At 36.1% G+C, this 72,089-nt stretch overlaps 3 protein-coding genes across 3 annotated transcripts; 1 reads left to right on the forward strand and 2 right to left on the reverse strand.

Annotated features, from left to right (window-relative positions):
* The first annotated feature begins 20,470 nt into the window (after positions 1–20,470).
* Positions 20,471–24,877, forward strand: LOC141708750 (nucleotide-sugar uncharacterized transporter 1-like). The gene is made up of 7 exons (XM_074512517.1): positions 20,471–20,982; positions 22,002–22,135; positions 22,235–22,440; positions 22,546–22,639; positions 23,383–23,549; positions 23,833–24,003; positions 24,282–24,877. Exons 1-7 carry the CDS (start codon positions 20,910–20,912, stop codon positions 24,562–24,564), a joined length of 1,128 nt encoding a protein of 375 aa, XP_074368618.1. The 5' UTR covers positions 20,471–20,909; the 3' UTR covers positions 24,565–24,877.
* A 5,585-nt stretch (positions 24,878–30,462) lies between these two features.
* Positions 30,463–33,451, reverse strand: LOC141706392 (auxin efflux carrier component 2-like). Its single transcript, XM_074509161.1, has 6 exons — positions 31,984–33,451; positions 31,591–31,882; positions 31,369–31,454; positions 31,126–31,283; positions 30,962–31,038; positions 30,463–30,827 (listed from the first exon to the last, which is right to left on the reverse strand). The coding sequence occupies exons 1-6, from the start codon at positions 33,230–33,232 to the stop codon at positions 30,761–30,763; spliced, it is 1,929 nt and encodes a 642-aa protein (XP_074365262.1). The 5' UTR covers positions 33,233–33,451; the 3' UTR covers positions 30,463–30,760.
* A 223-nt stretch (positions 33,452–33,674) lies between these two features.
* Positions 33,675–35,598, reverse strand: LOC141706393 (putative UPF0481 protein At3g02645). The gene has a single exon (XM_074509162.1). It carries the CDS (start codon positions 35,552–35,554, stop codon positions 33,830–33,832), a length of 1,725 nt encoding a protein of 574 aa, XP_074365263.1. The 5' UTR covers positions 35,555–35,598; the 3' UTR covers positions 33,675–33,829.
* Between the last annotated feature and the right edge of the window lie 36,491 nt (positions 35,599–72,089).

Here is a 72,089-nt window from a genome sequence, read left to right on the forward strand (position 1 = left end):
TAAAAAGTTATTCCTAAATCCTAATACATCATTGGACTTAGGACATATTCCTTTCACGATATATAGATTAGATCTGTTAGATTAGCAAGTTTTGTTGTTGATTTTGGTTGTACGGAGTCTGGAAGTGCTTTCGGTGTGTAAATCTGATTTTAGGTTTATTGATTTTGACTTGACTGGTTTTGGTATTGTTGACTGACCGGGTGTTTATGTTTTGAGACGGTATATTGTGAAATTTTCTTAAATCTGAAAAGATGAGTACTCCGAAAGTTAGTAGTATTAAGGTTCCCCAGTTTGATAAATCGAGATATAATCTATGAAAGAAGAAAATACTTTTATATATTCGGGCTTCAAATTCAGAGTATAAGTAGGCATTGAGAGACGGAAGACATGTGCCTATGAAGGAGTATCCAAAGATCCATAATTCAAAAATGTCATGTCCTGATTGAGAATGGATTGTTGTTGATAAGGAATTAATTACTTTGGATGAAGGCCTGCAACTTATTTTGGTGGATTCGATGGATGATGATATGAGTCACCAAATTATGGTCTGTGAAAGTGCCAAGCACATGTGGGAGACCATAGAGCTGATTATGGAAGGAATTGAAGATGTCAAGTAAAATCGACTGGATATTTTGACTTCACAATATGAGGCTTCTAAGTCTTTGCCTGAAGAAAGTATAACACAAGTCTTTGAAAGACTTAATAAATTGTTGAATGAATTAAGTATTCATGGAAAGACTTATCCTCAGAGAGAAGTCAACGGGAAGTTTATGCTGGTCCTACCTCAACACCTATAGAATAAAGCTTCATTTGTTCATGAACGTGTTAATTTTGAAACCATGAAACTTGAGAAGTTGTATGGTAAGCTGAAGACTCATGAAATGGAGCAGGAACAAAGGAAAATCATTTATGGTGGTGGTACAGTTGATAGCAAGAATGCTGAACTACTCAAGACAACTGCTCTTGTAGCTAGTGAAATCAAAGAGCTTGACATTACTGCTAAAAATCATAAGTCTAAAGCTGAAACGCTCTTTGAAGCTAAGATGGATGATGAAAATCTCTCTGCTAATCTAAGTGACTACTACACCACTGAGGAGATGCAAAGTATGGAAGATCCTACTATGGCCAACCTAGCTGGGATGTTCAGTAACATCGGTGTTATAAAAGACATGCATGCACTTTAACAAGACTAACACATTTTGTCAACCCTAAGTAAGTTGTATTGCTATCTTAATCTGTATTTTGTACTTGTAACATTTAAAGTCTGTAAAATGTCAAATGAACAGACTGGAGCCTTTTCTATAAACAGTGTCAAGCCTAAGAATTCTATCTGGAAGAAGATCAAGAAGATCATGCCTCAGAAGAATTATGAAGAAGCTTGGAGTTGAATAAATCTGTTTTAGGAAAAATACTCTAAGTCAAGATCTCTACAAGTTACAGATTTAATGTTATAGAGAAGTCATTCGAGAACTCCAGAATGGCTTATCGAGAAGTCAGGAAAGCTACTAGAGAACTCAGAGATGTCGACAAGCCAAATTGAAGACATTAAGATTGTAGATATCGACAAGTCATTTCTTCACTAGAGAACTCAGAGTTATCGACAAGTCTACATTTATTAGAGAAATCTGAGTTATCGATAATTCTAAGTCTACTAAAGAACTCAGAGATATCGATAAGTCAAAATTCACTAGAGAACTCAGAGACATCGACAAGTTAAATTTTGACTAGAGAACTCTGAGATATCGACAAATCAAGAAGCTACTAGAGAACTAAGAGTTATCGATAAGTCAAAGTAAAGATGTGAAGACTAGAGATCTCGACAAACCAAAATTCTCTTATAGAGAACTGAAGACCTCTACAAGATAAACTAAATATAGAGTACTAGAGATCTCGATAAGCCAAATATCAAGATGTCAAGTGTTCTATAGACCTAAACTGGAGATCTCGAGGTACAATCTCAAAGTATAAAATTGCAGATCAGTTCAATATCCAAGATAAACAATCAACAAACAATCCAACAACTGGATTGACAATTCTACAAAAAGCAGCTTGAAGAATGTGCAAGATCAATGGTGAAGATTAACTGACAGAGGAAGATTAAAGTGAAAACGGGATGCTAAAGATATGCTAAGCCAGAAATGGAAAATCTACTTTTCTATAAATAGAAATGACAAGTGACAGTTTATAAAAGCTAATAGCATGTCTTATTACACACTGTGTAAACCAGCAGTTAACTGAGTTATAAAGTTAACACTGGTCCGTAGTCAGTTGTAACAATTTAGATCAAATTTCTTGTAACACTCTCAAGGAGAAGCTAAGCTCTTTAACATCAAAGAGCCTAGAAATTTTGTAGTAAAACATTCTTAATTTTAATACAAAATTAAGTGAATTTTGAAAAGATCTGTGTTCCTTATTCTTGCATGTTTAAATTCATGCAGAAACACATTTCTACAAGATTAAGTTTACGTTGTTCAACCAAGCCAAAAATATTCAAGAAAAGCCTAAAAATAGTAAAACACATTCACCCCCCCCTCTCTGTGTTATTCATTTCCTAATAATTGGTATCAGAGCAAAATCTGAAAGTAAACAGATTCAAGATCTTGGAAGAATGAATACACAGAAAATCAGTAGCATCAAATTCCTACCTTTGACAAAGCTAACTATACTCTTTGGAAAAAGAAAATTATGTTATTTATCAGGATGACCAATCCACTCTACATTCAGATCCTCAATAATGGACCCTTCATTCCTATGGTTAGAGTTAAGGAATCTACAGATGGAGACATGGTCATTCCAGCTCATTTTTTTCCCAAAGAACCTTCTGAGTATTCTGACCCCAAAAAGGAGAAAGTCTCCAAGGATAGTAGTTTGCAATTAATATTGATTGAGTCACTTGATAATGTGATGTATAACAACATTGTCAACTGTGACACTGCCAAGCAAATATGGGAAAAGATTGAGATACTTTGTGAAGGAACTGAAGAAGTCAGGTCAAACTAAAGAAGAATATTGATTTCACGGTATGAGGGTTTTATGGCTAAGCCAAAGGAAAGTATTATTGATGTGTTTGAAAGGTTTAAAAAGCTAATAAATAATTTGCAGCTTCATGACAAATATTATGAAGCTGAAGAAGTGAACCTGAAGTTCTTGCTTACTCTCCCTGATCATTTGGAAAAGAAAATCTCAGCAATCAGGGAGGGAAGAGACTTAAGTAAGATAACACTGGAAGTTCTATATGGAATTCTCAAAATATATGAACTTGAAATGATTCAGAGAAAATCATTGAGATCTGACCAAGGACATGTTGTAGATTGTTCAAGTGCTTTAATTATCAATGAAAGCCAAATATCGACTGATGAGTCAAGATCTCAAATACCAGTTGCCTCAACAAGTAAGCAAAGAACAAATGAGTCACAGGAACAAGTCATTCTGGAATTAGAAAAAGATGAGTTCTACACTCTTGAAGAACTGGATGAGCTAGATCACTCAATGGCCTATTTGGCTAGAAAATTCTCTAATATTAGAGTAAAGAAGCCAAGATACTTCATGACTAAATGACGGACTTTCAATAAAGACAACAACTAGAAAGAAAAAGGGAAGTACAATTCTGATAGCAAGAATGACTACAAAACTGGATCTGTTGACATATCTAATATAAAATGCTTCAATTGTGATGAACAAGGCCACTTTGCTACACAATACAGGAAACCCAAGAAAGCAAATAAAGACAAGGCTTATCTTGAACTTGAAGCAAAGTATGAAGCTCTTCTAAGGAAACAGTAAAGTAAAGCTTATATTACAGAGGGTAAAAATTGGGATGACTCTGAGAATGATGAAGATGAAGAATTTAATAATTATGCACTCATGGCCATGGAGCAAGGAGAATCATCCTCATCTAAATCACAGACACCAACTCTTACCACTATTGATTTAAAAATGAATCAATATAAGGAAACTGTTGAAGAGATGAGCACAAAAATGTTTCACATTCACACAAGCATGGTTGCTGCTAATGAAGAAGTTAGTAGATTAACAAAGATAAATGAGAGGCTTGAAAGTGAGAAGCAAGAAACTGAATTGTTGTTGGTGGAGCTTGAAGCTTTAAAACAAGAAAATGTTTATCTAAAGAACAAGCTCAAGTGTTCAAATGAAATTGAAGCAGTGCTAAGGGAGAGGATGGAAAATAATGAAGTAAAGATGAACTCTTTCAGAAATACATCTGAACTGGTCGGACAGTATCATGAGAAGAATAAGCCATGTGCAAACATTGCTATTGGCCTTGAATATGATGCCTTAAATGACAAAAAGAAGACTGTAGGTGACAAAGGGAAAGCAAAGAAAACTGAGAATGCTCCAACCTTTTTGAAAGAGGTTAATGCACCTATATTCAAAGCATGTGAAGTCAACTTCAGTAAAGAAGAATTGATTATCAAGCAAGAAATTGCTGATGAAGATAAAGAGAAGAAAACTGAAGAATCAATTTAGTCTTCAAATATCGAAGAGAAGCTCATGAACAAACAAAGTCCCAAGACTCCTGTTAAGGAAACCAAAACTGAAGATGCAAGAAAGAAAAGAAAAAATAGAAATGGGAAAATAGGGATAAACAAAAGCAATAATTTTGCTTATGTTGCAATGCCCCTAGAAAGAAGTGTGAAAAATGTGGCTCTGCAAATCATCTAACTCACCTTTGTAAAAAGGTTGTTAGCAAGCCAACTGAAGGAACTTACAAATACAATGAAGCAGATTCAAATGATCCCTATTCATTCGGTGACAAGTTTGACTGCATTCCTTGCAACTTGAAAGTAATGAAGAGTTACCACAAACTGAGAGTAGACCTTAAAGAAATAAGAAATGAGTCCACATCAGAAGGAAAACACGCACAACAGTCACATAATTCTATTTTTTCTAAAATAACTCATTCTGCTTCTGCTGAACAAGTTACTAAGAAGAAACTACCCAACACTGCTTGGGTTTCCAAACACGCTTAAAACTCATTGTGTGCTGGGCATAGTGTAGAGAGTCATCTAGATCATAGACAGTGGATGTTCCAGGCATATGACAGATGATAAGGCCCTGCTATCACAGTTTGAGGAGAAAGCTGGTCCTTTGGCGACCTTTGGAGACAACAACAAAGGATTCACAATGGGATATGGCAAGATTGTTTCTGAAAATGTTATCTTTGATGATTTAGCACTGGTAGTTGGTCTTGAAGTGAATCTTCTCAGAGTTAGCAAATTTACAGACAAAGGCCTTAAGTCTTACTCAACAAAGAAGAATGCACTTTCAGCAAGAAAACTGGTGAAGTTGCTCTGAAAGGAGCAAGTAAAGGAAGCTTGTTTGTTGCATATTTTGACTCAACATATAAGGATGGTTTTTGTTGCATCTACACCAAGGCATGAGAAGAAGTAAACAAGCTATGGCATAAAAATCCGTCTCACTTGAATTTCAAGGAAATTAACACCTTGTCAAAAAAGAGTTAGTAAGAGACATGCCTAAGCTGGAGTTTGCTCAAGTTGAAGTTTGTATAGTCTGTCAAAAAAGAAAATTGAAGAAACTACTCAACAGGATAATCATGAAAATGGAAGCTCATCTCATACACCTGAATTTAATTGCACAAACTCAGGGGGAGAAAGAAGATTTTCAGATACTTGAAGGAAACTCCAAACTTGGGATTATGGTATCCTAAGAGAACTGGTTTTGAAGCTGTTGGTTACACATATGCAGATTTTATTGGATGCAGGGTTGACATAAAGAGTACTAGTGGGAGCTGTCAATTTCTTGGACAAAGAATTGTATCCTGGTATAGCAAGAAACAACAATCTGTATCAACTTCTACAGCTGAAGCTGAATATTGTACCATCTGAAAAAAATAATTAGCTGACATTTTAACTAAGCATTTGGATGAAGCAACTTTCACTAGACTTGTAGGTGAAATTGGAATGCTTAACTCTTCATCCTAAGGCAAGAACTCAGCTAATATTTTGCAGTAGATTAATCTTCAGTAAATCAAAATTAATTTGATTAAATTGGAAATTAACTGAAATATAAATTATAAATATTTCAAAAATCTCTGCATATTTGTTTTTCAAATTCAAATTGGAATTTTTCAAAATTCTAAGTAGACTGCCCAATTGTTAATTTACATTCTTAATATGTAAAATTAACATAAGGCAGAATTACAAAAACCAAAAGTATATAGAGAACTGAGTTCTCGATAAGTAAAAATTGACTTCTCGACAAGTCATTTTAGGACTTCTCGAGTGAGTCCTCGATAAGTCAATTACTGACTTCTCGAGTGACTTCTCGATAGGCTTAATATGACTTTTCGATAAGTCTTTGTAGAGTTCTCTAGTAGTATTAATTCACAGAGTTCTCTACAAGTGTAATTTTTGACTTATCAATAACTCAGAACTGGAATAGTTTAATTTAATAAATTATTTTGGTAAAATACTTTTGGAAAATTCATTCTAATTTTATTTTGGATTTATTTAAATAAAAGTTGGAATTAATTCAGTCCACTTTTTGGACAAACTGGGTATATATTTGACATCTCGATAAGTCAATTTTGAGTTCTCTAAAAGAGTAATTTAAAATGACTTCTAGATATCTATTTCATTTCTTAAAATGACTTCTCGATAGACAAACTCCAAACGTCTATTTTTGAGTTCTCGACAAGTCATTTACTTTTACTATAAATACCCAGACTTCTCGATACATACACATACTTACAACTTCGAGATCTAAATTGACCTAGCCTTTCAAGCAAAAACCCATTTCTCTCTCGTTTCTACTCCTTTCTCAAAAATTCTTCTTACCCATTCTCTCTTACTATACTACAATGGCACAAAACACTATTAGAGCAAATATCCCAGAGAAAGGAACAAACTACTTGGCTTTTACTGATGCTAACCAAGCCCTTGACAGTTTCAAGGGGTTTGTGAAATTTCTGTCTGAATCTTACATTGCAGGAGCCTTGACTGCTAATCCAGCGTTGTACCTGGATGTGTTGCATGTTTTTTGGACTACAGTTGTGGTGAGGACTGCGATGCATGATGATGATGTATCCTTGGTAATGACTTGCTCAGTTGGAGGTCAATAAATTGAGTTTAATGAGCAGGATGTGAACTTAGCTTTGGGATTGCCTACTGCAAATATGGTGAAGGTGTCAACTCCTGATGAGCTGATTGAGTTTCTGGACTTGATCAACTATGGTGGAAGAATCAACTTATCAAGGCTAAACAGAACTAACCTAAGGAAGGAGTGATCATTCATTTTTGATTCAGTGGTGAGAGCCTTTATATGCAGGAAGACAGGATATGACAACATTTCAAGTGTGGTGCAAAAACCGGTATATTCAATTACCCACAACAGACACTTGAATGTTGGTCTGCTAATCCTGGAAGAACTTGCAACCATGCTAACTATGCCCCTGTCAGCTAGAGGTAAGGAAATTTTCTTTCCTAGATTTATTATGTCCACTTTAAATAATAAAATAGTTGACATACACCTACTGAATGGTATAGATATTACTAAAATAGGCAACTGTAAGCAAGTGTCCAAAATAATATTTGGCTCACTTAATACAAAGAATAAGGTCAATGTAAGTCTGAAAATCACTCAATTTATGTTGGAGAGGTTTAGGACTTACCCTTATCCTATGCCTTACATGAGATCTAATGCACAATCTAGCACAGCTATGATTCCTGAACATGTGGAAGTACAAACACAGGAACACCGACAGGGATCTTCCCAAGCTGCAACCATTCTTTCACAACCTTTAGAAGCTAGGAAACCAACTACCTCATCTTCTCAAAAGGATGAGGTCAGTAAAAAGAAGAGAAAGGGGATAAACCTGACTACAATAACTGAGAGTGGTGAGGAGATAGCTGAAAAAGAATCACCTCTGGTCAAAAGATCCAAAAGGAGGAAACAACCTGAGCTGACCACTCTAGCCACCTCTGCATCCTCCTAACAGGATGCAGTTGTAAAAATAACCAGGAGTGAGTCTGCATAGCCTGCACAAGAAGCAATTCAAGTGTATGGTAGAAGAAACAAGGAAGGCACACACAGTGAGAGCACATCTCTTGAAGCTCCCTCATTCACTCAGGGGGGCTGCCAACACTCACAACTGAGCACCAAATTTTTATGACTCAAATTTCTTCAATTCCAATTCCACTTGAATCCACTTTTCAAGTGCAACAAAAATCAAGTGACTTAGCTCAAGAAGCTTTGCTCACCACCTAGACACTCCATTTAGATGGCGAAAGGCTACATGCTGGGGTAGACCTTGATGACACTATCACAAACATGGAGAAATCATCAGTTTTTACTGAAGACCCCATGGACACTTCTAATGCACCTTCATGTGTAAAACAGTCTTCACAGATTAAAAGGTTTGAGGGTAGTACTCCTGAGGGGGAGCTATCTAAATCCTCTCCAATTCAATTGGAGGTTCCTCAAGAAGGGACAACTCCCCTCACAACTCTAGCAGAGATTGCCTTGGCAGTTGAAGCTAGAAGTACAATTGCCCATGATCCTGTCACATGGGAGGCAAGCATAGCAAATTCAAGTGCTAGTGTGTTGCAAGAAATACAAGGGTTTGAGGCTGGTGTACATGACAGTAACCCAGTCAAATCCCCTCCAATTCAATTGGAGGTTCCCACTACAAGTGGAGGACAACACACTGTCAAAACCACAGAGCAATCTGTGAGTCAAACTGTGACCCCGGTCACAGGTGTTTTTGATGAACCATCCACCTCACAACCTCACATACTTTCTCAGTGGCTACAAGAATCTGCTTCCCAACCACCTTCTGTAGATGATCTACTAGTAGAGCAGATATCTGAACTGACCAACATCTCACAGCATCTCCTGACTTCTAATATGAGCAACCATGACTATCAAGCTATCATGCTTGTTTACAATGAAAAGTTGAGGAGCAAAAGGAGAAAATTGTCAATGATGCTGAGCAAGATGAAAATGTGGATGCATGGCTGTCTGATGAGTTTGCCTTGGAGATGAATCAAGTTCTTTCCAGATTCAGAGAAGAGTATGTTACTATTCTGGGAAGCAATGCAAAAGACTTGAGTCCAGAAGCTGTCTATGATGCCATTACAGATGTATACAAAGCTCAACTCAAAGCATTTCATCTGTTTGGTAAAGCTCTTGAAATCAAGCTTACTGGCCATGAAGACAGAATAAGAAAATTGGTGAATGAGAAGATGGACATGATCATACCATCTCAAGAACATATATCTTCTAAATTCAAGCATTTTACTAAGCAAATTGCTAGGATGTATCTTGCCTCTATTGAGAAGGAAGTCAAAAACCTCAAACTATCTTTCACCAATCTCCATACAGTGATCCAGAAATAAATTACTTACTCAAATGAGACCAAGGTCCAGCTGGATCAACTTCACCAGAGCAGATATAAGCCTTCGGCTTTGCTAATGGAAGGGATCAAACAGGCTGTAGAAGAACACTTTGGCACATCTAGCAACTCTTATCAGCCTGGATCCACTTCAACAAATCTGCAAATTCAGTCTTTACAAGGTCAAATCACAGCATTACAAGACTCCAACCCTTCTCTCACTGCACAAGTTCAGGACTTGACATCTCTTGTCAAGAGTCAATAAACAGATATCCAAACCCTGGTGGACTCACATAAGCATCTTCAAATGCAGAATTATATAACTTTGGGAGCCATCATGGGCAAACTCAACATACCACTACCTTCTCTACCGGAACAAGTCAGGCCTGAAATTCCTACTCCCATTCTAATGCCTGTCAACAAGACTAAGGGGGAGATCGAGGCTAGGTTGACACGATCAAGGTCATCTCAACAGCAAGTCCAGGGTGCTGAAAAGAAATCTAAAGAAGTTGATCTTGACATGGAGATACATATTAGGTCTGCTGAAGGACCTAGTCTGAGCAGAGAGTTTGAAGAACTACTCAAAGCCTTAAAAGCTTTTCTCAACAATAATCACTTCATATATAAAAAGGCCCTGGACAAGACAATCAATTTCATAAGAGTGATCAAGGTCAATAAGGACAACTTTCTAGAAGAGAAGATAGTGGTTAATGCAAATGACTCAGGGACAGACAGATGTATGCAGGTGTCCCTCAATTGCCATGTCTCAGGGAGGGCATCTGAGTTAGATATCTTTATCAGCAAAGTTAGAGTTATAACTCGTGTAGATACCATGTTATTAACTGTACTGATAGATGCTCAAGTAGTTGCCTTCCCTGAAGCTTATCTACAGCCAAGCAAGGGTATAACATACATCTGTCCAACCACCAGACAATTCAGACATTTCAATATCCCCAAACACTATGTCATGAGCAACAAGAAGCTTATCATGATCCTAGGAACTAGCTTAAAAGCTAAGAAAAAAAAAGAACAATGATGATTTGGAAATGATAAAGCTACTGAGGAGATATCTGGAAAATGCAGAAGCCAACTTGCCCAAAACACAGTTCAACAAGGATGACTTGGATGATGATGAGCAGAAGAAGAATGATCAAAATCATTCTGGCTCAAATCATAGTCAGTCCAGTAAGACATCTGGGAGCAAGGGTAGAGAGAAGAAGAAGGAGGATGACAAGAAAGATGAAGAAAAGAAGATAAGAGGTGAGAGGAAGAGTAGAAAGCCTCATGATGATTCAGAAACTCAAACAACCCTAAAAATCCAAACACAACCAACTCAAACCTCAGCTCAACCTACAACATCAACTATATCGAACATCTAAGCCAAAATTTCTATACAAACAAACAACCAACTCTTTCCTAAAAATTCCAATCACCTCAAGCCACACCAATATCAAGAAAATGACAACCCTACCTTTAGCCAAACATTCACTAAAATTCAAGCACAAATCTGTTGGGAGAAAGCCTAAGAAAGTCAAGCCTGCAAAGAAAGTGAAAGTCACTGAAAGGGCCATCTGGAACTGTTTCAAGGAATATGACTTTCTACCTCTAAATTGGTGCATCTCAGATAAAGACCATTTCCAACATCTAGCTGAGGAAATTGTTAGAGTCTGGATTGTATCCCTGAGAGAAGTTAGAATTTATTTTAAGGATGGTACATTCACTCTTCTAAATAAAAGGTTAATGGATTTTTTGGCTCCCACAAAAATCAAGAGAGTGATAAGTTTGTTAAAGGACAAGGATACTGCTACAAGGGCATGAATATCATCTCTAGCTGAATGGTTGATTGAAAGGGAGGAAACCAAGAAAAGAGATGAGGCTGAAGCTGAAGAAAGAAGAAGGAGGCATGATGAAGAAATAGACATGTACATTAAAAGATCAGAAGAGTTGAAAGCAAAAGGAATGAGCAGAATTTCTAAAGATGGGAGATTTCTAAACATCAGAGCTGGTGGATTCTCAAGATTCTGCATAGAGGTTCTGGACCAAGGTTATCCTAAGGCAGCAAGACAAAACTTGTAGAAGCTCTAAGTGGAACACCTATCTTAGAAGAACTTGAAATTCTTGACAAATTGAAGGATCCACTTAGAGAAGAAGCATATGCAAAAACTGTCTTTACACGAGTCTTGTAATCATTGAAACTTGTGAATCTTATGTTGTACAAGTTGTAATTCTATCAATCTCTATGTATTAATTTTATTCTCCATCATTTAAACTTGGGGTTAGTCTTGTTAACAGGCATGAATTTGTGTTAAGAAATCTTCTCACAAATTGGGGGATATTGTTGTAAAAGACATGCCTGCACTTTAACAAGACTAAGATATTTTGTCAACCCTAAGTAAGTTGTATTGCTATCTTAATTTGTATTTTGTACTTGTAACATTTAAAGTCTGTAAAAATGTCAAAGTAGCAGACCGGAGTCTTTTTTTATAAATAGTGTCAAGCCTAAGAATTCTATTGGGAAGAAGATCAAGAAGATCATGCCTCAGAAGAATTATGAAGAAGCTTGGAGTTTAATAAATCTGTTTTAGAAAAAATACTCTAAATCAAGATCTCTACAAGTCACAGATTTAATGTTATAGAGAAGTCATTCGAGAACTCCAGAATGGCTTATCGAGAAGTCAGGAAAGTTACTAGAGTACTCAGAGATATCGACAAGCCAAATTGAAGACATGAAGATTGGAGATATCGACAAGTCATTTCTTCACTACAGAACTCAGAGTTATCGACAAGTCTACATTCATTAGAGAACTCTGAGTTATCGATAAGTCTAAGTCTACTAGAGAACTCAGAGATATCGATAAGTCAAAATTCACTAGAGAACTCAGAGACATCGACAAGTTAAATTTTGACTAGAGAACTCTGAGATATCGACAAATCAAGAAGCTACTAGAGAACTAAGAGTTATCGATAAGTCAAAGTAAAGATGTGAAGACTAGAGATCTCGACAAACCAAAATTCTCTTATAGAGAACTGAAGACCTCTACAAGATAAACTAAATATAGAGTACTAGAGATCTCGATAAGCCAAATATCGAGATGTCAAGTGTTCTATAGACCTAAACTGGAGATCTCGAGGTACAATCTCAAAGTATAAAATTGCAGATCAGTTCAATATCCAAGATAAACAATCAACAAACCATCTAACAGATGGATTGACAATTCTACAAAAAGCAGCTTGAAGAATGTGCAAGATCAATGGTGAAGATTAACTGACAGAGGAAGATTAAAGTGAACACGGGATGCTAAAGATATGCTAAGCCAGAAATGGAAGATCTACTTTTCTATAAATAGAAATGACAAGTGACAGTTTAGAAAAGCTAATAGCATGTCTTATTACACACTGTGTAAACCAGCAGTTAACTGAGTTATAAAGTTAACACTGGTCCTTAGTCAGTTGTAACAATTTAGATCAAATTTCTTGTAACACTCTCAAGGAGAAGCTAAGCTCTTTAACATCAAAGAGCCTAGAAATTTTGTAGCAAAATATTCTTAATTTTAATACAAAATTAAGTGAGTTTTGAAAAGATTTGTGTTCCTTATTCTTGCATGTTTAAATTCCTGCAGTAACACATTTCTACAAGATTAAGTTTACGTTGTTCAACCAAGCCAAAAATATTCATGAAAAGCCTAAAAACAGTAAAACACATTCACCCCCTGTGTGTTATTCATTTCCTAACAATAGGGTTTAGAAGGAAGCAAGACTTTAGGGGTTCTGGAAGCAGCAATCGTGGTTAGAGGTCAAGTTCATCTTCTAGATCTGGATACAAGACATGGATGGTTGATAGAAACAAGTTCAGATGCTTTAACTGTGATGATGTTGGGCACTTTTCCATCGAATATAAAAAGTCTCAGCAAGCAAAGGATAAAGGGAAAGCTTATTAGAAGAAGGACTCAGGTAGCTCAAGAAAATATCCAGTGAAATCTTACATAACTGAAGGGAATAACTGGGATGGCCCTGATGATGAAGAAGAGCAATATGGAAATCTTACATTGATGACAGAATCTTCTTCACAGGTAAAATTCCCAAATGTTCGTGCTTTACCTTCTGATAATTTATGTGAGAATGAACATTGTATTGCTTTTAGACAGAATATCGTAATGTATAGAAATATAATTTCTCATCACTATCTTACGGCACGTTGCAAGACAAAGGAATGCGTTGAGCAACATGAGACCATAAAAAAAGTGTATAGAAATGTTAGTATTACACTAAGATGTACTCTAGCTCATAAGGAGGACCTAAAAGTAGAACTAAATAAGGTTAAAATGATAAGCTATTTCTTGATAGGGCCAGCGTGGAAAATCTTAAGCAAACCAATAGATATTTAGAGCTTAAGATTTAAAAGCACCTTGAGATAGAGGAAGAGTTTAAGAACAAGAATGCAGAATTAGACACTAAATTGCATGCTTTTACTAATTCTATGAATCTTGCTAAGAAGCTCAGAGCTGATCAAGTAGTAGGTGGAAAGGTTGGGATATGTCTAGACTACGATGAACTTAGAAAAGCTTCTAAGAAACGAGTAGTTGAAAATGACCCTGTTGAGAAATTTGTTAATCCCCTAGTACACCTCATGTTCTTAAAAAAGCTAAGAAACCTCTGTTTAAGAAAGCTACTATTGAGCCCTTTGATGAAGATAATATTTATATTCATCATGATATGCTTGTTGAGGATCTCGAGCTCTTAAGGAGACAAAAGGCAAAGTTACCTATGTCTGTTGCTAGTGATTCCGACTTATCTTTTGCCGGACTAAGTTTTACTTCCAAGACTAAGAGAAGTAGAAACAGGAATGACAGGATAATAATTAATGGTCCTAGGAAGTTATGTAATAATTGTGGTTCTGCTACTCACCTTACTCATACTTGTAGAAAGGTTAAAGTAGATAATGTTAAGAATACTTATGTGCATAACATGACTAACATGCCTAAAGTTTCTAAGTGTGATAAATCTGTTTGCATGTCATGCGTAGTTTCTTTCATGCACACTTATCTTGATTCCACACACTCACAAAATACATCTCATAATCATGATAAGCATGCTAGTAAGAACACTGGTAGATCAAAGACTGTAAGCCCTCCTAAAGCTAGGATAGTGGCACCTGTCACCAAGCATAAGAGCAAATCTGTTGGTGCTTCTGAAAGTGACAAGAAAATAATCAATGATAAAGCATTAATTGTTAAGCCTGTCAATTCTGTCAAGAAAGTTGTTAAATATCCAAATGCTTCTAAGTCTTCTGGACCCAACTTAGTTTGGGTACCAAAGAAAACTTAATCATCTTTATTTTCAGGGCATTAAGCAGAAGAAGTCATGTGGATTCTGGATAGTGCATGTTCAATGCATATGACTGGAGATAGAGCCCTGCTATCAAAGGTGGTTGAGAAAGCTGGCCCAACACTTACTTTTGGAGATGATAGCAAATGTTATACTATGGGATATGGCTGTTTGGAAATTGGCAATATCATCATTGAAGAAATCTCTCTGGTTGATGGTCTTATGCATAATCTTCTCAGTATCAATCAATTATATGACAAAGGATGTGAAGTATTATTCAAGAAGGGAAAGTGTTTGATGTCTAATCAGAAGAATGAGAAGCTGACTCTTAATGGAGTTAAAAAGGGTGATTTGTTCATAGCTGAATGGAATTTTGTAGATGGTCAAGTTATGTGTTTCTATAGTAAAGCCTCTCCAGATGAAAGTTGGTTATGACATAAGAAGTTCTCCCACTTGAACTTCAAGATCATGAATTCTTTGGTTAAGATGGAATTGGTGAGAGGTTTACCCGAGATGGAATGCAGTCCGGATGGACTTTGTGAAGCATGTGAGAAAGGAAAGTCAAAGAGGGCATCACACAAGAAGAAGACAATTACTGACATCACTAAACCATTACAACTCCTTCACATGGATTTGTTTGGCCCTGTTAACGTCATGTCTATATCTAGAAATAAATATGGCTTAGTGATTGTTGATGAATATTCCAGATACACGTGGGTGTTATTCTTACATTCAAAGGATGAAGCAGCTGATATGATTATTGATAACATCAACAAGTACTCCTTCAGCTGTTCAAAGGCCTCTTGGATTTCATCAGTCCATTCAAAATTCTTCACCTTCTTCAAAGTTTTGAAAAAGGATAGACACTTGTCTCCTGACTTCGAGATGAACCTCCCCAAGGCTGCAATTCTCCTCGTCAATTTCTGAATGTCTTTTATGGAGTGAGGCGACTCCATATATAGGATAACTTTTATTTTATCGGGGTTTGTCTCTATTCCTCTCTTCGAGACCATGTGACCCAAAAAATTTCCAGACCCAATGCTGAGGCGCACTTAGCAGGGTTTAATATCATCTTGTGAAGCCTCAACACTTAAAATGCCTCTCTGAAGTGATCAATGTGATCGGCCTAGGCTAGGCTTTTGACCAACATGTCATCGGCATAGAACTCTATGGTTTTTCCGATTAGATTAGCAAATATCTTATTTACCAATCTTTGATAAGTAGCTTTTGCATTCTTTAGCCCAAAAGCCATAACAAGATAGCAAAAGACGCCAAAGTCAGTAATGAAAGGTACCTTGCGGGTGTCATCCTTGTGCATTTTAATCTTATTATAACCGCTGAATCCATCCATGAATCTTATCATTTCGTTTCCAGCAGTGGCATCAATCAGGGTGTCAATCCTTGGTAGAGGGTAGCAATCCTTAGGGCATGCATCATTGTGGTCCATGAAGTCGATGCACATCCTCCACTTCACATTGGCTTTCTTGACCATCATAGGGTTAGCCAACCTTTCGGGAAATTGTACTTCCTGGATAAATCCAGCTTCAAGGAACTTCTCAACCTCCTGCTTAATGCTTTCAACCTATCTAGTGCATAGGTTCTCTTCTTCTGATGCCCAACCTTCCGAGTTGGATCGACATTCAGCTTATGAGTTATAAGGTTGATGTCGATCCCAGGCATATCGGCCGTTGTCCAAGCAAACACATCATTGTTCTCTCAATAGGAACTTTGTCAATTGGTCCCTCAAAGGGTTTCCCCAAGGACGGTCCAATGTAGAAGACCTTATCAAGGTCTAGCGGGTCTAAGGAAATTAGGACCAAGTCCTCAGCTGGCTTCCCTAGTCGCTCATCATTCTCTCGAACATCCATGTCTTCAATTGGGATGACCTGCCTCCCAGTTCTATCGGGTCTAAGTGCTGCTACATAGCAACTTTGGGTCATTTTTTGATCTCCTTTCTCTTTTACGACACCGTTTCTGATTAGGAACTTGAGTACCATATGGTAGGTTGAGGGCATGGCCTTACATGTGTGGATCCTTGTTCTCCCCATGATTGCGTTGTAGGTAGATCTTGCCTTCACAACCTGGAAGTTTAGCATATGTGTGGCCTTTCCAGGCTCTTCTCCAATAGTCACGGGGAGTCGAATTTCCCCTTATACTAGACATTCCACTTGGTTAAACCCGTAGATGGGTGCATCAAAGGGAGGACAGTTGGGAGTTAGTGTACCCCATCCTTAGAAACGTGTCATAGAACAGAATGTCTACGGAAGCTCCGTTGTCAACCAGGACCCCTTTGACAAGATAATTCCCAATTACCGGGGTGATAACTAGGGGATCATCCTGGGGGAATTCCAAACTGTCAAGGTCAGGATCGCCGAATTCAAGTGTCATCTCAGTCTTGGCACATTTGGGTGCATCTCCAACTATACTCATCACCTCTCTAGTATAAGCCTTTCGAAAGTTCTTTATTGTCCCAGCAGCCGTTGCCCCTCCGGATATTATGTTGATCACCGGCCCCTTGGTCATCATCTCTTTTGTGGCCTCCTCCATCATCTTCCTTGACGAATTTTTCATATTTTCCTCGTCGGATGAGATACTCAATCTCGTCCTTGATATGTCTGCAGTCGTTGGTAGCATGACCAACATCCTTATGGAACCTACAAAATTGATTCTTGTTTCTCTTCTCGGGATCTCCCCTTAGTGGCTTCGACAATCTGAAATCCTTATCTTTCTCAATTTCCATCAGTATTTAGCTCTTTGGCGCGTTCAACCTTGCATATTCAAAGAACCTTTGTGGATGATTATTTTTGGAAGGGGGATCAGAGTTCTTGCCAGTTCGAGGATATTTTTCCTTGGCGTCGTACTCTTGGTATATTTTTCGCTTCTTGTTGCCAGTAGGTTCATTGTTTACCACCGTCTTCCTCATGTTTTCCTCCACCTTGATGTATTTTCTGGCCCTATCTTGGAACTGTAACATACTTTCAGGGGGCGCTTAGCTAGGGACATCTTGAAGAAATCGTCTTTAGTCCCTTTCAGCAGTGCTATCATAGCTACCTTGTCGTCAAGATCCGGGACCTTCAAGACTTCCTTTGTGAACCGATTTAGGTATTCTCTTAGGGACTCCTTCGCTCCTTGCACAATCCCATGAGAGAAGTCGAACTTTTCTCATGCACTCTACCACGAATGAATTACTTGATAAAGTCTTGGGTTAGTTCTCTAATAGACCCAATTGAGTTAGGGGGTAGACGACTGTACCACCTTTGATCCATGCCATATAGAGTCTAGGGAAATGCCCAGTACTTGATAGCGTCGTTCACGGGCTGTAGTTACAGGGCGTTGGAGAAAGTCTTGACACGATTAGCTGGATTGCTAGTGTCATCATATGCTTTGATGGTGGGAATCTTAAACTTTCTTGATATGCGGGCATGCATTATCTCTCCATTGAATGGTGGATTTGGATCATCAGGATCTTCCAGGGGCATCAAAGCACTGGGATCAGCCCTTGGGGTCGCAACCCTTTATCTTGGTGTTGGACCATTCAGGTTTATAATATGAGGAAAATCCCTTTGTCTGGCCACATATAGAGGTCTCGGTGCCTGATGCATCTGTAGATCACGCTTCAACCTTTGGAACTCAGCTTAATGAGACCTGATCCTCTCTTGTACATATCGGGAAATCGTCCCTTGAGTGCTCATGGGCTGTTGATAACCACTAGGCATTGACTCCTTACCAGCACGTCTCCTCCTTGGAGCAACTTCATCGTCCGTTGAGTCGGAGTCTCTAGCATAGTAGGGTCCAGAGAATTCTCGATTCTCAGGGATGGGAGCCAAGCCACAAACATATTGGGGCGTCACCCTTGTCCTTCGTTTTGATTAGAGAGTCCACTTCCTCCAACCTCGGGGTATAGATGCATCCCGTAAGGGGGACTGGTGGTCCCTAGGATCACGATTTTTGAGTACTCATACCCAACGGGTTGAGGGTTCATTGTTACTTGTAGTTGCTGAAATTGGGGATTCGTCCCTTGAGGAGTCGGGGGATTAGTTTCTAGTGGCGGATCTTGGATCGGGGTATTCGTCCTTTGAGGTTGAGCCTCAGATGCCCTCACAGGGTTCCTCCTTGGGTGGTGGCATATGTCGAGTATGGGGGTATCTCCACTATTGATGAGGTTGTTTGTGATGGGATCGTCGGTTTCACCATTGTTTCTGCTCTGTGTAAGTACCATAGTTGTTGTTGTCTTTCCACAAACAGCGTCAAATGTTGTGAAATAAAATTATGGTTTTGATTATAATTAATGATAGGGTTCTTGAGATTCGAGCTTTAATGGGTGTTTCCGCGATGAGGACTAGCTGTCCCCGTGAGATGCCTACGTATTTCTGTGTTGTAGAGAATCAAGCCAAAAAACGTAGTTCTAGGTTGAGGGGTAGAGCCCTTTATATGGATGTCGTGTCTAAGGTTAGACCATGGTAGGGAGACTTGGTTGACAAGTGTCCTACTTAGATGGTAAGTAGGACTCACCTAGACAGTGAATTCTGGATCGTTTCGAGGAGGAGTCCGTTTTCATGTTGGATACGATGTTGGTGTCATCATGGACCTCATTCTCAGGTCTGCTCAGCGGGCCTATCACGTAGCTGATTTCGGGCCGTGGGCTATACGACCCATTTTAGGTCGTGGCCGTCACAGTCTGATCGAACTATCAAAACTCATATTGGTCCCTGACCGCGATGACCTACTTTGGGCCGTGACGTTACAGGTTTGACCAATCAACTTTAGGACACAATTAATTCAGCATTAATTGTGTTTACAGATTACTTTTCATCCATATAAGTAATATGAAATCATCTAAAATAACAAAGATGTCGGGTTCATAAGATAATTATACAATTCATTTCACAAAAAAAGAATCCTATTAGTAATACGGAGGAACCAAAAATATTAAAAACATTTATTTATGACATATTCTCGTCTGATTCATAATTCTTTACAAGTATTAATTTAATATTTGATATTATATTATAATTTCGATCTGAATTTCACATGAATTATAAAATTTAATTATTTATAAATATTAATTTGATATTTTTAATATCGGTCCGTGTTATCAACTGCTAATCTATATTATACTATTAAAATAGAATGAGATATATTTTGGTATGCTATTTTTTTGGTTGGTTTGGTTATCCCATTTATGACCGTCATATCTTTTTAATTAAGTGACCAGGATCGCTTGATCCAAATATTAAATTAAATATATACACTACTCAAATTTCAAGTTTATAGGTTTGAATCCCGCCAACGACAAATATTTATACTATTTTTTTACAATACTCAAACTCTCAGGTTCGAACCCCGCCAACAACAAATATTTATGTTATTATTTATATATTAGTAAAATTTTATATTCGAATCCCGTCAACAATAAATATTAATATTATTATTTATAAATATACTAATAAGGTTAATGGTTCAAATTTCATTAATTATATACTATTTAATCTTAATTAAATTTTTTTATTAAATTTTTTAAATAATATAAAAATATTAATGAAAACACGTGCATCATACATGTCACACAGGTTGAAGGTAGTAAAATTTAATTGTTGAATTTCATTTTAATTGCTTATTTCGCCTAATGAATAAAATAACTTAACAAGTCGATGAATCTATTATTAAAAAAACATGAATGCGGAGGACAGTATTTTCTAAACCAAGGTGCAGTCCTCGTACACACTGTTGCAACATCATCTCATCCCCCACTTTAACTTTAAACTACTTCAACTAGTTGCTGTTTATCCACTTGAGTTGTCTTAACTTTCACTCTCAAAAAACGTAATATACATACATTCATCATGTATACATATTTAACATGTCTGTCGGTGGTCGAGTGTGTAAGTTGTTAGCGTGATTTCTTGCTTTAATTGATACCAACAATTCTTCTATTTATTTTCTACCCCATCACTCATTTTTTCCTCTTTAAGTCCCCACTTAATATATTATATATGTCTCTATCTTCTTACTCTATCTTTTCTCTTTTGATTCTTGGTTTTGTGTGTATTAGCTGACTTTGTTTCTATTTGTTTGGATAGTAGTATACAAATGAGCCAATCCAAATTGTACCAAATGCTCTTGTTGTAGTTGTTTTCATACCCCTTTTGTTGTTGTTTTTGTAAATTTGGAAAGGAGGGTTTTGTACTTTTGTTTGTTTTTATAGTGGGGAAATATGTTTAATTTCTTTGACAGAAAAGATGTTCGCAAGATTCTTAAGAGGAAAGATAGTGATCCGGGTGAACAAGGTACAGCTCATATCACGTTTCTTGTTTTTTTCATGTTTTTTGTGGGACTTCTTATTAATTGCTAAGTGCATTTCGTGTGTATTAGTGTATATGATGATGGGTGTTACTGATCTGATCGGATTCTGAGGTTTTGAGCAATAACTTTTCGAAAATGTTTAGTAAAGATTTAAGTTCTTGCTCAGATAGAGTTTCTTGATTACAGTTAAACTAATAGTTATTGGGACCGAAAACAAAATACTTTATCGGGAGTAAAAATATAATGTTCCCGTTATGTTGGGATTGGAAAAAAAAATTATTTTATCGATTATTATTACTCGAGGTTCAACTTACTCATAAGGCATTCAAGTTTAGTGTGGATTCTCAGAGTTTACTGGTTCTCATCTGTTTGCATATATATATTTGGAAAGGGGTTGGGGAAACTGTGTAAAACAGTAATATTTAATGCAGAATTGGCATTTATTTGTCCTTAGGCTGGTAGGTAGTATACCCGGATATGCTATTATGATATTTGCTATAGAGTGTCAGTTCAAATTGAATAATTGTGATGATCAAAAGACTTAAGTTTCTGAAATCACTGAACATTGGCCAGTAGGTTCAATTGTTATGTGAGTAACTGTTTGGTATCAACTACTTGGTTTTTACAGGAGTTTATTATGTAACCAGAAGTTTCCCTGTTTTTTTGTATGACCAACATTTAGTTGTGTAAAAAAGATAGTGCTACCGGGAACTGGGGAAGGTCAAGATTTCAGAAGCATTTTATTTCTAAGTCGATGTAAACAGCTTTACCCCTACAACTCTTGACTATCGTGGCAAACAGGGCCTACAATGTTTTAGTTGTGTATACAGACAAATTATATAATTAGTAGTTGTTGTGGATGGAAATGCTAAATCTAGTGAAGAAATTGATCAGGAAATAGTAATCAAATTTTAAAAAAGATTATCACGGTTAGCTGTTGGCATTGACATCGTTTTCCGTTTAATATTTGATTTATCGACGATCCTCCTCTTTTGTTATATAGGTAAAGCACTGGAGGAACTACGAGCTTCTTTATTTAGCAAATTGCGGCGTCAGCAGCAGTTCTTGGTTGGGCCTGCTGCTGCACTTACATTCAATTTTGTGGTTTCCGTCAGTATTATATTGATGAACAAATTGGTCTGTGTAATCGACTGTCCTTCATTTCTCCTGATATTAGAACTTTTTATTCTTCACTGATTTTAACTAGGATTCATTGTTTCTCTTATTTTATTTCAGGTGCTAGTGAAACTTGGATTCAATTATCCGATATTTCTTACATTTATTCACTATGTATGTAGCTGGTTCTTGATGGCCATCCTTAAAGCTCTGTCCATTCTCCCGGCTCCTCCAGCGAAGTCACCCAAATTCTCATCGTTGTTAGCTCTTGCTATCGTCATGTCTCTTTCTACTGGCCTTGCCAATGTTAGCTTGAAGTTCAATAGGTGAGTGGCTGAAATCCTCCCAGTTCTTGAAAATACTAATATAAGATATACAGCCAAGGTGTTTCAAGACTTCTTGATTATTGATAAAAAATATTTTCTTTGCAGTGTAGGATTTTATCAGATGGCTAAGATTGCTGTAACCCCGGCGATTGTTCTGGCTGAATTCATTGTTTTTCAGAAAAGAATTTTGATTCAAAAGGTAACTAATTGCTGAGAACCTATATATAGACATGATTTAAGTAGAAAATATGTATATTATTTGAAGATGACCCTAACGCTGCACATACTAATTTGTAAAGCGTAAATTACATAATCCAAAATATGGTCATACTCTTGGTAGGTTGTTTTATTTTTTTATCTTGATACTTAACGGCCCATTTTTTGTCATTTCTTCTAGATGCCAAGAAAGAAAAACCAAAATACTATAATTTTTACTAGTATATTGATTTTTAAAAATTATACATATAATGGATTGCAACAGTTAAAGTACAGTTACTTTTATGTTGCAGTTCGTACATTTCCAGGATCTCTGTTATTTGCATGCTAAATGATTTCTTACTTTGCGTGAGCTTAGACTGTCAACTGTGCTCGGTAACTGCTAGTTCATGCTGGTGATAGCCTGGAGTTGGGTGATTACCTAGTGTCTGCTTGCAGGAGTTAAACAATAAACACCCTTGCCAAGACATTCGCTTCAGTTTTTTCCCCCAAATACTCTCTTACGATCAAATGGATTATTATATTTGTGGTTTATATTGATTTTGTTCTTCAAATTCTTATAACTCATCTGATGGGCATTAGCCAATGTAAAGCATCACTTCTTTATAAGGATGGCAAAGATAGTCATCACTGCGACTTCACTATGTGACATGTCCTATTCTGATGATAAAGAGCTGTTGCTTTACCTTGACAGTGTCTCAAATTCTAATAATGGAACTTCTCCAGGTGCTTGCACTTACTGTAGTATCAATTGGTGTTGCTGTTGCAACAGTAACAGATTTGCAATTCCACTTTTTTGGTGCTTGTATAGCAGTGGCATGGATCATACCGAGTGCTGTTAACAAGATATTATGGTCCAATCTTCAACAACAAGATAACTGGAACGCTCTAGCGTATGTCATGTTTTCACCTAAGCATTTGCTCTTATTTTTCCTAACCTTATGTTATTTATATTATTTTTTCTGACCTTTTTTTGCAAGTGTCAAGGTTTACTTGCTACAGACTTTTTGTTAATTTCCTCACTGCAACTATTTCTGAGTACTGAGCTCAAATATTTGGAAGAAAATGTTTCACCTACTTTTATGAAAATGCATTAAAAGTTTATAGGCCTCAGTTTTTACAAACTTACACTCATTGGCAGCTCATATGAATACTATTTCCTGTTTTAATTAACAGGTTAATGTGGAAGACTACACCCATTACTTTGTTCTTTTTAGTAATCATGATGCCGTATCTTGATCCTCCTGGTGTCTTATCTTTTGACTGGAGTTTCAGTAACACCTCGGTTATCCTTGCTTCTGCTATCCTTGGCTTTTTGCTTCAGTGGTCAGGTGCTCTAGCACTTCGGTAAGAATTATTCCTTTATATTATTTTCTTTTTGTTGCTCTTGTTAAATTCTTTAGAACTACGAGAAAAAGACAAGTTATTTACAAAAAAAAGTAAATTTGTTGAAAAATGTTAATATTCTACTGAAAATGACGTCCTCTTCTTAAACAATGTGAACATTTTCCGAGAATTCCTCTTCGAATTATCTTCAAAATGAAGCCATTCCCCAGAAAAACTTACAAAGCCTAAATGACGCGTCATTGGAATGTCATTGTGCCTTTCTGTTCTTCTTGTTGCAGGGAAACCTCTGCGGTCACCCATGCTATTCTAGGGCAGTTCAAAACTTGTGTAATCCTTCTTGGAGGTTTCCTTCTCTTTGGTTCTAATCCTGGAACAACCAGCATTTGTGGAGCAATCACAGCTCTTGGTGGTATGTCTTATTACACCCATCTCAACTTGAGCAAGCAACAACAGACGATAAAAAGTTCCTCCAAGCAAGCATCATTCTCTTTACCAAAATCTATGCTCAGCAAAGAGAACGGTGAAAACCACGACCATGTTCTTCAAGATGAAAGTGTCTAATAGGGCACCATAGGCACATTTAACACATACGCATGGAGAGAGTATACCACTAACCCCTGTATCGTTTATTTTAGTTATGCATCATCAAATGAGTTTCTAAGTTTGACTAGCAGTGATAGTTTGATTACTAACCTAGGATTTGCATCTGAGTAGATATATTTTCATTACACTTATGACAGATTAAAATTTATTTATAAAGGTTGTAACACAGTGAAAATAAGGCCTCTTTGTTTTAAAATTATGGGCGGCGAAGCACCCGTTCCAAGTGGCCAAGGCCAATGCTGTAGTAAAAGAAAAAAGTATGTTAAGATTAGCTTTTATATGATTTGTGCCTCTCTAATCATTAGATTAGCTATTCTAATCCTACGTCGCCACGCCACAATTGTGTCCTTTCCTCATTATTCCCTGTTGCAGTGTCTACCTATCCAACAAGAAAGTTGGCTTTTGTAATCCTACGTCGCCACAGAACTTTGTTTTCAATGTCAAATGTTACGAGGTTGTTAAACCAAGCAAACCTAGAGTAACTTGTGCATATCTACGGAGCATCAAAACTTAAGTTTGATCGGTTCAAAGTTTAAAAACTTTGTAAGAACTAGACTGCAGCTTTTGTATCTTCAAATATCAAACGACTACATAAGTTTAATTTTCTCCACTCATCTAGGACTTCTCGTGAAAACTATGCACACGAGATTTCCGTTACCCACCCCGCTTGAATAGGAAAATTTGTTTTACTTAATAACTTGATCGTTTTTAGAAAAAAAAATTCTGTATTTTAATCGGGGGCGAAACTACAGTCAGACCATGGGTGTCACGGGATCAGATTTTCAACCCTGAATTTTTTGATCCTCGATTGCCCCAACACCCAAGTAGTCAGCCTTCTCGAGAGGTCGTCCAACAATCCAAACACAACGAATGTAACTATGAAACCCACGCACAACCAAGATCCAACCGTGTGTGCAAGTGTGTCTAATTACCAAGCAAATGTAAAGACACAACAGATTTACGAGTCTGAATGCCCAACCTTTTATTGACCAACAATATAAGGATACAATCCCAAGATATACTTATAGACTTTGCCTACTACCTAACATATAGTATAAGTGCAGAATACAATGTGAACTTGTACAAATACAAAATTCTCCTTAGATTACATTCAGAAAATGCCTATTATATATACTAGAGCCTGGTCGCGGCCCCAGCAACCCATACAGCACCAACATTTCAAATTCCTTCAAATTCGAATTCTCCCACCAATTCCTTGACCCCAAATGCAAGGCAGTTATTCCAGAAACCCACTAGTGCATATCCCAGCAAATATATACATATATATCACATATATAAATCAGTCCCCATGTGCCACACATGTGCCCACATTTTTTACTAGTCCCTTAGTCATTTTTAGACTCCAAGCTAAACTCCCAAGTCACTGTTTCCCACACATAATTCAGCCAACCAAATTTAAACCGAGTCGCCATAGCACCCAATCTAAGTCCCCGCCTCCTGGCAATTAGTCCGTGTCGCCGCCTGACACCTAATTAGTGTCGCCGCCTGGCGATTGGTTCGTGTCGCCGCCTGGTGACGCTTGGTCCCAATTTCACTTGGCTGCCTAGCAAATCAGAACCCAGAATTCCAATCCAGCCTAAGGGTCTTACAAACCCTCCCAAACCTCCTGAGTTTGATGTCCTCATCAAATCATCAACAATTCTGAGAAGTCCATTTCTCCAAGTAGCAAAACCAACGCCCATGAACCAAGGCTGCAAATCCGTCTGCGGTTCCTGCCACTGCCAAACCCAACCAGCTATCATAATTGATCAGATTAACCTCCACAATTTCTCCCCTTTCGTCACCAAAACCTGATGACCTTGTGTAGACGCCCAGTTGCCCAAACATCAAATTCCATTCAAATTCCATTATGACTTAAGTTCCAGCAGTGCCTCCAACCCTTGGAGACATTTACTTAGGCCTAACCAAAAATTACCAAGTTCACTGACTTGTAGAGATGAGTCGCCAACCTGTGATCCAACTTTACAAACCATGTCGCCGATCAAAATATGAACAACCCCCAACTATTTCATTTTCTTTTTACCCTTATCAATCTGCATATAAACAGTTTTCACAAAACATGGACATGCCTCATTCATGAACATAATCCCACCATAACGCATCATAATAACGTTACTTGTCATTCTAAAGACGTCCATACCTAGGATGCAATCAAAATCATCTAAGGCAACAATATGAAACGTAAAGTTACCTTGCTAATTACCAAGGGTCAAGCCAACATTCGAAGTACCACCAATTTTCTGCACCTCAACGTTAGCCATTTTAATCCGATTTGAACTTGGTTCCAGCTTTAACCCAAGCTCCGCAACACAATCCATTCCAATGAAACTATTTGTGGCACTCATGTCTACCATAGTCATGAATGCCTTCCCATTCACTAAGGCATTGACATACATAAGTCCATCCCCCTCCACGGATTTTTCAATCCTTAGTGCAACCAAACGCTAGGATTCACCCTCTCCAGAATCCCATCATTTCCCTCAGTATTTTCCTCATTCTCTTCATCAACATGAAGAGCATTCAGTCTCTCCTTCTTGGGACATTGTCTTGCAAAATGCGGCCCTCCATATATGAAGCACCCCTTGTCGCCAACACCTTGAGACTGCCTACTATCCTTGGCATCACCATTGCCATTCCTCCTGTCATTCTTCTTGTTTCTGTCCTCAACCTTGTGATTCTTGCCACTGTTTTTACCCCTTTCAGCATCATGAGAACTAGCCTGCTTGTAATCAACCAAACTATCAGCAGCAGAGATAGCAGTCGGCAAGTCTCTCACAGCTTGTCGCCTCAATTCTGTCTGCGCCCAAGGTTTCAATCCAACCAAGAAATTGAACAACTTATCCTCATCCGACATGTTCTTTATATCCAACAACAAAGAACTGAATTATTTAACATAATCTCGAACAGTTCCCGTTTGTTTGAGATTCCTTAAACTCTCCCTAGCAAGCCAAGAAGCATTAAGTGGCATAAATTACTCCTTAAGTTCCCTCTTCAATGCCTCAAACGTGGTTATCTCCGGTCTGTCCACACTCGCATCACCATCAGGACGAGTCCGCCACCATAATTTTGAATCGCCAACCAAGTACATACTTGTGATTGAAACTTACTCCGCAACATCAATATGGGCAGCCCTTTCCAGATCCTTGGCGACCCTCGCCTAATCATAAGGTTTCGGCTCCTGAATTTTCAACTTTGAGTGGCCCTCCCATCCACTTCACGAACCAGAATTTCCACCAGCCATGATGTTGAATCCCCAAAACTATCAACGCAACTCTGATACCACTTGTCACGGGGTCATATTTTCAACCCTGAATTTTCTGGTTGTCGCCCAGCAACCCCAAAAATCCAAACACAACGAATGTAACTATAAAACCCACGCACAACCAAGATTTAACTATATGTGCAAGTGTGTCTAATTACCAAGTAAATGTAAAGATAAAACATATTTACGAGCTTGAATACCCAACATTTTATTGACCAACAATATAAGGATACAACCCAAAGACATGCTTACAGACTTTGCCTATTGCCTATCATATAGTACAAGTGCAGAATACAATGTGAACTTGTACAAAATTCTCCTTAGATTACATTCAGAAAATGTCTTAAAAAAGAGTTCGGATCCTCTGTCCCTTTGTATGTCCCCTAACATGTTCCCTTTACTGTTATTGGCCAGTTATTATTTTTTACGTCATATCTACTTGCTCCTTATATTTTATATAATATAATTATTAATATATATTATGATATAATTAGAGAGTGCAAATAAATTAATTAAATAGAGTATATATCAATAAAATTGTAAGTATATCAAGAGTTTTCAACTTTGTAGAAAAAACTCTGGATTGATGATTTAATGTAGACAATATAAAAGTAATATTTATTATATAATACCATATTTATATCTATAAAATATATTTTTATTTGATTAACTATTAGATAAATGAATATTTTAATAATTTGAATATACATTATATAAATTTGAAAGAAACTAATAAATTAAAAGGGGACAAAAAAATCCGTAAAAAATAAATAATTGATCAATAAAAAAATGGAGGCATGTCAAATGACACAAGAAATTAAATAATTGACCAATAAGAAAAAGGGACATTGTAGGGAACTAAAGAAGGGGACGGAGCATGGACTCTTAAAAAAGAGGCACATGGTTAATGTCCTAAAATTTTAAGACACTGAAAAACTGTTGAAACACTCTTTTTAATTCTTTTATATATATTTGAAAGTGAGCAAACACATAACATTTGAAAAACATTTTCTATGTGCTTAAGTCCTTAATATTCGTATGAGTGAATCCATTGACTATGTGCTGATATGACGTGGCTACATTTCGAATTTCAAATGCGCTACACTAGCCGTTACAATATCAGCATATACCAGTATACTTCAAATGTTTAAACTTGTAAATTGATAAATTATTATTTAACTAAAACTAATAGCTTAGGAGAATGGATAGAAAGATACATAAACAAAGACAGGGCTAGTGTGAATGTCCACTTAAGGTGGAGCTGCAGCTCTTATTAGATACAAGGTGTCTGCTATTGGGTTTACAGCAGTTATAATTTAAAATTGTTAATCTTCCTTCCCTAATCGCATGTTAAACTGGTTGAATTGTATATTGCAGTTATTTGTTTTTTAAGTGTGCGAATCCTGACAGGGAAGAGTATGACAGAGAATTAAGTGATTAAAATTTTACAAGTGAACTGCATGCAAGTGCAACCAACAATTTTATACTCTAAATGCATGGTTGATTAAATTTAATATTTAATTTTACATTCAACTATCTTGTATTATTATATGTATTACCTTAGGTTTTTTTTATCGAATCCATGCCCATTAATGATAACGGACTTGTATGCACAAAAATCTTTCTTATATAAAATTTGTCATGAAAACATAGACGCGTGTCTGTGCATCTATTGTATATTTAAGTATATACATTTTAGTTTTGATTATTTTAAAATCCTGATTTTGTCATTGTATTCGTTTATTGTACACTAATTTTCATATCATTTCTTAATTATTAGTAGAGGGCTCGCACTTAGTGCTTCCTACATTCAAAATTCTCAAAAATTTCAAAAAAATTTCAACTTTTTTAAATGAAAATAAGAATTTACATAATTTATATAAATTATCGTCTTATAAAATGATTTGATTTCAACTAGGTACCCAGGAATTTTATGACCTTCTAGCGGGTTCAATGTGAAATAGGGACTATCTTGTCATAGCACATGACTTAGAATTTAACTCTTAAAAATATACTGAAACATTTAACTTGGTGTTCCGAATATCAATCCAATCTTCCAGGAAAAACAATTGCAAAAGGAACAAAGCAAGCATGTTCCTCTTCAGTCTACTGAACATCTTATTACAGTGTAATTATTTGTTTATTGTAGTTTTGGATTTAGGCTATACAAAGCATCAAAAATCCAGGTACACAGAAGTAAAACAGTACTGATAACTTAAGTTAACGAATCTTCGGATCCACTTGGGATTCGAAGGTGAGCTGGGCTGTGAGTTAATTATTTATATTCAGCTTGCAATTAAGAACAAGTTAATCAGTTGACTTGCAGTTCTTTAGACTATATATGAAAGTACACATTACAATTTTGAGTCACAACTAGGCTAAAAAGTAGAAGATTTATTAGGAATCTTCGTACAGTAATCTTCAGTGTAGCCTGATTTTAAGATCTGGATCTGTCACACTCCGAGAAATGAAGACAACCCGCAAATTTCAAAATTAAGATATCGAAAAAAGCACTACAAGAAATATGCAATCATGCAACGGTTGAAAGATAACGATTTAAAAAAATTGTCATCCTAAAAAATCATACAAAAGTGAATTGATTTTGCATAAAAAATTGTTGTGTGAGCTCCAGAACAGATAACCGTTATCTATTTTTTATCAAACAGCCACTAGAAACAAGTAAAATAGTGCAAATAGCAGACCGTATTAGCAGTATATTCGTCGACAATTACACGCATAGAGTACGTGGATGGCTAGTTAGCATGTAGTTTTCTAAGTCCTTGTTGCACTGAATCTGATACACCAATGTAATCGTCCTCGAGTATTCTGTTTGTATATTCTGTCCATCTTTTTCGATTTTTTTGCTTGTGATTACACTCCGAGTAGTACGTAGTACAATATTGTTATGGGCAGCGCAATCAGCATTCCGAATATAACTCTGCATTTGTTAACATACAACATGCATTAAAAATCTGGGACTTTCTCGGACACTTCTACTGAGAGACTTGTGCACTGAGTAAGATAACAACATACAACATGCATTAATTTTTTTTTGAAAGACTGGAAACGTACGCAGTGCTTAGTATGTCAGCGTGGACATTGTACTCTTTTGCAAACACGAAGGGAACGATTCCTTGGGGAAGAGCAGCCTGTAAGTATGTCAGAAACAATTTGTTGATTATTTATTGATTTTTAATTCTGAAGGGGAATCTGTATAAGCAATGCTAGGTTGTCACCTGCACAATCGCAACATGTAAGAGCACACCTCGGAGGCCTATAGCAATGGAAGTTGCTGCAATCACCGCTGGACCTGTTAAGAACCTCACCGCCATTGAAAACGTCGCAACAGATTTCCCACAGGCTATTATCTTCGGTTGCAGGGCCATGAATAACCCTGTACGATTAATGAAATTAACAAACATGGTTTAATAAACAGTTTATCTTCGATTGTTTTGTTGTTACAGAGAAAAAATTAATACCTAGACTAAACATGGCCATTCCTAGACCTGCATCTGATAATATAGATATGGATCCGCTCACAATGGTTGGCATTTTGATATCCCATCTGTCCGTTAATTGAATGTCAGCAATCTATTTAGGACAATACTAAGATAGCAAGAAATTACAGCAATCTATGTAATGAAATAGTTTGATGTATGTGAATGTGTGTGTGAGATAGTGAGAGGGTAAAAATGATGGACCTGTATGAAATGAGAGACCAAATGAGGCCTAAAAGACTGGAATATGTGTTGGGATTTCTGATGAGTTTTCTCCAAACCATAATAAGAATAAGCCTTGTCATCACACTTGCAGGTGGCATCTGGTGATTTTTCTGTCCTTCCATTCCTACCTTCTTCTGGCTTGTATTATATGGTGAGCTACTCTTAGTTCCAAATTTCGATGTCGTTCCATCCTCCATCTGAACCTCCCTCTGTTCTGCATTCATTTTTCCAGCAGAACTCGCATTTTCTATCTGATCTTGCATGGCATTGGCTGCATAAATATATCATCATCATCATCATCGTCGAATAATAGTAAGCAAAGACAAAAGTTTAGACTATACATGGTAGTTGACATTTTAATATATATAGTACCTCTTGAAGCATCAATCTGTTGTTGAAGAACAGCCTTCGATGAATCAACGACTCCAAAATCAGTAGCAGCAGCTCTGTTCACAGCATTTCTTAGATTGCCTTCAGATGCAGGTGATGCACTTGAGCTCCAAACAAACATATGAAGCTCCTTGTTAGGCGTATTACTAGTCCCTCCGCTACTTTCCTTCTTCTTAGTCTGTGCAGAACCCGAAAACATTGGATTCGGAGGTGGATAAGATCCTAAGCTTCCATGATTAAACAACTCTCCACTCATACTCCTTCCTCCAGCTCTCTTGTTCTTATTATTGTTAATACTATTCCCCATCTTCAACATATCCTCTTCAAAATTCGATATTCTTGGCGTTGGACCATTCGAGGATTGTAATGCATAGACATCACCTCCTCCGCCATAACTATTTGTATATCCATGTTTAGGACTCGCGGCTTTGCTTGCAAACATGGCATAAAAATCATTTTGGTTGAAGCTGGAGGCTCTCGGTGTTAGCTCACGAGAAGACTGAACAGAGTAGATCTCTACGCCAGTTAAATTGGAAGCTCGCGGAGTTATTTCATTCATTGCATGTGATTTGTTGTAAGAAATCACCGATCTTGATGAACAATTAGACCTTCTAACCACCACATGCAACTTCCCATCATCTCCAATCTCTGCATTGGTTTCCAAAGGCTCACGTCCATTCAACGACACAACATCCGATTCAACATGAAAAGAAGTGATCGAGGCAGCTGTTTCAGGAAACTGCTCAGAAATAAGGAGTTTCGCACCTCTATACTCAAACATGAAGAGCATTAAAGTATACCAAATGACACTTTGTAAAACCACAATTTGAACCATTAAATTTCCCGAAAAGTCTCCGTACATAGCTTTTAAAAGAGGGATTCCCATGACAAGAGTGTTTGGGAGAGTGGATAGAGAAAAAAGAGTGATCATCCACTCTATGCTGCCATTTTTACTAAAAAATTGCCATAAGAAGAGAGCTGCAAGAATGACAACTTTTTGCAAACAATCAGCAGCAATGAAATGATAGTTCATGGCATAAGGGTCATTGGAGGAAATGAAATGAAAAGAAAGTAAAGGAACTGCAAAAACAGCCACGAAACGATTGATACCGGAGCACTGGTCAGGAGTAAAGATTTTCCACCAACGGACAGAGCCATAGGCCAGAAACATGGCCACATATAGAGGTACAATGGCTGCAAGAACATCGTAAATATCTTTTCCGGTGATCATTGCGTACTAGCCAAAGAGAGGTGGATTTGAATTTGAAAAACAAGGATTAGTAGAGATGATTAGTCAAACTAACAAAAAGAGGGGTTGAGTAAATAGTGACTATAAGTAAGATCTGAATAAGTGAAGAACTGGTTAGAAATCGACAAGGGAGCGCAAGGAAAGGAGGGAACTAACCTCCCATCCCTGGTGGTAAGGGAGTTTATGCACGTGAGGGATGAGTAAGAACTGACCATCTTGTCCAACTCCAGTAGATATACTAATGGCTTACTGTCTGTTATATAGTTTTCAGTTGAACTACAAAATTTATTTAGTTTACAAATTCGAGATCGATAATTTTCATCTCATTTTGGTCGTCACATTAGAAATTTCACGCATCTTGAATAATTTTGAATGTTATATTTAATTCATAACCTATTCATCCACAACTAATGAACTAATTAAACAAACTACTAATTTGAAACGGAGTAAGCAGTGGGCTAAAATATCATACAAACACACACACACAACATAAATATTACCAAACCGATAAGACAGCACTACATATTAGTTTTTACAGAAAGTACTAACTAGAAACAGTGCAGACAGCAAATTATAAGATCACGGATAATCAGCAGCAGAACTACCAGGATTGGCGTATTGGTGAATCATGCGATGACAAGTATAAACAGTGCAGATAGATTGTACAGCCATCAAACATAGGAGCACAATACAGGCCAGCACTGTAAGAATCTTCCACGAACCATATACATAACTCTTAACACATTTCTCAGCTTTAACCTTCCACCTCCCATTGTAATACTTGTTCACATCCTCCACCACCTTATCTAAATACGGCACCTTCGTAAATTTGACAGACCTGCTCATCCCATTACAAAAGTGTGCCACCTCCTTGTCACTCTTTAAACGATTCAAAATGATTCCCTTTTGTCTAAGAAACTTGGCGTCGTCCACTGTATCCACGATACCTTTCATAAACTCCAGATACCGAGTAAAAACCAAAGGGCCTTCTGCGTTGCATGACTCGTACGCCACCATGTTTCTCACAATAATATCAGTATTCACATCAAGGTTTACTCTAGGGAGACTTAAGGTATGTGTTTTTACATCGAAATGAATGCTGCGAATTCCACCATCCGTTGGGATAAAGTGTACTCCGGATTTAGACAACGTTGTGACAGAAGGGATTGTAAGTTCCTCGATTAATGGAGGGCGAACAACGTTGTCATTGTCTGGCTTCACATCTTCTTTACCTTGTCCCATGAACATATTTTCGATAGGTTCTTTAAACATCTTAAGCACCGGAATTTTACTAATGATATGCCATGGCATCTTAAGTAACAACTGCAAAGGTTGAGAGTATAGTATTGCCTTGAGAAAACGTACCGAATGTATATTTAGCTTTGACACAATGTTCCATATAACATTAAAGAACTCCATGACTCTACTGTGAGATTCCTCGTCAACAATAATTTCTTCCTCGTCCTTTATATTTTCGCCAGCAGTTTCTGCATCGTTATCAGTAATTTGTGATGATCGAAAGGCCTTTGGCATTAGTAGGCGGTAAAAGAAATCAAGAACATGAGCAGAATCTTGGATAAGAAGCTTTGGTAATTCTTCTGGTGTTTTGAATGGATATAGCTCAATTGATAAACCCTTTAACATCGAAAGCAACATGTCATCAGCTGCATCTAAGGATCCCAATTCAAATTCGAGCATTTTCCTTAGCAAAAACAAAGGAATTTGATTCTCAAGCATCAAAATATCTCTAAGGATTGCAATATGAGCCGACTTCCTACCTGCAGCATCGACAAGATTGGATGTTAATCTTGATGTAACCCGACTAAGTAACTTACCGTCTTTCCTTGCGTAAACTTCAAGAAACTCAAGCAAGAAAGCCACGTCAATAGCCATCATCCATGCTAAAGTTTCACCGTTAAGATTTAAGTACTTGTGGTAACAAGCTCGAATCCTCGACTCCATGACATGAATTTGATCAACAATTTCTTGGAAATTATTAAAGCATGCAAGATGCTTCATGGTCTTTCTAGCAGCCGCGATTTTGTACCTTTCCATCTCGTAAAGCTCTTGACGCCAGTGATGGTAAGGTCCTAATGCAACTTGTTGAGGAGTATATGCATCGGGGTTTGTATGAAGGAGTATCGGAGGAACACTAAAGATACTAGCAGGGATTTCATTATTATCTTCTTCAAATTGTTCCTCGAGAGTTTTGCGAATTTGAACTAGCCATCCATGTTCATTGAAAGTACTGGTGTTGCTTGAGTGAACAGTCTGGGTAGCGGAAGTAAATGCTGAATTCGACATTTTTTTTAATATTATTAAAACAGCAGGAGATTTAGAAATTTTAGAGTGAGGCTCTTGGGACTAAATAGTTTGAGCTACTACCTGCTTATATAAAAAATTGAATTGATTGAGTTCATGGATTGTGCATGTGTTCAACTACATTAAAAAAAAAGACGAATGTGAATGTATGGTATAGATTGTGCAAAAGATAAGAAGATGAGGCATTTGGATTTTAGGTTTTCAATTCGGGTTGTAAGAAATAAGTAAAATATTTGAAACTGTCTTATAGTTGGCAAAAAAAAGAAAACTTGGGTCAACAATTAGTTAAATCGCAATCAGTCACCTTCTTAATTTATTATCTATCTATTTTTTTTTTGTAAAATAAGCAAATATATTAAAATATTATAGACGATTCAATAATTTTAAGCAAATATATTAAAATATAATATGCTAACAGTTATATACTATACATCTAACATTTTAAGATTTTAAAATAAATTTACTAGGTAACATGTATCATAGTTAAATGATATCTTAAAACTATAAACATGAAGATACAAACATTACATTGTCAAAATAAATCAAGTTATATACCAACTTAAATTCCATTAAATTTTTTCAATTATTTTTCATTACAATAACTGAACTTGATTTTCAAGCATGCAAATATATCTAAAAAACAATGCGATTGAATAGCCTTAATAATAAGAATTTAGTTTCTATCGTTCTAATAAATTTGATTTCACTTATTCTCAAAATTTATATTAAAATTAATAAGCAATACTTTAAAAAAAGATAGAGTACATCAATTTTTAGTATATAAAACTCAGTATGAGAAGATAAAGCCCCAAAAATTCTTAGATATTAATTTTTAGCAGATGTCTATTATAACTAACCTTCTTTTCTTGCATTAATGGCCATAATCCATGCTACTTAAAACTACACTGCTAAGGTACTTGTGTTAGCAAGAAAGAATCCTTGAGTTCAACATATGAACTAGCTTGCTGAGATGTATATGCATCAAGATTTGTATAAACGGATGTATACACAAAATAGTTAGATTAGGCATATAATTTAGTAACAGTCGTATTTTCTAGATTTGTAATTTAGATGTGTGCATTATGGAAACAATTATTAAGCTTCTATGAGAATTGACAGGGACTCAGACAAGGAATTGCTAGAAGTTTGTTAAGACGGAAATGTGATCCTCATGTCCGTGTCACTCACATGTGTGTATTCTACAAAGATTGTACTTGCGTTTCGCTGGCAACTGACATGCAAGATAGAAAAACAGCAAAAAGTGAAGGCATCAACGGGTTTAAGAATGACATTAGAGGTTACTGGACCCCTTAAATCATATATCTATCCATTTATATTATATTATTATTTCCTCTAATTGTTGGTAATCGGTCTGTCAATTTTTCGGTACAATTATAAGGTGTTGTGAGAGGAATTTGATACAACATGTGGGGAGGTTGTTGCTGAAACAACGGAAGAATCACGGAAATTTAACCCGGGAATTGGGCGTATTATGAAAAGCTAAATACGTCCGATCTGCCAGAATCGGGAGGTGTTTGTGGTTGCGTTTGTACTGAATTTGCATGGATTCCGAGTATGGTAGCGGAGTAATTCCACTTAGCCGTGGGGGGCGCCCGGAATTGGTCTCGCGAGAACTCCACGATGTGTTTTGGTAGAGAAAACGAGTGTCCAACCTTTGCAAATGGCCTACATTACCTATATTTATAAGAATCAAGTCTATACCAAATAGGGTTGACCACATTTTCACTAAGCACATAATAGCTTCCAAGTCTTATCCAACTAAGTTTAGACTTAATCCAAAGAGTCCTACTTCTAATACACCACTAATCCTTATTTATCCATATAATAATTGTATTTATTCATCATATATAAGCATATTCCATACATATATCAAGTAAATCCGTTTATAAGTAGTTGTAGATTACTAGGAATCGTATTCTTTTTCCTGACCCGCTATAGAGTCCATTTCCAACTAAAACTCTACTTATACAGGTCTCTCACTGTTATCATAATAGCCCGACTAAATACTATTTCCTGAATACCCCGACATCTTATCATATTATGTGGATCCTGGGATATTAGCCAGTCACTAAATGACCCTCCTTATTTCCCCTTATTAATACCCTTCTCGACAGGCCCTAACCAACTCCCATAAACCCCCACCATATTAATCCATTTGAGTCAAATACCCTTACTTTACCATTCACAAAGCCCAATTCTCCTTGACAACCCATTAAATCTCTCTAAGGGCCATAAATCCGGCCAAGACTGATTTTAGGCACAACAACTACCCCGGTTCCTCGCATCAATTGAATGCAAGAGGAACCTATATAGCACAGAGTTTAATCATTCTTTGCCCTTCTAAGAGAAATACATAACTTCCACATTTGGCTTCTAAGCTTACATGAGCTAACTCAGCATAGGAAACAGGAAACACAATGCCTCAACATATGTACCTCAATCTGAATCCTTAAATGATATCATTCAATATACTTTAGACCACGTATTCCCATGCCAGTTCCAATCTAAGATGTTTGTCCTTTTTAGCTGTATCATATGCTTATAGCCATTTTACCAAAAGCCATGCATTAGCCTTCCAAGATATTCTTTTTCCTTGTGAAGTCGATCTTTAGGTTATAATCCTTTATGAATAATCCCAGAAACTCCCGTTATTTTAAATAGGCTTCATATATCCATAATCCAGGGTTGCCAAAATAACTTAAAAAGAGTGATTAGTAGCAGGAGCTAAACAGCTCTTATGCATAACGCATGAAACCCATGCATATATAATACAAGTATGAATATGCAAGTAAGAAGATGAAAGTGTGAATAATTTTGTATAAATATAAATATCCATATTCGTTACTGCTTCAACAATCAAGCTGGACCTTGACGAACACACTTTTCTAGACAAAGCCATAATTTCCAGAGGCTTCCATGGTTTCTTCACCTGGCCTCTTAATATATTGTTTAGTTTTCCATTGATTCCTAGCGTTTGTGGGAATCAAATCCTGCCCATGTTATATGGGAATTTCAAATCGTACCCAAGTAATATGGGAGTTTCAAATCCTGCCCATGTGATATGGGACTTTTCCGACCTGCCCATGTTCAATGGGGCTATTTGAGTTAACCGCATGAGAGACCAAGGGAAGGCCATGGAGAAACCCATCAATTGTTTCTATGTCCTTCCAAGTGGTTACATTATGGGGAATATAACGTGCCTAGGTATCTCCTTGAAAGTTTTGGTCAACAAGTTTGAAATTTTTTTGAAACCCCATGCATAATGTAAGGAAATATATAAAATACAATACCCCACACATGTAAACCCATGTAAGTTTTATTCCTTGAGAATATACGATATGCATTTTAGAGAAACATGTCCACATGTAGGGCAAAATAAGAGATATAGGGTATTAACTAATTTCCATATGTACACATAAAGCATGCATGATAATGAATATGTAAAAGCATGAGAGTAGGGCTTATCTCATTATAATGCAGAACAGGGTTTAATCCATGAAAATCCGTACAGTTAAGCCTCTTCCAGGGTGTCCCATTGGTAAAAGCCCATTTTTCATCATATTAGCCCTTTCGTGGTGGCATATTGAAGAGTTGATATACCCCCGAGCCAACAGTTTTCCTTCCCCCATATGCATTCTTCTACGGTCTAAACATTAAACCTGTTAAAAAACCTGCTTTCTATGGATATTGTGAATGCCTCCATAACTTATTACCTAGCTTAGAGTATAGCATGTTTCATGATAAGCCCATATTACATGTTTACATATGTACACGTAAAACATTAAATTCATGCCATACATTCGCATGTATACACATTTGAAGCGCATCAGCTATTGTATCCAAAGGTATGCCTATCGGAGTTCATGCATATATTCTAACTTAGCAAATACTGTCATGTTGTTAATCACAAAAGGCGTGCTACTTGCTAGTTCTCAAACCACGTTATAACACAAGCTAGATAATCAGGCATACACATGTAAGAATCCATATTATATTAACAACTAGGTAATCAGGCATGCACACATAGAAATCCATGCTCATATCTAGGGTCTAACTATCCATCCTTCTATGCATATTCGCCTTTCAAAATAGTTAGCCTGAATAAAAAATTAGATAGGTATAATATCCTACTACATGTTCTTCCTAGGTAAGGAAATTTTTAGGTTACACGTAAGTATCTCCCATGTCGTACCCTCTAAATGCCTTAAATCCTAAATCTTTTTTATCACAGTTTTAATTTCCCGGGGCATTCGTACCACGAAGCACTAGTATCCCCCTAAATGAAGAACAGAAGTAAATCACATAAAATATAATGCATAGAATATCAAATATCCAGCTACATAATCAACAATAATCATGCAATGTATATCCAACACATAAAATTATAAGAAGTTCTAAGATTAGACTTACATTTCTGTACAAAGTTGTTTTGAGGGGTAAATTCAAGGATTGAAAGACATACCTCTAACTTTGCCTTTTGAGGAATCCATACTTATTTATTTATCCGTACCCATCCAATTATAGGTATAATACCAATGAATCTACAACCAAGAAGTGAATGCCAAAGAACCTGCATCTAGTAGGTATATGCCAAACTGTCCCATAGCCTACGGTTGAATGTTAAGAAACCCACATCCAACATGTAAATGCCAAGAAACCCACATCCAACATGTAAATTTAAAAGAACCCACAACCATAAGGTAAATGCCAAGAAATCCATAGCTAGCCATTGATTACAAAGTACGAGGACTTGTTCAGCGGGGAAGGTGGTGATATTGATACCCCTTGTCCGTAACTCTAATATTATAGGCCTATGCTCTATAGATTTCCCAAGAGTAACTAGTCACACTATCCCAAAAGAGGGGTTAATGGATAATGGCTAAACCCTCATTTGGCTCTGGCTCTCGTTCCTTAAGGCAGCTGAAGCCCAATTCCCAAAGTTTTGGATGTCTCTTCCTCCCAGATGTAAATGAAAGGGTCAAATAGTTAAAGGTTGATGTGAAATATAAAAGTGATAGGGTTACTTCTATACTCGTTGACTATCTTCCTTCTCTTGTATTCAATTCCAATTCCAAGGTTCACACCGGAACCTGAACTTATATCATCCTTGTAAGTTCCTATTCCCTGTGCATGGTCCTTGCACTCCAATTCCAACCATATTTATGCAAGACTTCACAGGATTTACACTAGCTCAGTTTCCCTGAGATCGAAATGCACCTGTGGAAAAGGTACCTACCATATCCAGAGATACATATTTTCATATGAATCTATCCAATGAGTTCACATACCTACATGAACCTAAATCAGGAGTTATGTATCCATACAAACTCATCCATAATATATATATATATATATAATCTTGCATAAGTTAAACCTTACCACCCAAAGGGAATCACGTAGGTTAAATAATTGGGATCCTTCTCAAATTCATGTATAATCCATACATTTCTAATATCCCTTTTAAGTATAATCCACACTTGTTCCCAGCCTAGGTTATCCATATACCTAGCTTTCATAGGGTCTTGAAATAACCATATACCCTTAGGTTTTTCACCTAATCTTTTGGGCCCTCATGGTTTGGAGGTTTGAAGTAAATCTACTTCATCTCGGGTTTTACATATTTTCGGCTTTCCAAACCTTATTTAAACCCTAGCCAAGTTAAAAACCCATATAGCCCTAGTATCCCTAGGGATTTCCAAATCCATTCCAATATAATCCATATATTATCCATTCCAGTTCATATATAAACCATATATGTTCTGGTCCATGGCGAAAAGGCCAATCCATGAAAGCCAAATCCAATCAGTGGTGTGTAAGCCAATTCCAAGAAATCCATGAAAACCAATTTCATCCACAAAAGCATATCTAGAGAAATCCATGAAAGCTAAATCCAATCTGTTCATAATCCCTGACCAAGATTCCATGAATTTCTAAAAAATCAATTTCCATTAGGGGTTTTCACCCCATGCAATCAGCCCCCATTAGAGGTTTTGTGAAAATCCCATTACCCTGATCCATTCATTTCTTGAAAATTTTAATTTGCTTAAAAATTCATCACTTTCAAGAAACCACCATGGGAAACATACCATCCACCACCCTCTGGTTCCTTGTAGCCATTTATATGCAAAAGGAACCTTAAAACGGGCTCGACCAACTTTCACCTCGAACCCCTAATTAAGCTTACGTGAGTATGCTCATTGTAAGAAATAAGAGGTATCATAAGAGAAGCGTCTACTAACTCTAATACACCTTCTCATAAAAACCATACAACCTTTTCTTGATAATTTCATAAATATTATTGTATTTTTTATGGGGTCAAATGTTAGAAATCTAGGAGGCCTCTTGATGAGGGGAAACTAGATATGTTGAACCCCTTGTCCTCATGTATGTAGGATTTCATTGTTTTAGCAAACCATATATGCCTTCATTAAATTTTTTTGATAGAAGATTTTGGGCCTGACACTGGGGTTTCATGAAATTGGACTACGCCCAAGTAGCAAGGTATCCATTACCCCGACTCTTTGAGATAGTTTATCCATGACCAAAAATTGAACCTTATAAGCATTCTCATTCTCTTGGAGGAGAAGCGTGAATAGACATCCATGAGATTATCTATTACATAACTTGTAGCAACCTCAACAAATTCATTAACCAGGGTAAACAACTTTCACTAATATCCTGAAATAGGCCTTCTATCGGGGTATTTGAGATTTATTTCATCCCCTACCGGGGTATTTCATATTTCTTCAATTTCCTACCGGGGTATTCCATATTTCTTCCATCCCTACCGAGGTATTTTATATTTCTTCCATCTACTACCGAGGTATTTCAGATTTATTTCATCCCTTACCAGGGGATTTCAGATTTCTTCCATCCCCCACCAGGGTATTTCATATTTCTTCCATACCCTACCGGGGTGTTTAGATTTATTTCATTCCCTACTGGGGTATTCCAAATTTCTTCCATCCCCAACCAGGATATTCTATAATTTCTTCCATCTCCTACCGGGGTATTTCAGATTTTTTCCATCCCTTAGGGGAAAGGCTGCCAGAAGTAGTTCTTTAGGAAAAGCTTCCCCTGATTTGTTTCCACCTTTTTTTGCTTATAAGGATTGAAGACCATCCCAGATGATATTCTATTTTCAGCCCATTTTAATGGGTTTCCACCACTCCAGGCTCTGGCCTATGATGTTGGAAGGGAATATAGCAGAAGAACCCCCCATGTTGGAGACCTGACATTTGGCCAACAACATCATCATCATGGTCATAATAATGATCAAAACTATTCGTGATAGAAATTATAATGAATTGAGCTAGTTTTATTCCAGGAGCTTCTGCTATAAGCCAACCTTTATATGAACTTATTACAAGGTTTTTTCATGCCTTCAGCCCCTTTTGACATGGAAAACCTTCACGACCATCTCATAAATCCTAGAATGACATTTCTATCATCTTCAGTATAAGAGCTCTCAAAGTTGTTGGACTTTATCAGAAAATATAATAGCCTCAATATACGCCTTATATGCCTTCATTTCCATATTATTCCAGCTTCAGTACTCCCTTGGGTCGGGGGTTTTAATTATATTCAAAATCATATTTCATAGGGAAAGAGATTTAGGATTGTAGGACCCTTATTTCATCTCACATAATGGGGTCTCTCATATTCAGTTGAAGCCTCTTCTTAGGATTCTTTGGAACCTCCACTCCGGGGTTTTCCTGCTTGCACTCCTCCATCATGGGAAGTTTCTAGCTTCTGAAACTTATCCTTCAGGAGCATGCCATCATGGAACCTCTGTTTGGGTTCCTCGTACGGGTAAACCACTTTTCCATAGAAGCCTAGTTTTCGAGCTTATTAATATTATAGAATTGGCCATCAATTAGGGGGTTCACAACCTCTTTTTCATTGGATTTTTTCTGATTCTCATAAATAATATGTTTGCATCCCTTTTTCTGTTCAGGCTCACCTAATTACTCCGCTTATAGGCTGAAGTACGGGATAAATTTGGGGTTTTCCAGTTTTTACAATACCCCTGGCTTGTTGAACCCCTGGTATAGTTGGATGCCAAGTCTAGTTGAACGCCTAGCCATGGTAAATACATACTCCAATAGAAACCCTGGGCTTATTGATGGGGACTTTTGTCTGCATGGTTAAACCTTATTCGGTTGAACCCCTTGTTCGGGTGAAGAGATATTTTGATAGGCCTTAACCCCTAAGAGATAAAATCTCCAGATTAAGATTCTCCAATTTTCACTATAAGAGTCTCTTTACCAAATGCACAAATCTAATATTTGGGGGTATGCCAGATAGGCCTATCTAGATTGGGGCTTCCCTTAAATTTGCTCATGTCTTGCTAAACCGATAAATGCACTTCCCTAATGTCTCATGTCTGCCCCTTATCTAGATGTCTACCATTGAATTCAATAGTGATTGGAGCGTTGTAAGATCTTGAAACCACGTCACAAATAACCTTTCCATCTGCCCTCCATCTGCCCCTATGGGGATATAGACTCCAGGAGGAACTTTTCAAACCATTGTTAGGCCTTCTCATCGAGGATTGTAGCCAACAGCTTACCCCCTCGCATTTCCTTCCACCTGATGTACCCTCATCTCCATGCTAAAGTGATAGAAATATTATGCTGGATTAGAGATACCATAATATTTGAGGGTAATGCCTATTTTGTAGAAGCTGGGCAATGTAGATTCATTTATAACCCTGGAGAAGGGGAATATGGGATTCCTCTATAATCATGGAAATGGGGAATATGGAATTCTTTTATAACCCTGGAAAATGGGGATACAATAGTTCATTATGGCTGCAACTTCTCCCATGACTCCATCATATTCTAAACTTTCTCTTATTTTTGGACTATAAGGTGGTCTGACATTCTATAAAAACGCACATACCCCTCGTCGACATTTGCCAATATTCATTTTGGGGTTCCACCACATATGTGAGAACCGGTATCGAGGTTTTCCATGTCCATGATTTTCATATATTCCCCATTATAATCCATCATGATGATTCCACTAGCCTTTTACTTAGTCAAAATATCCCATGTTATTCCCATATTCTGAGATAGGGCTCTTACCCTTAGTAATTTCGGGGTTATAAACATCAATTACAGGGGAAACAGGACCACGGTACACCCCAAGACTTCATTTTCCAATATTTAACTTGGGAATTGCTATTGACCATGGATTTGGTATAGAGGGGAAACCCCAAATCGGGTTTCCACTATTTGTCTCATAGGTCCATTTGACTATAGCCTCTCTATATTGCATTTACTTCTTTTCATTTAGGCCAAAGTTTTCTCCAAGCAGTAGAAATCATCCATATCTTGAAGTTATTTATACCATTCTTCATTTCCCAGGTCAATCATCAGAATGCACATTTCTTGGAGGACTCTCTCCAGCGCTTTCTTCTTCATATCCAGGGCTATGAGCAATTTCCTAGTTTCCCCGTCAGCCACCGGTTAGGACCTATTTCCAATCCTCTTCGAATGGAATCAACACTTGAAGACCATATTCCGACCATAATATTAATGACCTTTTCCAATCAAGGCCAAAACATTTACATACTAGAGCAATAGAATATGCGGTTGAGGCTATTCACCTTTTACCTTTTCCCCCATAAACCATGCTTTTAACCACCGTTTCTTCATATATTTTTTTCAAATTACTTTTAGTGGGAGATTGATTATCCTGTACCTCCACATAATATTATCCATAAGATCTCCATTTAATGGCCTCATTGGGCTCAATTTCAAGGCCTCCTTCATTGTTCTTCAACGTACGTTCTAGCCGGAGCTTGTAATCATCTTTCCCCTTAAAAGATTACCAATGACCTCCTTCTAGCGCCAAAAATATTATGAGAGAAATTTGGTACAACATTCGGGGAGGTTGTTGCTGGAATAACGGAAGAATTGCGGAGATTTAGCCCGAAATCGGGCGTATTGTGAAAAGCTGAATACGCCTGATCTGCCAAATCGGGAGATGTTTGTGGCTGCGTATGGACTGAATTTGCAAGGATTCCGAGCATGGGGGCTGAGTAATTCCTACTCATCCGTGGGGGGCGCCCATAATTGGTCTCGAGAGAGCTCCACCGTGTGTTTTGGTAGAGAAAACGAGTGTCCAACTTTTGCGAATGACCTACATATCCTATTTATAGGAATCAAGTCTATATGTAGTTCTATAACTTTAGGATTCCTCCAAATAAGATTGACCACATTTTTACAAAGCCCATAATAGCTTCCAAGCCTTATCCAACTAGGTTTAGGCTTAATCCATAGAGTCCTACTTCTAATACACCACTAATCCTTATTTATCTATGTAATTATTGTATTTATTCATCATATATATCTATATTCCACACATATATCAAGTAAATCTGTTTATAAGTAGTTGTAAATTACTAGAAATCGTATTCTTCTTCCTGACCCACTACAGAGTTCGTTTCCAACTAAAACTCTACTTATACAGGCCTCTCACTGTTATCATAATAGCTCGGCTAAGTACTATTTCCTGAATACCCCAGTGTCTTAGTATATTATGGGGATCCTGGGGTATTATCCAATCACTAAATGTCCCTCCTTATTGCCCCTTATTAATACCCTTCTCGACAGGGCCTAACCGACTCCCATATACCCCCGCCATATTAATCCATTTGGGGTCCAATACCCCTACTTTACCATTCACAAAGCCCAATTCTCCTTGACAACCCATTAAATCTCTCTATAGACCATAAATCTAGCCCAGGGCTGATTTTAGGAACAACATAGGCGTGCACCTTGTAATTGTTGGTTGTTGGTGGTCGGTCAGTTTGATACATTAAATAACAACAATTTTTATACTAAATAATATTTTTTATTTTAATATCTAAGCTACTTCCAAGGTTCAAATTCCCTCAACGACATATCATAGTTTAGAGTAATTCTATAGCTAAAAAAAATATCCCATTTTTTTCAAAACATAAGGTATGGTTTTGTGATTAGTTGTTTTCTCATAAATGTAAGGGTTCATATGTGTGTTAATATGAGTGCACTAATTAAAACATATCACATGTCTTTTAGAAACTATTTCGTGAGTTATTTAGATACATGTAACACCACTTATAGTTTTATTATTTATATTTTAAACTATTATCAGAAGTTTAAGGTTCAAGTCCTGACAATCATATATTATAATTATGTTATATTATATACTATCAAATTTTAATATACAAGAAAATGACCATATCTCAAAATAAAAATAAATATTATTAAATTTAATGATTTTGTATAACTTGTGTAACACCTTCTATTTTAGCAGTTGTTGATCAGTTAGTTATTGCTTGGTAGAGTTGTTGGCTACCGTAAATAACAGTCGTTAAGTTAGATAGTTACGAGAACCGTTAAATGTAATACTAAATAATATTTAATATATTAATATCCAAACTACGGTCACGGGTTGTTCAAGGTTCAAATCTAGTAAAATATATATTATAATTAATATTATGTTTTTATTTATTTACAGGTTAACTAAGCCGTGATTCGCGACAACAGTATGTACTATTTTAAAAAAATAATTGGAAATTCTTTTTATAAATTTATATAATTTAAATATATGTAATCAATATAAATAAATTATTTATATTTTTTATAATACTTGTCAAGATTTTTTGATCTGAGAGTCATTGTAATTTAGCAATAATATATGTAAGCGAATTAATTCAAGCGAACAACATAATTATTTTTTGCAACAAGCAGACAACAACACTCCTATTTCATGTATTTAAATAAATATGAAAATCTAATTAATGCGCACATCTATATTATACAATTCATACCTGACAAAAAAAATTATATAATTCACGTGATACAACACAAAGATATGAAATGTTAGGTATAAAATGCACACATAGCGGGGTGAATGTGTGTTTCTTGATTTTACTTAAAAATTTTATGAATTATTTTCAAGAAATCAAGTTAAGTGTTTTGACTTGCTTGAACTTAGAAGTTAAAGTACTTTGTAGTGATAATCTAATAACTGTAACAGACACAGAGAAATAATTATCAAAACTAACTTATCTTTATTCAAAATCAATTGGGTTGTGCTACAAATCTAACTTCTTGATATCAAAGAACTTAGCTTCTACTTGAGAGAGTATAAGAAAATCTAAATTTTTTTGTTACCCCTGGAACAAAGACCCGTGACATGTTTTATAGATCAACATGCGCAATTTATAGAGATTGCACTAATATGGACTAAAATATTTTTTAAACTCTTTTGTTCATTTCTATATCAAGTGCTGCGTATCTGCATACACTCTTCTAGGTCTGCTACATTCCTTTGTCCACTTCATCTTGTCCCTTAATCTTGTATTCTTCAAGTTATATTTGTAAACTTTATATTTTAATGATAAAACGGTTTGTTGACTGGTAACTAGAAATATTCATGATAGATGCATTCTATAAGTAAAACTTTTATCATGATCTTCAAAGTGTGTAAAGATGTCTATATTCCGATATTAAATGAATTATCTATATCTCCACTTCTTTACATGTATTTGACTTGTCGATATCACCACTTCTCTACATGTATTTGACTTGTTGATATCTCAACTTCTCTACATATGTTTGACTTGTCGATATCTCCAATTATCCATATATATTTGACTTTCCGATATTTCCACTTCTCTACATGTATTTGATTTCTCTACATACAAAGTGACTTCTCTATAAGTGAAATGACTTCTCTAAAAAGTGAAATGACTTATCTACAAGAGAAGTGACTTCTCTGTAGGTCAAATTGACTTCTCGATATAACTTCTCTAAAAGCTTGAACAGTTCTCGATATACTTCTCGATATTCCTTGATTAGTGACTTTTCGACATTTGACTTTAAACATTTTTCAATCAACATTATTATTCTTCTCCAAGCTATGTATCTTCATTCTGAGGCTTGATCATCATTGATCTTCTTCCTGAGATTTATTCCCTATTTTGTTGGTTGTTCACTGAAAAATATCATAGTCTAATCTTTTAAACATTTTTACAGACTCAGAGAGTACGTTTACAAATTACACAACTATTACAAGTCAACTAATTTTTAGGATTGTCAAGGTGACTTAGTCTTGTTATATTAGGGCATTCCTTGCGCAACTATCTCCCTCAATTTGTGAAAATATTGCTGGTCACAAATTCATAACAAGACTAATCCCAAGCTAAACTTAGAGAAACCCAAATATACAAGGTACATTCTTTTATACATTATTGTCATCTAGCTGTTACAGTTGAGAATTTGAATTACTAAACTAGCTAAAGTTTTCATATTATGGCTGAGATCTAATCAAATCATTTAGCCTTACAAGGCACTCACATTCTTCAATGATCTCAGTCCCTCTCAATGCTTCCACTAGCTTTAGCTATTCTTCTAATGAGTACTGCCAAGATGCTCAACTTTGTCACTTGAAAATTTATGAGTTTTGATATGTAGAAATACACCATTCTCAGAAACTCTACATAATTCTTGAGCTTTAACTTTATTTGACCTTTTATTCATTCTGTCTAACTCCTCAGCCTTCCTGATAGCCCTTTCTTTCATTTCCACCTACTCCCTTGCCCTCCTTTCATCTCTGTTTATCAGCATTCCAGCCAGTTGCACCTTCTTTATTCTTGTGAATTTGTCATTCTCAGTCATCAAACTTATTACCCTTTCAAGCTCCACTGTTGAGAAGTTTTCCATTATTTCTTTCTTGAATATGTTGAATGAGACATCCTTGAAGTAGGTCTTCACTTCCCCCAGAACATCCATAAAGACTCTACATATGAGTTCAGCTTGTTGATTATTATAGTCATCTTTTGAGAGTTCTTCTGAGATTGGTAAAAAATCATCTTGATTAAAACATACCCACAATGCTCCCATTTCAACTTTATTTTTCTTTGACTTTCTTTCATTAGAGTTGAAATGAGTAATGACTTGTGGCTTGAATGATGGAGGTTTGGCTAGTTTCTTCAATGTGGTTTGATTGGTTAAGATATGTGTCTTTAGTAAAGATTTGGTTGTGAGTTTGTAGAAGTTCAGGCTTAGAGGTTTGAACAATTGGAGTTTTCGATTGGCTAGGAATTCGGTTTAAGATTTTCTGAGATAGAGATTTTTGGCTTATAGGTATCTTCTTGATGTCTTTTCCATCTTTGTTACTTCCTTTCTTCTCTCAATCCTTATTCCTCCCTTTCTTCTCATTCTTGCTGCTCTTCCCATCTTTATTACTCGCACTATTTTTTCTAGAGTGACCAGGATTTAAACCAAGAGATTTATGATCATATTTCTCTTGCTCATCATCATCCTTATCCTCATCCTTAGTGTTGATAGCAGTTTTGGGAAGCATGCTCTCGACATTTTCAATTTAAGTTCTCAGAATCTTAATAACTTTAACATCATCCATAAATTTATTCTTTTCAGCTTTAGTTCTGACTCCAAAGTCATCATCAACTTTTGTTTTCCATCACACTATGTTTAGGAATAAGGAAGTGTCTGCATTTTTGGTGGTTGGGCATATGTAAGTCGCCCTTTTGCTAGGTTGTAGGTAAGCTTCAGTAAAATATCCTTCTTGTCCTGATTTGAGTTCTTTTAGCAAAAGAGCGTCTTCTGAAATTATCAACTTGGCCTTGTTGATGAAGATGTACAATTCTGAGGCTCTCCTTGATCTTAAAAATGATAAGGAGACCTGCATACACCTATCAACCCCAGAATCTTTGATTTTGATCACAACCATCTTTTCTCTCATCATTCCACTGGTGACTAGCAAACCCCCAGGAAGTTCGCATTCCCGTCAATAGCTTTTCTGTAGGTGTAGTAGTTATGATTCACTGTGTAAGGTCCCGTAAGAGGGCTATATTAAGTTAGAAGGGGGTTGAATAACAAAACTACCAATTTAAAAATTAATATGGCATTTTAAAATATTTTATCTCTTTTTAAAACTTTACCGAGTAGTTATGCAATTTATATGTGCGGAAATAAAGTGCAAGAAAAGAAAATACCACACAGTGATTTTATCCTGGTTCACGATGGCGCAACCTCTAATAGATTCGCCCAGCCTTACGCCCAGTCCTCGAGCTCCTCTCCTGGACGTGGAATTTTCCTTTATAATGAACTCGCTCCTTTAGTAGGCAGAGAAGCCTTTACAACCTTACAAATATCTATCTTGGTGCGTAAAATCGGGTTACCACCTCAAAATAAATGTAACACCTACACAACTTATCTTAGACAATAACTTCCCGCTATTTCTTCAAAGTTGATGTAGAACCCTTGTGTAGACTTGGATTCCTTAGCTTTTGTCTATCTTGGATTTTAGTGATTGGGTCTTGGGTCTTTCCTCTTCTTCACGGTGCAAAGACTACTAACTCCCCGTTAATACGTCTAGGACTTGGGTTTTAGAACGAGAATCACCTCACGTCACTTCACCTCTCTACAAAACTAATAAGACAATATACAAAATAAATCGTATAAAAAGAAGATGGTTTGAACTAGTATGTTACAGTACTAGCCCACAAGATAATATAATATTCAAATAAGAATATTAAAACTAAATACGTATACTTGACTTAAGATGATAAATTATAGTCAAGTATATTTATAATTACTCCCTTATAGATTAAATGAATTTGTGGAGTAATATCAGAAGTTTTTTATTTAAAGCACTTATGGCTTATGACTTCTTTTGTATTCTTATTCTTTCGATATATATTTATGAATCGAAGAATACTTTAATTACAACCTCAGAGTTGTATTAACCTTTCAGCTTGTTGCCTTAAGTATTTTAATGTATACTTGTGTTTTGATAATTATAGAGTCAGAGTATACTTTTAACTTCAAGCACAGTTTATAAGATTTATTGGTTTTAGACAAGATCCAAATAATTGAATTACAAGTAATTGGATTAAGATTTGTGCTTTTGAAGTTTAGAAGAATAACTAAGAGTAATTTATATATTAAATTATAATCCCACAGAACACTAAAGATGTTAGTTGGGATTTATACAATATGTCTCGTAATTGTTTATATACATGATATGTATTAGCCAATATCGAGATAAATAAAGTGCAATTAATTGGTTAACTCGTGGATATTCATCTTTTAATTTGACGGATAATTACAAAGTGTTTATATATATATCGAGCTATAGTCCCATGGAACACTAAAGATGTTAGTTGAGATTATATGATATCTCATAATATTTTATGTTCAAGATATTTGTTAGCCAAGATCGAGATAAATAAAGTGTAAGTAATTGGCTAACTCGTGAACTTAACCTTTCTTGATATTTGACAAATTACAAAGTGTTTATCGATCGATTTATAATCCCTTGGAACACTAAAGATGTTAGCAGGGATTATACAGTACTTCGTAATATTTTATATTCACGATATTTGTTAGCCAAGATCGAGATAAATGACGTGCAAGTAATTGGCTAACTCGTGAAGTTATGTGAAATAAATTTCACCCTTGGAGATTAAGTACTTTTCTTTATAGATTTTCTTCTTTATATGTTTCTTTACGAAGATCAGGTACTTGTCCGAATCCGAGTTCAAATCTTAGTTCTCTTTTAGGTTGAGAACTTTCTTTATAATAGATCTTATATTAGATTTTAAGATGAAGTATAGAAGTTAAGTACAAAGCTCAAACAAAAAGAACTCAAATAATAAGCTAAAAGTTACCACTTTTAGAAAACGGTCGGAAAAGTTCGCCGAAAAAAATTTCCGGAAGTTTGGCCGGATTTTGGCACTTGGAACGAACTTGGGCAGCCCTTCGGGAAGCTAAATAGTGGTAGTGGATGAGTTCACTTGGTGGGAGGAAGCTTGGTTGGGTGAAGTTAAGCTTGTATTTCAAAAATCTTGTATATATGTATATATCTAAGAGATAGAAGATTTTTGAGAAGAAGTATGTGTTTAGAATTTGAGAGCGATGAAAAAGGATACTTCTTGAAAAATTCCACCAACTTTGTGGCTCTTTAGATTTTTGAAAATGAGTTGGGGCGGGGGTTTATTTATAGGAGAAGTTAGGGCATTTGAATGATGAAGATTTAAGGATAATGGATGGTGGATGATAGAAGTGACATGAATTGATTACATGGAAAGCAAGCGTGTTTCTTTACCACTTGACATATGAGACAAACAAGTTTATGAAGCTTCCAATCCCAGCTGATTTATAAATATAATAATAGATTTTCCTTTTTTTCATTAGTTAATCACTTAATTAAATATTAAGTACCATTAAATATGACCGCCTTAAAAACTCTTGAAAAAATATCATAGAATTATGATAAATATCTAAATATTATAACATGATGTCTTGAAAATTTTGGTCAACTTTGTTCAATGGTAACTAGGTCAAACATGGTCAACTATGGGACCAACTGCCTCAATTTTTGTGCCTGGACAAAAATTCTCGAAATGTTACGAAACTTTTATCATACATAGAAAATGCCATTCAAATGGTCCATACCAAATTTGAAGTCATTATAGCATGTGGAAGTATTTTATCTAAAATTAAAATAATTGTGTCAACTTTCGCTTGCAAGTAAAATACCATTGATCTTGTAATGAAAGAAATGGATCTTTTGACCAAAGTTTTGAATTGAATAATACTTAAAATATATTTTCATAATATATAAAATATATGTAGATGGTAAGAAATATCTTTGAGTATTTTTGAATAATTTCTCCGAGAAATATTGATTTTACGAAACGAGAGAAAATTACTTCAAGTATACATGTAATGAGTCATAAAAATGGATATTAATATTCCAACCATGAATATTAATAAACTTTGAATAAAAACTCTTTTGATAAGTGTAGAAATATATTTTAGAGCGAAGAGTAAAATATTTTTGATATAGCACGAGACATCTAAAAAATATTTCCGTGATATTCTTTTTTCGAACTTGTTGCTTTATTGATGTTGCAGCAGAGATCTAAAAAATATCATGTCTTGATATTTCTTCTTTGATCTTATTTCCTTAGGGATATATTCCATAAAAGATGTAATTTTGATAGTTCAGAATAATGAAATATTTTATATATATTTATATCTAAAATATAAATATGTTTGAAAATAATTTTCTAGTTTGACCATTTGACTTTGATTTGGATCAATTAAATTCATGTTCTAATGGAGATGATCTACATGTGTTTAAATTTTATGTTTAATCGTACAAATACCAAAATAAATATTATATCGAAGATATTCTTTCAATCTTCCCTTTTTTGGTATTTTCCAAACAAATATAAAATTTAAATTTTTAAGTGTGTACTTCCCCTTGGTGTATGCATGATGTTTTAAAAATATTTTTGTACATAAACATTTAATTACTCAGAGATTTTAAACTCTTGCTTAAAATCCTGCAAATTGTTTTGTTCAATTTATCAAGATATATATGGAAGCACAAATAAATCCTTGTCTAGCAAAATTTTAAAAATTAGGGGTTAATTATTTTTTTCCTTTTGTTTGGGAGATAGCCAAACACACACACACACACACACACACACACACACACACACACATATATATATGTTAGGTAATGAATACAACATAGGGGGGTGAATGTGGTTTAGACAATTTTATAAGATTTTTGGTTTTCTTTAACTTGGTGATCAAAGCAGAAAAGAAATGTAACAATATTATGCTAACTGAAATAAAGACAGTGCACACATAATTTCAAAACTCACTTAATTTTATATAAAAATAAAGCTAGTGTTTTGCTATAAATTCTGGGTTCTTTTTATGTTAAGAACTCAGCTTCTTCCTTGAGAGAGTTACAAGAAAATTCTAGATCTATTTGATACCCTTAAAAACAAAGGACCAATGTTTAATTTATAGATTAGTAAACGCAGGTTTACAAAACATGCAATAGAATGTACTAAAGCATACTTTAAGTTATCTCTAAAGCTTTTCATTTCTTGTTTAGTGTATCTTTGCAAATCATGTGAATTTGTGACTTTCCTTTGTCAGTTAATCTTTGTTAAGTAATGAACTACACACAGAGGGGGGGGTGAATGTATTTTTATGTTTTTATGCTTTTCTTGAAATATTTATGGCTGTGAACAAAGTAAATTAAATCTTGCAGTGAAATGTGTTAATACTGAAATTAAACAAGCAATAACAGTGAACACAAATCTTTCAAAACTCATTTAATTTTATATAAAAATTAAGAATGTTTTGCTACAAAATTTCTAGGCTCTTTGTTGTTAAAGAACTTAACTTCTTCCTTGAGAGAATACAAGATTTTCTTATCTAAATTGTTACAACTAACAAAGGACTAGTGTTAACTTTATATGATAGTTAACTACTGGTTTACACAGTGTACAATAAGAGATGCTATTCACTTTAGTAATTTGTCACTTATCATTCCATTTTAGGAAAAGTATATCTTCCATTTCTGGCTTAGCATATCTTTGCATACTGTGTTAACTTTGATCTTCCTTTGTCAGTTAATCTTCACCCTTGATATTGCACACTCTTCAAACTGCTTTTTGTGGACTTGTCAATCGAACTGGTTGGATTGTTTGTTGATTGTTAATCTTGGATATTGAACTGGTCTGCAATTTGTGCTTTGAGATTTTACCTCGAGATCTCCAGTTAGGAATATAGAGATCTTGACATCTCGATAAGTATATTGACTTATCGAGATCTCTAATACTCCATAGTTGATTTGACTTGTAGAGGTCTCTGAGTTCTCTATAAGAGAATTTAGCTTATCGAGATCTCTCATCTTTATATCTTCACTTTGGCTTATCGATATCTCTGAGTTCTCTAGTGACTTATTGACTTGTCGATAACTCAGAGTTCTCTAGTCAAATTTGACTTGTCGATAACTCAGAGTTCTCTAGTAAATTTTGGCTTGTCGATATCTCTGAGTTCTCTAGTGAAATTTGATTTATCGATAACTCAGAGTTCTCTAGTGAAGAAATGACTTGTCGATATCTCTATTCTTCATGTCTTCAATTTGGCTTGTCGATATTTCTGAGTTCTCTAGTAGCTTTCCTGATTTCTCTATAAGTCATTATGGAGTTCTTGAATGACTTCTCTATAACACTAAATCTGTGACTTGTAGAGATCTTGACTTAGAACATTTTTCTCCGAACAGATTTATTCAACTCCAAGCTTCTTCATAATTCTTCTGAGGCATGATCTTCTTGATCTTCTTCCAGATAAAATTCTTAGGCTTGATACTGTTTACATAAAACGACTCCAGTCTGCTCTTTGACATTTTTACAGACTTTAAATGTTACAATATAAAATGCAAACTAAGATTACAATACAACTTACTTAGGGTTGTCAATTTGACTTAGTCTTGTTAAGCTACAGGCATGTCTTGCACAACAATCTCCCCCAATTTGTGAGAAGATTGCTTAACACAAATTCATGCCTGTTAACAAGACTAACCCCAAGCTATGATGGAAAATAAAATTAATACATAAAGATTGACACAATTACAACTTTTATACATTAGGAGATTTACAGAGTTTAAATAGTTACAAGCATCATGTAAAGACTGTTTTTGCTTCAGCTTCTTTTCTAATGAGATTTTTTAAGTAATCAAGAATTTCAAGTTCTTCTATAATAGGATTCCCACTTAGAGCTTCTACAAGCTTGATTCTGTCTTCCTTTGGATAACCACTGTCTAGTAAATCAATCCTAAATCTTGAGAATTTTCCAGCTTTAATGTTTAAAAACTTTCCATCTTTAGAGATTCTGCTCATTCCCTTTGCCTTCAGTTTTTCTAATCTTTTAATGAACATCTCAATCTCTTCATCATATTTCCTTACCCTCTCTTCATATTCAACTTCATTTCTTTTTCTTCTTTCCTCTCTTATAATCAACCACTCAGCCAAAACTGATCTCCATGCTCTTGAAGCTGTATCCTTATCTTTTAGCAAACTTATTACTCTATTGATTTTATGGGAGAGAGTGAATCCATTAAGGCACAACCAAGGAATGTGAAGGACCCATCTTCATAGTAAATTCTGACTTCCCTTAGGGATACAACCCAAACTCTAGCTATATCCTCAGCTAGTTGTTGAAAATAATCTTTATCTGAGATGCATCAATTTAAAGGTAGAAAGTCATTTTGCTTGAAACAATTCCAGATGGCCCTTTCAGTAACTTGTACTTTTTCAGCATTCTTAGCCTTCTTAGGTTTCCTCCCAACATATTTGTAGTGGATTTTGAGTGAAGGCTTGTCTAAGGGTAAGTTTGTGATTTTCTTGAGAGAGATTTGGTTTGAGGTGATTGGTGTTTTAAGAAAGGTGTTTGCACTTTGTTTGTACAGAAACTTTGGCTTAGAGGTTAGAGGTGGTTTGATGTTTGAGATTTCTGGCTTTGAATATTGAGCTTGAGTTGTTTGGATTTTTAGGGTTGGTTGATGTGGTTCTGAGCCATCATGTTTCTTCTTGCTTCTCCTCTCACTTCCTCTCTTCTTCTCATCATCCATCTTCTTTTCACCCTTGCTTCCAGCTGCTTTAGTGGATTGACTTGGATTTGAGCCAGAAGGTTTTTGATCATCTTTCTTCTACTCATCATCATCCAAGTTATCCTTGTTAATTTGAGTTTAGGGCAAGTTGGCTTTAACATTCCTTAGATATCTCCCCAACAACTTAATCATCTCTTCATTTTCAATAGTCTTATTCCTTTATACTTTTAACTCAGTTTCCAGAGTTATAATCAACTTCTTGTTGGCCATGACACATTGTTTAGGAATTTGGAAGTGTTTGGTAGTAGGACAGATGTATGCCACTCCCTTGCTTGGTTGTAGGTATGCTTCAGGAAAAGAAGCCACTTGAGCATTTTTCAGTTCAGCTAGCAATAGAGTGTCTTCATGGATCATAACTCTGACTTTGTTTATTAGAATATCCAACTTATATGCCCTCCTTGAGATAAGATAATTGAGGGACACTTGCATACACATGTCTACCCCAGAGTCATTTATATTGACCACTATCCTCTTCTCCTGAAAATTGTCTTTAGTCACCAAGATCACCCTTAAGAAATTTATTATTCTGTCCAAGGCCTTTTTGTAGGTGAAGAAGTTATTGTTGAGAGAAGCCTCTCCATACCAATATCTACTTCTTGAACTAAGCTCTTTTCAGCACCTTGGACATTTTGAGTAAATGATATTGATCTTGATAGCCTAGCCTTTATCTCCCCCTTAATCTTGTTGGTAGGCATGAGAAGGGGAGTAGGAATTTCAGGCCTCACAGCTTCAGGAAGTGCAGGCAATGGTATATTAAGTTTACCCATGATGGCTCCCAAAGCAACTGAATTTTGTATTTGTAGGTGCTTGTGGGAGTCCACCAAGGCTTGAATGTCTGCATGTTGACTCTTCACCAGTGTAGTGAGAGCATGCACTTGAGCTGTGAGTTGGTCATTTGAAGCTTGCAAAGTGGAGACTTGACCTTGAAGAGACTGAATTTGAAGATTTGTAGAGGTTGAGCCAGGCTGATGAAAGCTTGTAGACGAAGAGAAGCCAAAAGTTGCTTCCACAGCCTATTTGATGCCATCCATTAGCAAGGCAGAAGGCTCATATCTGCTCTGATGAAGCTGTTCCAGTTTGATCTTTGAATCATTTGTATTGGTGATTTGCTTCTAGACTACTTCATGAAGAGCAATAAAGGATTATTTTAGATTTTTGACCTCCTTTTCAATGGTAGTCAGATCCATCCTTAACATTTGATCAGCAAAGTGCTTGAACTTGGAGGTGATCTACACTTGAGATGGTATAATCTCATCCATTTTCTCCTTCACCAGCTTCCTTATCTTGTCTTCATGACCAATCAGCTTGAGTTCTAGAGCTTTACCAAATAGGTGAAAAGCCTTGAATTAAGCTTTGTAGACCTCTGTGACTGCATCATAGACATCCTGTGAAGTCAAGACCTTAGCATTGCTTCCCAGAATAGTTACATATTCATCCCTAAACCTGGCCAAGACTTGATCCATCTCCAATACAAAGTCCTGAGATAGCCATGCATCCACATTCTCATCTAGTTCTGCATCATTCACAATCTTCTCTGTGACGCCCTCAATCTCGGGGTTAGGAAATTATGACCCACACACCATTAAACTAAGATTAATTAAGCATAAACCCCGAAAAACTAATAACAAGATCAAACAGGATTAAGTTTGAGACAAGATTATAACTAACAACCAGATAATATATATTACAACCCAAAATAGTATTTAATTTATACAATCGATTCCGACTTGGAACCGACATATAACCCATCGTATCTTTACAAACTTTCCGACTAAGCGCTTGCTCACACACAACTTATACTACCTGCTCTAGCATCTGGAAGCCTACAACACGGTAGGGGCCACCAGGTACGCTCTTACGAGCAGTGCACCTAAGTCTGGCCATCCTCTTGCTTAACTTCCATGATTAGAACATAGCAAAATATATGAGTATAAAACTCAGCAAGTAACTAAATGACAGTTCTATGATGCAATAATCAATATCTATCCATAATTACTTTTACGGCATTCTCTTTTAAAACTTTAGGTGGCATATTTCTGTCTTTGGGCTATGAAAGGGGTATGAAGAAACAGTTGGGCTTTCAAGGTTCAAGGTTCAAGATAAGGCGAACGCCGGCATTCATCACAAATCATTAAAAGGATCTCAAGGATCTTTCAAGTGGAAAGTGAGAATTTATTCATCTCTGGAAATCAATTATAAGATTGATAACAATATCAGAATGAGAATCAGGGTTCACACGCTGTACGCTAAACAATGTCACAATCAACTCACTTTCGAATCATTATAAACCTATTCATTTTCAAAGAAGCAATTTGCTAAAACAATGTATTCAATATCTTTTTATAAAGTGATAGGGAAGCCTTGATTGGACTACTTTAACTTTCATAAATAATAATACGGGTGATCAGCCCGTACCGACCTCCATCTGGTCGTTAAGGTACCTATGGCATAATTTCAGCCTTAAATTGGACTAGCCCCGCTAGTCTCTTATATGACTGGACTAGTCCCACTAGTCTCAATGCAATCCATCAGGAATTCATATGGAAAACCTTGTGTTGGAAAAGAAAGATTTTACTAAATTCATTTTATCATTATCAAGAATATTAAATCATTCGGACTCTTTCGAGTCAAAAATCATTCTTAAGTTCAATTTCAGGGATTCGAAGAAATCAATTGGATCAAGGAAATCAAATACCAATGCTATGGTCAAGATCAAATGACAATCAAAGGTCGTAAGTTAGGGAATCAGATCAGTCTTATAGATCATTATGGAATAAGGTATACAAAGGAAATATATAGGTTAATCGAAACAATGCGCAAAGGAATTCAAATGGTTCTTATAAAGTTAACAAGAATTCAAGATATCCAAAGGAATCAATGGGTAAACAAGGTATGAATCAACAGGTTTACAGTAAGGGTTTGAAGAATAATCATATCAAGTCGTTACAAGAACACTATGAAGGTGTTTCAAGGAAACAATCAAGGGTATGGTACAAGAATCAAAATCAAGGTTCAAGAATCAATAATAGGTTATCGCAAGTGTTATAAAAGATCAATACTCTATCATGGCTTTATCAATATCCTTTCAATACACAACTTATACAAGTGGGCAGAGTTACTTGCTTGAATTCGCTTTCCTCTTTTACAAGGGGTTGAACTACTGCCACCTAGTATACCTTTCCCTATCCTAGATTGAATGCCTTCACGCTCCGAATATACAATCCAAAATCAAAACCCTAATTAGATTCCCACTCGACGTCCCCAGAACGTTTAACAATTACCCCTTATTACAATACCCTACGAGTATATATACTCAATCATATACACAAAGCACATTTATACCATATACTCATATACTTTAAACCAAATAGACATCGAATCACATATTGTGACGCAATTACAACACATAGCATATAATCCTTGTATCCAAACTCTATACTTGAGTTATAATAACAATTATAAAATCTTATATCAAGACGACTCAATCCTTCCTTTTATATCACTTAATTCGAACCAAAACCACCAAATAAACCAATTAATCCTTAGTAATCTTACATGCATTTACTTTGTAAAGTCCTATGATCAAATCAACCTCTTTTACACCTTTAACCATTCGGCTATAATCACAAAACACAACCAAAAATCGAACAACGACATGCAAATAACAAAATCACATATAAACTTGAGATCAAGTCTTCACTCATCCTTTTACATCATTTTTAACTTAAATCTTTACATGCAAAGCTATATATAACTTAACATGCATTTGATACTTCATCCAAAACCAAATCAAAATCATCTCTGTAATTCATTTAAACATATAATTTGGAACCTACAAGATTGATCTTTCACTGTAGCACACACTTCAACTTATTCTCTTAAAATTCAACCTATAACCTTCGAATTTTACCAAAATCAACACATGCAACCATCAATTCGATTCTTTAAACCATCAACTAATCTAATTTCTCAATATTTTCTAAAACAATCATCCACAACCATTTAAATCAATAAAAATCAACTTAATAACTTTTGAAATCAAAAACCCATTCGGTTTTAAGTAAAACACCACATGCACACACCAAAAATTAGTTTAAGGATACTAGAGCTCAGTTTTAACATCATCACTCACCACCGGTTCACCGGAGTTCATCACCGGTGGCGGTGGTTTCACGGCGGTGCCCCCATTAGGGGGTTTCCAACCTTAAAACCTCCGATTTCTCTTTAAAAATGCAGTAACAACTACATGCAATCCAATTTCATCACAATAATAACAGAAACTCAAGTTGATCAAGCAAAACTCGAGCCTCGACTCAAAACTGAACCCAAACACACACACACACACACTTTGCATGCAAGCATAAACACACACATGCACATGAATTGAAGCTCATATATGGAACAAGGATGAAGATTCATGGAGGATTTCAAAAAAATAAAGAGAGAGAGAGAGAGAACTTTGAGAGTGAGAGAGAGAGATGAGAGAAAGTGAGAGAAGAGAGAGAGTAGAGCTGTGTGAAGGAGAGAAAAAGAAAGGGGGAGTGGGTTTTTATAATAAAAGGTCAGGGGTATTTCTGTAATTAAAAAATCCTTCTTTCCTTTTATAATGAATTTAAATAATGGATAACTCTCTCAGAAAAGATGGGAATGCAAAGAATAATAATTTTAGAACGTAGATCTCGAAATTAGCTTTTCAGCCATATTTTCAAAATAAGTTTTGAGCGAACAGTTGATTTATTACGGATTTTACAAGATTGTGATCAAAATAGAATTATAACTTGATAAAATCATTTTAAAATACACCGATCATGAAATAAATTCATCTATCATTTTTATAAAGTCTCTAGGACTATTTTAAAGATAACAAAACAAATTTCACACCTTGAACATACTCGGATAATTTTATAAAAACATTTAAAGGTTCCATAAACCTTATTTTAAATCAAATAAATCCCTTAAATTCATTTAAAAATCAACATATCACATAATCAAGCACATTTTCAAGCAATAGCACGTATTCACATATCATGACTCATATCATAACACATTAGATCATAAGAATTTCCCTTTCTTTTAATTAATAACCACTTTTCGCGTAACGGGTCGCGTCCTGTTTGATGGCCCGACGCTGAGCGTTTCAATTACGCTTCACAATCAATCCTTTATACCAACTGACACGTCACTGGAATATAATACTCACTTAAACATTTCCATTTCACATAACAACACATATATCACATTTAAATACTTTTAATCTTTTTTAAGACGGGTCCCGTTCTACCGAACGACCCGACAACACAGCTTATCCCCTAAGCTGACTCATCAAACTGGAATGCGTCATTTTACGTTCCCAGTTACTAATATACAATAAGGACAATTAACCAACAAAATCATTTATCCCTTTATCTAATCATATAATTTATAATTACACCACATAATTATACTTTATTCACTTAATCATGTCGCGAATTTCCCAGTCGCTACAATCTACCCTCCTTAAAAGGATTCTGTCCCCAGAATCTAGTTTAAGCAAATAGGTGGGGATACTTTTCTTACATTTCACTTTCTAATTCCCAAGTTAACTCTTCTACTATAGGATTTATCCACAACACTCTAACTAGAGGTACCACTTTATTTATGAGCATTATCTCTTTTCGATCTAAGATTCGAACTGGTTGTTCCACACAAGACAAATCTTGTTGTATTTCCACTGGTTCCAATTCGATCACATGTCTTGCATCAACATTACATTTCTTTAGAAGAGAGACGTGGAACACGTTATGAAGATGTTGCATCTGCGGAGGTAATGCTAATTCATAAGCCACTTTTCCAACTTGTCGTAATATTTCGAATGGTCCAATATACCTAGGACTCAACTTCCCTTTCTTTCCGAATCTGGAATAAACTTTCAACGAAGATATCTTTAACAACACTTTGTCTCCGGGCTCGAATTGCATATCCTTTCGATCTCGGTTAGCGTACTTCTTCTATTGATTTTGAGCAGCAATTAACCTTTTACGAATCATTTCCACTTTCTCTTTCGTTTGTTGCACTAGCTCTGGGCCAATTAGTTTACGCTCACCAACCTCGTCCCAATATGTAGGGGATCTGTATTTTCTTCCATACAACGCTTCATAAGGCGGCATGCCAATACTCGCGTTATAACTGTTGTTGTAAGAAAACTCAATCAATGACAAATGATCATCCCAATTTCCTTTGAAATCTAATACACAGGTTCGCAACATATCCTCAATCGTTTAAATTGTCCTTTCACTTTGTCCGTCGGTCTGCGGATGATACGCCGTACTCATTTTTAATTTAGTTCCCAAATGATCATGAAATTGTCGCCAAAATCTCGAGTTAAATCTCGGATCTCTATCAAACACGATAGATACTGGAACTCCGTGACACATCACAATCTTGTCCAAATACAATTTGACCAACTTTTCCAATGAAAATCTTTCGTTGATAGGCAAGAAATGCACTGACTTTGTCAATCAATCAACTATCACCCAAATCGCATCATGATTAGACTTGGTCTTTAGCAATCCTACCACAAAATCCATCGTGACATGTTCCCGTTTCCATTCAGGTATGTCCAGTGGTTGAAGAAATCCAATTGGTCGTTGATGTTCCGCTTTTACTCTTTGACACGTATAACATTTACTTATCTATTCCGCAATTTCTTTTTTCATGTTTGGCCACCAATAACTCTCTTTTAAGTCCTTGTACATCTTTGTACTTCCAGGGTGAATTGAAAATCTGAAGTTATGCGCTTCGTGCAAAATCTCATGCTTTAGCTCCACAATGTTAGGTATCCAAATGCGTGAATTAACGCGATATATGCCTTTTTCATCCTTTTAAGCTTTTACTTCCTCTCTTGACAACTTATCTTTTTCGTGGTTCATTACTTGCTCTTGACCACATCGAATCTTTTTCAAAATTTTGGGTTGAAATGACATTACATACATGGCCCCTTTTCCCAACTCTGGAATCTGCACTTCTATTTCCAACTTTTCAAAATCCTTGTTCAATTCCTTTGATGAAGTCAACATGTTCAATCTTTCTTTGCGGCTTAATGCAACCGCTACCACATTCGCCTTACCGGGGTGGTAACTTATCATACAATCGTAATCTTTGATCAATTCCAACCACCTTCTCTGTCTCATATTCAACTCCTTCTGCATAAAAATATACTTTAAACTTTTATGATCCTTATAGATCTCACATTTTTCTCCATATAAGTAATGCCTCCAAATTTTAAGAGCAAACACAATCGCTGCTAATTCCAAATCATGCGTGGGATACTTTTATTCGTGCGGCTTTAGTTGCCTTGACACATATGCTATTACTTTCTCATGTTACATTAACATGCATCCTAACCCTTTATACGAAGCATCGCTAAAGATCACAAACTCTACTTTTTCATCTGGTAACACCAAGACTGGGGCGGTTACCAACCTCTTCTTTAATTCTTGAAAACTTTCTTCGCACTTATCCGTCCATACAAACTTTTCGTTCTTCCTTGTCAACTTAGTCAATGAGACCGCAATCTTTGAGAAATCTTGTACAAATCTTTTATAGTATCCGGCTAATCCTAGAAAACTTATGACTTTCGTAGGAGTCTTGGGCCTTTCCCAATTCATCACAGCTTCTATCTTAGCTGGATCTACTTTAATTCCTTCACTATTGACTATATGTCCAAGAAACTTTACTTCCTTCAACCAAAACTCACACTTTGAAAAACTTGGCATACAACTTTTCTCTTCTCAATATCTCTAAAGAAATCCTCAAATGCTCCATATGGTCTTCCTCCGTCTTGGAGTATATCAAAATATCTTCGATAAATACTATAACGAACTTATCCAAATACTGCTTGAACACTCTATTCATAAGATCCATAAATACGGCTGGTGCATTCGTCAAACCAAACGCCATTACCAAAAACTCATAGTGTCCATATCTCGTTTGAAATGCTGTCGTAGGTATATCTTCCGCTTTAATCTTCAACTGATGATAACCGGATCTTAAATCAATCTTGGAAAAATAAGTAGCTCCTTTCAACTGATCGAAAAAGTCGTCGATTCGCGGTAGAGGGTACTTATTCTTTATCATCAACTTTTTCAATTCACGATGATCAATGCACAACCTCATGCTTCCATCTTTCTTCTTCACAAATAAAAATGGTGCACCCCACGGGAATACACTTGGGCGTATTAATCCTTTATCCAACAACTCTTGCAACTGCGTTGCTAATTCCTTCATCTCAACTGGCGCCATACGATAGGGTGCCTTCGACACTGGTTCCTTCCAGGAGCCAAATCAATCGTGAACTTGATCTCTCGATCTAGAGGTAGTCCAGATAATTCATCTGGAAATACATCCGGGAGATCTCTTACTACTGGAATATCCTCAATCCTTACGGATTCTTTCTCTATATCTTTGACATGAGCCAAATAAGCTTCGCATCCTTGTCGTAACAATCTCTTCGTCTGAATAGCTGTTAGAAACTTCTTCTCTTGTCTTTTTCCCTTGAATATCACTTCGTCACCATCCTTAGTCTTTAACTTTACATTCTTACTTTTACACTCTATTTGCGCCTCGTGGTTCGACAACCAATTCATTCCTAATATAACGTCGAATTCTTCTAACTTAAAAGGAATTAAGTCAGCAGAAAAGTGCCGACCTTCTATAACCACATCGCATTCAGGACAAAACCTATGAACAGAGACTTTCTCTTGAAATGCTACTTCTATAATCAAATTGGGTTCAAGAGGGTACGCAACACATTTAAATCTATCAAGAATACTTTCAACAATAAAGGATCTAGTTGTTCCATAATCCATTATTACTTTTACTTCTACTGAGTTTATAACGAGCATACCTGCCACCACATCCACATCTTGCACAACATCTTTCATTGTCATGTTAAAGGTTCTAGCTCTGGGTTGAGCTGTTGGTGCTGGGAGAAGCGGCGGTCCAGCAATCCTAAGAACATTTGCCTTTTGAACAGGCTCCTAGCAGTTATGGCCCACTTTTCCACACTTAAAACAGGTTAAATCGGGCTTCTTTGCTCCACTTGGGCACTCCGACGAATAATGCCCCTTCTGATTACACTTAAAACAGCTTACATCCAGCTTATTACATCTTCCCGGGTTTCAACTTCTGAAACTTTTGATTTTGACCTCCACCATTCATGCCAAACTTCCCTCTAAACTTTGAACTTCCTTGATCTTGCTCCGAGCTCTCAAACTTCCTTTTCCTACCTTCATTTTCTCTTTTTTGCAGCTTCACACTCCCATTCCACTATCATTGCCTTCTGCACCAACGCGGCATAGTTCTTGATCTTCAACAGTGCTACTTGACTCCGAATCCATGGACTAAGTCCCTATTGGAACCTTTTGGCCTTCTTTGCCTCCGTATTCACATATTCGGGAACAAATCTAGATAATGTAACACCCCCAAATTCGGGGTCGGGGATCCGGGTTGTCACGAATTCCATTTCCCTTAATAACACCCAATCTTAATAAATAACCAACTACTGCGTACTGTGACCCCACAATAAAAACACACACCACAAGTTATAGTCTCAGAGATGAATACCAAAATAACACAAGTCATTTTATTCCACAATTATAAGTCATTACACCTCAAGAAGGGATTCTGAATAAATTTATATTTCTTTGCCATTATTACAATTCATAATATACATAAGTCTGGTACATCAAAATTTGAAAGCCTAGCCTATTGGTAGTTCCTACCTCAGCTACAACGGCATCAACGCCTACAGGAAACTGCGGAACATTTCCTATCCGCTCGTGAATTGAGAGCTTGGTCCTGTTCATCTTGTCTATCTATTATTGTATGATGAAAGAAGAAAGCAAGGGTGAGAAACAAGCCCACCAAAATAACATGTATTGTAATTAACAATATATGAGCCTTCTCATAGTACTCATGAAAGTCTTGGTCAAGCAGATATGAACCAAATTTGATATCTTAATGCGACGAAGTTGCAAAATATTCAGCATATATATACATATATACTTTTCAAAACCTTTGAAATCCTCTGACATGTATATTATACACAGAGTTCCAGTTTATAACTGTATAAAAATATCGTTGTAAGGTGATCTCATATATCTAACCTTGTCTCAACGTTTTTCTAAAAATCTTGTCATGCATAAGATAATCATTCACTAGATATAAGTTGAAAAGATGAAGTTACAAGATACTCCAATATACTTATATTTTTTTTCCGAATACTACTTGAACTACCATCATTCAAGTTATAAATAGTTCATCCCATAGATGAAGCTACAAGACAAAACTTGTATAGAATCAATCTTTGAAATATCATCAAAAATGAAATGAAGTTATGAGATACTTCATTTGATTAAAACATCATTTTGAAAACTCGACCCTGCCAACACTCAACAATCTCCCAGCCGTAGCCTTTCTATCGAAGTGCTCTGGGTAGTGTTGCAGATTCAAACTGGATGATGAACTCATTACAGGAGTTTGTCGCGCCAGGAAGACCACTCACGATGATCAGTCGCAGTAGTGCAACTCCACCATTTTCTACATGTAGAGGAGAACAGTCAGATTTACTTGTCGACCGAACGCTGGACTCCTAAGGAATGGACCGTCTTAGCGGAACTTCCGGGCCATTTGGGCCAATATAATAAGGCTGTTCCGGCGCCAATTGACCACTTACGCCACTCCTAGTTCAGATGAAATCCATGACTCTGAAACGTAAAGCTCGTCCCCCCTTTCCCCAAGTAGAAACTTGTTGATACGGCTCCACCAAGAAGTCGTATCTAGTTGGAAAGGAAAACTCACCGATATTTCCCAGGCGACGCCTGTTAATGGATTAATTTATTCCAAGAATTTTACTTCCCGACTATTGGATAAGTAATCAAAAACTTTTTTATCAAAACTGCAACCTTTTTGCGAATATAAAAATACATCACGGAGCCTAATCCCTCAGATTTTTTAGCGAGCATTTAAATTCCCTTCGAAAGGAAGATCTTAAATTTGAAAACGAGTTTTGGGATCCGCTCTAACTTTCAAAAATAGTTTTGATAAAGTTTGAAAATAATCTCTAGAAATATTTAAAGTAAGAATGATTTGATAATATCAATCATTTTCCAAATACTTGGCGAATATTGACACATTATTCTTTAAGAAAATAAAGAATATTATTTAATAAAATAAGCAGAGTCATAAGTCCTCGAATGAATATTCAAACTAATATTCATTAAATAAAATAAGCGGAGTCATAAGTCCTCGAATGAATATTCAGACTAATATTCATTAAATAAAATAAGAGGAGTCATAAGTCCTCGAATGAATATTCAGACTAATATTCATTTAATAAAATAAGCGGAGTCATAAGTCCTCGAGTGAATATTCAGACTAATATTCATTTATTAATAGAAATAAAATAAGTTTCATAAGTAGAAACTCTATTCAAATAATTAAACTAGTCTTTGATCGTAATAGGAATCTTAAATGAATATTCAAAAAAATAATATTCACTTATAATATAAAACTATCGAATAAATATTATTCGATTAATAGTTTTGAAAACTATTTATTATATATATATAATATACTCGGGAACATCGCCTCCCGGTTTAGAAAAATGTTCAACTCTGGGTCCCCTATACTAAGGGTATACGCCAGTACTGCTTACCTCTAGCATAGGTAGTATGCAGTTTACATCACAACAACACTATAACGGGTATAAAACTTGCCTGAGTGTTCCGGGGTAGACTTAAGCTTAGAGTGGGTCCGGTAACCTATAAAAAATAACATAAGCCGGAATTAGACCACGGTCGCTTAAGAAACTAGTCAAAACTCACTCATACCCTAAAGGTCGCTTACGGTCGCTTATATGCTTAACGATTTGCATTAATCACTCGCGTACCCTCGGCTCCACTAATTTTAATAAATTAACAGTTATGAATTTTAAGGCGACTCTTTCGCTAGTACTTTACCAACTGCCTAACCCACTTTATATAATTGTTTCATACTCCAATTAGTCATTTAAGGACCTTAACCAAGGTTTCAAAGTAAAGCAAGGGGTAATGGTTTGCTCACGAAACGCCGTTACTTAAAACGGTCGTTTCTCCTAAACCGTACATCGGATCTAAGCGAACCATATACCAAAACGAAGCTTCTGACATGATCTAGCTAAATATGGCAAAGTTCAGAATCTTACAGTGAGTTCACGGGTCCTAAAGCACATAAATAGTTAAGGAAAATTGGGCATTATGACGGCTATGTTTACGCGATTCCCAAAATAATTACCACTCTAAATTCTCATCAATTCACTCCCATCCTCCAAAAATCAATAACACAACAAATACAACTTAAACCACTGAAAAATCAGTCCATACTCCAAGGTTTTACCAACTCATTCAATCACTAAAAATTCACTATTCAAAATCAACACAACTTCACAAAAATCACTACTAAGCGTGGATCTAACTATACATTTACCAATTCATCTAAAAACTCAAACAATCAAGCTTAGTACTAAAGGTCAAGAAGTTTTATATCTTGATTTTTGAGTAAAAAGTTGCTAGGGAGCCTTAAAACCTTGATCAATCCTTATACAAGCTTGGATCTCACAAACCATCAAGAAAACACAAAGTTAGATTTTGAAGTTTCTAAAAGTCCGATTTAAAGAACTGTAAATATTAAGGTACTAACCTGATTATTTGGACGAGACTTGTGAACAAGAGTTGTAGGACATCTAAATACCTTTCTAACGAGCTATCGAACATAATATTTGAGTGAGTATTGAAGGAGATATGGCAGTTTGAAGTTGCTGGTATCATTTTGGCCGAGAGCAAAATGATGAAGTGAAAAAAAATGAAAAGCTTCTTTGATTTTCTTGCATAAATATCTTCTCCCTTGATAACATCATCTATCATGCATCACTTTCTTGCCATGTGTCAATTCCTTAAGGTTTGATGATGTCATAATCCTTGGCTTCTTGTACAAGCTTGTCTCTTGGTCGCTTATTTATTTTACGGTTCGCTCAACTCTCGTTCTCGTTAATAGTTTGAGGGATCATATCCGGGATCTTATTACTTGGGCTTTCCTGAACCTTTATTAATATCTTATATTCCTTTAATGATCCTCTGCTATAATCCTTAAATAAAAATCCTTTTAATCATGTTACCTTATACTCAATTCTTTCTGTATCTGGTGGATTTTCGGGAAAAAATCAAAGTGTCCGGATTTGAATTCTGACGACCTTTACATACACTCATTTACTTTATGAAATATTAATACGATCTCAGAATTTCCATAACAGTACTTCTATATAGCGTGGTATGATAATTTTCCTTAATCAGCATAGTCAGAAAAAAAATTACTATTTATCAGGGTTTCAAAAATTTCCCAAAAATTGGGGTTATTACAGATAACTCCAAAAATTTCACTTCATATTCTACCACCGACATATCCTCTTGTCTAAGATCCAAAAACTTCATCTCCAGCTGATCTTGCATATAACTTGGCAAGTACTTCTCCATAAACATCTCGGTAAACTTTTTCCATGACAAATCTTCTCCTTCAAGTAAAGCCTTAAAAGATTCCCACCAGAAACTTGCCTCATCCTTAAGATAATAACTCGCATACTGAGTTTCTTTTCATCCTTAACTTCTGCTAATTCAAACGCTTTCTCCATTTCTCTTAACCACGACTGAGCTTTTATCGGGTCGGGCAAACCTAAGAACTTCGGGGGATGAACGGATTGAAAGTGTTTGAAGTTTCCAACTTTAGGGGCTATGGGTTGTTGCAAAAGCTGAGCAAGTAGGTTTATCATAGTGGTATCTTTGTTCAGTTCTTGGTCTTGGGTTTGAATTTCTTCTTCTGGGTGATCTGGTGAGTTGGCCATTTCTACAAACCTAATTGAGCAATTATTTAGCAATACGATAGCATGACATTGATATATAACAACATTTTACTACGAAATAACTTTTACGGGTTTTAAACTTTACCCAATTTTGCACATGCAATCCTATTGCTATATAATTCCTCTCATCGGTTGTGTTTTCTCATGGCACATGGTACAGTCTTATGAAATATTAAACATGGTTATATAGAGACATGGTATGCAAAACAGTTATAAAGATTTCCAAGGTCCACAATTGGAAACAAGATATATGATTTATTCAACAAGCCAAGGATACATAGATAAAAGGTCTGATTATGACAAGTTCTAAAACAAGGTACAATAATATAGCAGGGTTAAACAGAGGAAAAACTGGAAAACATGCCCCTATCTACCCCTAACTTCTAACAACCGCTATAATACAAGGTTCTGAAGCACAACACAACATAACAAACGAAAAAAGGATCCCGGCATCTGACCAAGCATCCCAAGCCTACTGGCGCTGAAAATAAATAACAACAACAACAACTACGAGCTCTACCTGATGTCCCGCCTGATCAACACTATCATCTAATCATCTAGAATCTCTCTCAACACAACCAACATCCAGCGAATGATCTTATGCAGCCTCCGGGCCTCAACATCAGCATCACTAGTGGATGGTCCCTCATCCAATCTCCTCCGGGCAACCTGTTCCACCAACTGAATCCTAGCTCTCCACTCCTCATCCACAACTGAAGTCCTCTTCCTAGACTCTTGAGCTAGCCTATCCACCAAAGCTCCCAACTCAGGAATGCGGGAGTAAACAAAATCTCGATCCTGGGCTAACTTTCCACCAACACTAACATGCATAATCTTAGGCATCTCAGACTCTAGCTCAGGGGTTGGGGTCTATGACTCTGGCCTCAAGGGTGATACATGCATATGAATCTCACTACTCTCAGATGGATCCTCCTCCGGATCTAAACTAACATACACAGGCTCCTCTGAAGAGGGTGGAATAGAGTCCACGAGGGTACCGGTCAAACTAATATCTGAATCGAAATCACTACAACTACTAGGGTCCTGAGAGAAAATATA

This window comes from Apium graveolens, chromosome 2 (assembly GCF_009905375.1).
Source record: "Apium graveolens cultivar Ventura chromosome 2, ASM990537v1, whole genome shotgun sequence".
Lineage (NCBI taxonomy): Eukaryota > Viridiplantae > Streptophyta > Magnoliopsida > Apiales > Apiaceae > Apium > Apium graveolens.

Excerpts from the sequence above, each read along its gene's own strand:
- LOC141708750 (XM_074512517.1), top strand. The coding sequence starts at position 20,910 with ATGTTTAATTTCTTTGACAGAAAAGATGTTCGCAAGATTCTTAAGAGG. Across the intron at positions 22,640-23,382 it reads AAAGAATTTTGATTCAAAAG|GTGCTTGCACTTACTGTAGT; the intron begins GTAACTAATTGC and ends GAACTTCTCCAG. Across the intron at positions 23,550-23,832 it reads GATAACTGGAACGCTCTAGC|GTTAATGTGGAAGACTACAC; the intron begins GTATGTCATGTT and ends TTTAATTAACAG.
- LOC141706392 (XM_074509161.1), bottom strand. The coding sequence starts at position 33,232 with ATGATCACCGGAAAAGATATTTACGATGTTCTTGCAGCCATTGTACCT. Across the intron at positions 31,883-31,983 it reads ACAGATTGATGCTTCAAGAG|CCAATGCCATGCAAGATCAG; the intron begins GTACTATATATA and ends ATATTTATGCAG. Across the intron at positions 30,828-30,961 it reads GCTGACATACTAAGCACTGC|AGTTATATTCGGAATGCTGA; the intron begins GTACGTTTCCAG and ends TAACAAATGCAG.
- LOC141706393 (XM_074509162.1), bottom strand. The coding sequence starts at position 35,554 with ATGTCGAATTCAGCATTTACTTCCGCTACCCAGACTGTTCACTCAAGC.